The following is a 72089-nucleotide window of genomic DNA, read 5'->3' on the forward strand; positions in this document are numbered from 1 at the left end:
TTTTATGTTTTTTTAAAACAGGATACCTATGGTAATAATAATAATAATAATAATAATAATAGCTGTTCCTTGCTGAGGCAGTATAGTTAAAGTTAAAGGCATGGACCCTGGGGTTTTTTCTTCTTATGTTCTGACCCCAGCTCTGACTCTTTTTTTTTTTTTAAAGATTTTATTTATTTATTTGACAGAGAGAGTCACAGCGAGAGAGGAACACAAGTAGGGGGAGTGGGAGAGGGAGAAGCAGGCTTCCTGCGGAGCAGGGAGCCCGATGCGGGGCTCCATCCCAGGACCCTGGGACCATGATCTGAGCCGAAGGCAGATGATTAATGACTAAGTCACCCAGGCGCCTGCGTTAGTTTGGCAAAACTAACCTCTCCAAACCTTAACTGCCTCATTTGAAAACTTGAGATAATAATAACAGCTACCTGTTGGCACTGTGGACTAACTGAGAAAATGTATGTGAAGACCCCAGTACAGAGTAGGCACTAGATGGTTGGTAGCTGCTCTTCTATGGGTAGAATTTGTAAACTGGAAGTTAATACTTTAATGAACTCATTTCTGAATTAGAGATAATAACAGTAACTACCTTTAGGGCTTTTGTGAGGATTAAATGAGGTAAGGTATGTATAATACACTAAGCTTAGTGGCTGGTACACAGTAAGCAAGTCGATAAATGGGAGCCATTGTTTTATTATTATTATTCTCCAGTAAAAATATCATCCTCATTTTATTGAGTAGAAACTTGGGCCAAAATAGGCTAGAAGGTAATTGGGCCAGCATTCAAACCCTAGTCTGTCTCCAAAGACCCACCTCCTTTCATGACAATCTCTTTGGCTCTAACCAAAGGTAATTCTGACATTAAGACAGCTGACAGTGAGAGACCAAGAAACATGTTTTATTTCAGTTCACTTGCTCAGAGACGGGACATTCTTCCTACCACTTTGCTGATACTCTACTATATAATAACTGAAAAATACATTGTTTACTCTAAATTTTGAGGCCTTTTTTAAAAACATTATAATGATGTTTTATCATTCAATGAGAATATAGAGATTACATAACCAAATTAAAAAAATAAAGAAACCAATATCGTATTCTTTAAACTCTCCAAAATGTCTGATAAAATTATAGACTTAGTTGTACTTTTTGGTGCCTTTTAAATGAGTAAGAAAGCTAATATTTAAAACTAGTATTTTGAACAAAGATGTTACATGAAATTATTATTTTTATTTTTAATGTTTAGTTTTTACCTCAAGTGTTTACAAAATGCACCTGGCTAAATATAAATAAGTCAATCAGTTAGTGTTCCAGATGTCTTGGGAAATATCCAGATGTTTGTGATCTTAAAAAAGGATATTTTCAAAACAACCATTTTATTTTCCCACTTTTCAACTGCATGTGCTAGCCTAGCTATTACACTGACTTAGCTCTAATTTGCTTTTTAGTGTAAAATAACCTGAATCTTTTCATAGGGAAAATCCAATTCTGAAAGTATAAACTTTAAGTCACTTTGAAAATATTTTAGAAAATTAGAATGGAAAGAAAAAGAAGGACTATTTAACCCAGGGATTGGTAAAATTTTCTATCCAAAAACTAGATAGTAAATATTTTAGGCTTTGTACGTCACATGATCACCCTTGAAACTGCTCAGTTCTGCCTTTGTAGAATTGATAGGCATGGGTGAATTTCAATAAAATTTTATTTACAAAAGCAAGCAGCAGTGGGCTGTGTTTGGTTGGCCTGGGTCTAACCACACTAAAGATACCAGATATATTCTATTTTGGATAAGTAAACATAAGTTAGGGAGAAGAAAATTTCAAAATAGTGGAATCTATCACTATCCAGTTGGCCTTGAAGATGTAATGATTATACTTCATTTCCCCCCATCTCCTTACTCCCCTTCTCTGACCTCCTTTGTCCCCCAGAAGCTGACTTTAACAGACTGCATCACCCTTGGACTTTTGGGTGACACAAGCCAGACATTAGAAGCTAAAGAGAGAAATTCTTACAACTTTGGAGTGATTCACCCAGGCATAGTTACTTAACTGCTTTCCAAACCTGGACTACTGTGTCCTAAGGGAAATCCACACTGTGCACAAATCTTTCCCCTCTCCTCCAAACTAAAAAGTGTATTGCTTTTCTATTCTCTCAGGGTAAGCTTCCTGTTGATTCTCACTTAGAAAATACCTGATAAATCTGCTGAGTGTTAACTAACCCTCAGGGAGGGACTTCTCTTTATTAGAGGATTTCAAGAAATGTCTTAAAAAGTAAATAAGGAATTTATGAAGATGGTACTGAAAGCTACCCTGTGGAACATGGGGCAAAAGAGTCTTTCTGGCAACTCCTCCTATCTTAGAGAAAATTCATTATCCATAAAGTCAAACTTGATACTAGTAACAAACCAAGATTTGGGGACACAGGCATTTTTGTATCACCTCACCAAATGCCAATTAGGCCTTTTAAAACAAGTGGTGTAATGTTTATTCATCTTTGATACCACCTTAACTGATATTCTCTATATATTTTTAAATTAGTCTAAATTGTCAGGTGCTTTGGTATCCATGACGTAATTGAGAGTTGATGAAATAGAACTAAAGTGGTAATTTTTTTTCATTTAATCTTGATAATTAGAGATATTCCTGGTTTGACTAAGGATGTGTCTGCTAAGAATCTGCTGTTGAAAAAAAAAATCATTTTAAAGTCTGTTGATGAACAATTTGTATTTTTATATTTCCTGAAGTGCACTTCTTGGAACACTAATCTTATGAGTCTCTATAAAGGAGTGTGGACATATTATCTATAGCCTGCTCTTAAAGGATGGCAATGCACAGGAGCAGATTGAAGGCTCTGAGAAGTATTGTAGTAACTAACCTGTTTAAGTTTCTTCACAAAATATTTACCAAGTCTACTTAACCATGAAATCTTATTTTGAATGTGATTTAGTAACACTTCATAGAACTTACTTTGGGAAATGCTGGTTAATGGTATTAAAATATCTGGTTTTGGGGCACCTGGGTAGTTCAATTGGTTAAGCAACTGACTCTTGGTTTTGGCTCAGGTCATGACCTCATGGGTCCTGAGATTGAGCCCCCCACCCCCAGCTCCACACTCAATGGAGTCAGCCTGAAGATTCTCTCCCTCTACCCATTGACCCACATGTGCACGTGCAAGCTCACGCTCTCTCTCAAATAAATCTTAAAAAAAAAAATCTGGTTTTAGTCGCTAGGAAAATTGCCACTATTCCATTCAATTATTTTTGGCATCAGTTGATTTGAATATTTTTTACTTAAAATTCTTGTCTTTGAAAAGATTTAGAAAGAAAAAATTAAAGAAGCCATTTCCCTAAATGTCTGGTAAACACAGCTTTTGCCTGCCTCCAGGTAATAGGCCTGCTGAAGTCGTCACCAATAGTGCTTGAGAATAAGTACTTCCTACCAGTGTTCAACATTCAGCATCACCTCTTCTTGGAAGCATTTTTGACCCATGGATCCAGTTACTTGCCCCCTCCTTTACATTTCCCTTGCTATAACATTTAATGATTGTGTTTATAGTCCATGATTTACTTATCTAATCCCACACCCACTGGATCAGAAAATCCTTAAGGGTGGAAACTACAATTAATCATCTTTGTTCCTAATATCTAACATAGTATTTGATTTTAAGTAGATGCTTAACAAAGTGAATTCCTATTACAATTCTACATAGTTTGAGGCTCCTACAGAAATAGTTTACACTCTCACTAGATATTTTGGCAGTGGTATGCTGGAACTGGCATGTACCAACTCATCAAAGCAGATTGTCAGAGATTGTCAGAATTTTGCTAGCTGATTAATTTCACATTGGTACCTTGATATTAGCTAATGGTGAGAATATTTACACCACAGAAACTGGCAGAAACTATAAATCAAAGTGCTCTTTTTTTTGTCCCAGAGAGCCAGTTGTTAAATATTTTCCAGCATACCACTATATTTAATATATATTATTATTCTTCATTAAATTGCTATTTAATAGTAAAATAATTTTAACATTTTAAAATAATAAGTTCCAAATGAGTTGTTCTGTCTCCTCATTTGGACTGTAAATTCTCTGGGGAAAGGGCTATTGCTCTTTTCCTTTAATGCCCCAGTGCCTAGGAACTTGTAAGCCCTCAATAAATAATTGCATGTGGAGGCATTAATGTCCTAAATAGGCTTTGTGTTTTGAGCAGTGGGCAAAGGTAGGGTGGGTGTGGGAGTGTCTGAAAGGAATGAAAAATACAAGAAAATATTTTGAGTTGATCCTAGCACTGAATTTTATGTTCAGAAATTTTACTATACCATATATTATTTTTTCATTCTAATTTTATATTTATTCTCAAATTTTAAATATGGTGAAAAAGTTATATTAAAACCAGTGACATAATCATAGCCACAAATGATAATCTCAGGGATATAGGATTTTGTGGTGGTTGGACTACAGACAAAGACATACTTTTACTGCCACAAAACTGCAGCAAAATTAGCTGGAGTTGCAGTATTTCATTAATTCCCCATTTAAAAAAATTATCTTAAAAGGCCATTAATTTCCAGGGATATTATCCAACCTCATGAACTAAATTATTATATGGAGTGTGATTAGAATTTCAATACAAGTTTATGACCACACATGAAGAAAATACTGCCTGCACACGTACTATTTATGCTTATGTTGTTACAAATGAAATAATTCCTTGAAACCAAAGGCATCTAATTCTAGAATTTCACCTAAGAAAAATGCATATTTTAAAAATATTTTAAATTAAGATATATTTTGTGTATAGTAAAATATACAAATGTTAAAAGTAAAGCTTGATAAATTTTTACATACATATAAAACCTCTATAACCATCACCAGATCAAGATGTAGACATTTCCACCTTGCCAGAAAGTTCTCTTCTACTCCTTTGTTGGCCTGTTGCCCAACTCTAATACCCACCCTTCCCATGGCATTATTTTGATTTCTATACCATAGATTAATTTTGCCTGTAAAATACATATTTTTAACAATGTATTTTTTGTTGTTGTTACCAAATATATAAAAAGGAAAAATTACTGTTTGGGTACTAGTTCGGGACAAATGAATATAAAACAGATTAGTGGTTATATATTTAATAACAATAATGATTAGCTTGTACTTTCAGGCACCTAGGAATTCTTTATCAAAGTGATTTTTAAAATATCTGCCAAGACTTTAGGAGTTGTCAGTAGCTACTGATTTTATTTACTCTTTGCCTATAGTTCAGTTAAACTCATGACTGTTTCTGTATGAAGAAAATTTTTGTGTTCTTTTAGTCCATTGTTAGAGGACCAGGAGTACAGAATAGACATATATATATATATATTTTAAAAGATTTTATTTATTTATTTGACAGAGAGAGACACAGCGAGAGAGGGAATACAAGCAGGAGGAGTGGGAGAGGGAGAAGCAGGCTTCCCACGGAGCAGGGAGTCCGATGTGGGGCTCCACCCCAGGACCCTGGGATCCCGACCTGAGCAGAAGGCAGACGCTCAATGACTGAGCCACCCAGGTGCCCCTAGACATACATACTTTTGTCAAGAATTTTATAATCTAATATCTGTAGATTTTACATGCCTTTCATCATTCACCACTGTTTGCTTTATTAGGCTTTCTCTCCTAACTGCTATGTTTAAAGTCAGTCTAGGATTGGAATCTGGTTCTCCACAACTTTTACCCTATGGTTACATCAGCCTAGTAAAAAGAAAAATAGATCTTTCCTTTGACAGTGGGCCACAGAGATGTAGCCACAAAGCCAAATACTCTTGCTCAAGTGGAACTTTATAGGCCCTGAACAGATGGTTTCTGGGAAAAACCTAAAGGGCATGATTTTCCACAATGTGTCTGCACAAACAAGATGGACTTCAGAGGCTGGAATGATAATAATTATATTTTGTATGGTCTAGGGTTTTCCTTCTTCCCAAGTTGTCTTTGAGAAGGGGCAGAATGTGAATGAAATAAGCTCCTCAAGACAGCATTCTCTGGGTGTTGCTTTTCTGGCCTGTTGCCCAACTCTGAACACAATTCTGTCTATAATTATCAATGGGGGTTCAGGCTAGAGATTGACTAGACCCTCTGTAACTTTAATGTCTTCATCCAATATTCTATACTGGCGATTGCTCTTGGTGGTCAACATCCCACCCCCACCTTATTCCTCGATTCCCCTGGTGGAGTGTAACAAAAGCATTATGAAAGAAAGGATAATAATTTTGTATCCTCTATTTAATTTTGTTTTAATTATCATTCTCTCTAAAAATTCCTGTTTTTTTTCAGAGATATTTGATTCAATCTAGTTCCCTCAATATCTCAAACTTGAAATTCAAATTAAAAAATGTACACCTGGAATTTTGCCTAGATAATGATTTTTTTCTCTTAATTATTCTTTTTAAACTTAATTTAAATGAAGTCAATTAAGCAAATCTCTTTTGGCTTCTATTATGTGCCTGACACATATCCAAAGTCCTGGGGAAACAACAACAAATAAGAAGATCATAATCTATAAGGCAGAGATTCTCAGAGGAGCTGAGGTCAGGGAGAAGGGGTAGATCTGGGAACATTTTTCTTCAAAAAAAAAAAAAAAACCCACTACAAAAAATGTAGTGAATATTGTAGTGTGGCTATCTCCCCAGCATCTGTTTGTCTCTTCTTAGAAATCTTCCTGAACTTTCATTTTGGTAGCCACAACTACTTCATATAGCTCTGGCTTTAGGGTAGGGCAGGAAGCTCAGGTCTAAGGTAGACACCTTATTTTCATATTCTGATCTCAGTAATTGGTTAATGGTTGCACCACCATAAGAAAGCCAGCCTCAACATGAGGCTAATACATAAAAGACAGAGACCTGGAAAGGAATATGAGTCTTTAATCAAACCAGTCCCGAAGCCCACTGATGCCCTAGACTTCCCAGTTATATTAGTCCATAAACCTCTTTTGTATTTAAACTCGTTTTGCTTTACAGTAAATATTAAGTTGTAACAAAGAAACAAAACCAAAAATTAGTTGTTAAAATAAGATGTTAGTTTATTTCTTGTGTAATAGTTTGACTTCATTATCTAAGGGTAAAGAAGTGCTGTTAAATGAGGTCTTCCAGTGGCTGAGAGATCCTATCAGTAGGATGACCTCCTTTTGGGGATGGTTGGAAGCTGGGTCATTGCCGTGTCTATAACCCATCCTATAGGAAAAGCAGAAAGAAAGATTGGGGAATATATCCCTGATGTTTTAAGGCCAAAGGCTAGAAATGGCAAAGATTACTTCTATCCATATTATCATTGGTCTGTTTCATTACCTAGCCACACCAAACTACAAAGTAGACTGGGAAATGTAGTCTCTAGCTAATGCCTATCTAAAACTTGATTACTAAGTAAGAAGGGGAAAATAGATTTAGGAGACAGCTAAGAATCTGTCACACAAGTTTAAGATTTTTTCTGTTCCTTATAACATCGTAAGTTCTGAGACATAAGAGGAGACATTCATGTTAGCATTTGTATTTAATGAGGTAGGTACTATAGAAACACAAAAAAATGAAGCATTTTTTCTTCTAGGTCTTGCCTTAAGGATAAAAATTGCAATTCTAGGGAACTGTTTCTTCCAACATTATTAGTAGGGCAGATTTAAGCCATTAGAAGGTTCTTGGGGATGTTCAATAATTTTTCCTTGACTCATTGTCTCACAGATCTCTCTAACCTGATCTATTAGTTTTGGTTTTTTGGTTTTTTTAAAGATTTTATTTATTTGACAGAGAGAGACACAGCGAGAGAGGGAACACAAGCAGGGGGAGTGGGAGAGGGAGAAGCAGGCTTCCCGCTGAGCAGGGAGCCCGATGTGGGGCTCGATGTGGGGCTCGATGTGGGGCTCGATCCCAGGACCCTGGCATCATGACCTGAGCCGAAGGCAGACGCTTAACAACTGAGCCACCCAGGCGCCCCTATTAGTTGTTTTTCATTCAGTCTCCTGCTTTATTTCAAAGTACAGTTTCTAAATGGCCTTTTATTGGATATGTTGAGTCATTGTCTTTCTGAGCTCATGCAAAATGAAAACTGTTTTCCAATTAATCATTGCTTTTACTTGTTTAAATGAGAGTACAGAAATAGTCAGTGGCATTTATAGAAAAGTACTTCAACCAACCAAAATGTGGTCAATATTTAATATACTCATTGGGCTATCTATGTGTAAATGGTTCACTTTAGTTATCTAATTTCATTGTAAAATTATAATAATGGAATGTTTTAGTTAAAACCTAAGGAAGTTATAGTTTCATTTGAAAAAAAATTTGCTTCCTATTAAAAATAGTAGCATACCAGAGCTTATAGATTTTTTTATAGACTTTATTTTTTTAAGCAGTATTAGATTCATAGCAAAATTGAGAGGAAAGTACAGAGAGTTCTCATATACTTCATTGCTCCCACACATGCTAGCCTCCTTCATTATCAACATCTCCCATCAGAGTGATACATTTGTTATAATTGATGAACCTGCATTGACACATCATAATTACCCCAAATCCAGTTTATATTATGATTCACTCTTGGTGTTGTACATTCTATGGGTTTTGACAAATGTATAATGACATATATCCACCATTACAGTATCATACAGAATAGTTTCACTGCCCTAAAAATCATCCTACCCTTGGCAACCACTGATCTTTTCATTGTCTTGCCTTTTCCAGAATGTCATATAGTTGGAATCATATAATACATAACCTTTTCCAGTAAGCTTTTTTCCCTTAATTATATGTATTTAAGTTTCCTTGAGATCAAGAGAGCTCAAATGTAGCCATAACCTTCTTATAATAGTCCAGCTGATAATTTTCACTTGAAGTAATTTTTTTTCCATTTAAAATATTCTGATTCCACATCAGATCTAAAATGAGGCTTTTAAAAGCTTTGGTAATCATTACTGAGGTTTCCCAAGAAACCGTTTTCTCCCTTTTTACCACCAATATTTTATTTTTATCCTTAATCTCAAAGATTTGTTCTCCAATGAAGGGAATTCCCCTTGTAGCATTACTTCTTTCTCTTTTCAAACCCTATGGTTTGTAGATACAAAACACACAAATTCATTTATTTAAAAATATGTATCTGTTTTTAAATTTTAAGATTTTAGTATCTTAAAAATGACAAGATATTTCACTTTACCCAACACATCCTTAGCAACTAGGTCCATCTATAGTTGTTGCCTTTTTCATTCATCTTAAAAAAGATTTTTTAAAGAATTATTAGTATAACAATAAGATGAATTATAACAACACCTCCATTATTTGTTAAAGAGAAATTCAGTAAAGAATCATAACTTAATCAGTCAATACTTTATCAACTACATAATAGACACTATATAATGACTATCCTGTATATTTTATTAGTATGTGATTAAATTTAATTCATATTGATTAGTACAAAAGTAAAGAAATAGTACTATAAAATAAAATATATTCTCTGTCAGAATTCCAAGCTGAGATATTTATTTCATGATATGTATTACTTAAGTTACCAATCTGAAATCATAACGTAATTTGGTGTCTGGGAAATTGCATAAGTTTGAAGAAAAATATATATCTTCTTAAGTTGTTTTCCTACATTGACATGTAACTTTTTTTTTTTAAGATTTTTATTTATTTATTTGACAGAGAGAGACACAGCGAGAGGGAACACAAGTAGGGGGAGTGAGAGAGGGAGAAACAGGCTTCCCGCTAAGCAGGGAGCCCGATGCAGGGCTTGACCCCAGGACCTAGGATGATGACCTGAGCCAAAGGCAGAAGCTTACCGACTGAGCCACCCAGGCGCCCCTGATATGTAACTCTTAAATTCACATTACGTTTTGAAAGAGGTATATTCATCTGTAAGATGGTTCAATGAATACATTTGCCTTTATAAATTCACTGTTTAAATATCAAAGCAGAAGCATTAAACATTGGACAACAGGTTCGGTGGTCTTCAAAGTGAGGCATGTATACACCTTAGTTGCTATGCAAATCTATCCAGAGGAATGTGGCAAGGAAATATTAGAACACATATTTCTTGTTAACTTTTGGAATCTTATTTATTTAAAATGGCTATTTTTATGAATTTCCATAATATATAAGATATCAGTACAGGAACACATGTATGTAATTTATAAATAAATATATTTAATGGGTATATTTTCTTTTTTTTCTAATAGCATTGCTCAGTTTGAAGAGTTTGTAGACACTGACTCTAGATATAAACCTCATTGATGTCTGTTGTATGGCTCGTACCTAATACAGTCCTTGATACAAAGTAGAGATGCTTAGTAAATATTTGTGAATGCATAATCAGAATGGGTAGGGAAGGGCTCCATGCATTATCTCAATCTTGGAATGCCATGGAAATAGGCCCAATATATAAATAGGTCAAGTAAACGTTTTCTAGACCTGTTTTTTTCAGGACACTTAGACTTCTAGTGATTGCTGTGATACTCGATTATCCCAGGACAACACAGCCCTCTAAAATGCATTCCCCCAGTGTTGTCGTTGTTGTTTTAACTTTACCGCAGAACAAAAAAATAAAAACAAATAAGTAAACCACATAAGTAATTAATATGCTAGAATTGCATTTGGTCTTAACAATGAAGAGACAATTATGTAAGAACTTACTATTGAATCTAAATATGTTGAAAAGGAGCAAAATGAAGGGTTGAAAAGGATACTTACAAAGACACATTTTCTACTAATGTTCAAGCCTAAACCTTTAAGAACAAAGCCAATATCATTAATTTAATTTATTAATTTTAATGTTATTAAAATTTTTATAAGACTTTATACCTTTAAGTTTCTATAAAAATTAAGTGAAAAGGAGAAATAGAAATTTAGAGAACAGTTCTTTTTAAAAAGGAATGAGTGACAGCATAGCTTCTTATACAGAAATTATAACCCTGTTATTTTGGAGAAAATGGTAGTATTTTCTGAGGAACCTGTAGTGTGGGCCTCAGCAGGGTGTTAGAAATTAGATAAGATTGCTTATTGACAGTTAAACTTGAAGGTCAAAGCAGAGAGGATAATTGCATAGGTATGCAAAGTCACTGGAAAGACAGTCTTAGCTGTCCCCAGACTGAATAAATCATTATATCCAAAGAAAGACTGTTGCTAATAAGGTGGGAGCTACTCAGTCAAGGAGCACAACTTACCTAGCTGCTAGACTTCAGAGTTACTTGTCTTTAGATGAGTTCCTGTGTAGTTATAGATGAGGGGGTGTTGCCAATGGACTTTCAAGGGTGTTTGGGTTGGGTTTTTTTTTTTTTAATAAGACCTTCCCCATTCTGAGTTTCCAAAATAGTATTTCCACTTGATCTGATTTCATCCCACCAAGGCGCCTTCTGAACAAGGGGCCTTCTCCTGATTTGCTTGCTCAGCTACACTCACCTACAAAAAGAAAAATATACTGATTATATGAATTTGGGTCCCTTTTGATTCCTGTGATAGTGGTTTATTAAAGTGAACTAATTAAGTGGTTTCTGATGATGTTTGGGGTTCAAGCTGAGAAGGTGACCATGTGGAAGATGCAGACACTCCCCTCTATGAGACAGAGTTTTTGTTATGCATGAACTGGTGTCTTCCTTCAGTTTGGATTCATTTTAGGAACGATGAAATTTGCTCAGGTCTTATCATTCCTGAATGAGGACAAAGCAAAGTATTTGGCATTTTGAAATGTTAAAAGGTTGACCTGAAGCCAGGATTTGGCAGACCAATGAACTCCACCCAGCTTCTGCTTAAAGAACTTAGTTTGGCTACCTCTTCTTTGCACTTTCTTGCTTACCCCAAAAGGGATTTGTACACAAAGCACAAAATACTTTAATGTCTACATGAAAGAACAAAGAAACTTGGACTTTGTTATTTTTTTTAAAGGGGTGACCCAGTAATTTCACATTGTGCATTTTATAGCGAAGCTCCCCCCAAATCTATTAGCTCTCCTTCTCAATGTTTTCACCCTTGGAGCAGCTCTTTAAAAATCAGTTTCTCTCGGGCACCTGGGTGGCTCAGTTGGTTAAGCGACTACCTTCGGCTCAGGTCATGATCCTGGAGTCCCGGGATCGAGTCCCGCATCAGGCTCCCTGCTCAGCGGGGAGTCTGCTTCTGCCTCTGACCCTCCCCCGTCTCATGTGCGCTCTCTCTCTCTCTCTCATTCTCTCTCTCTTTAAAATAAATAAATAAATAAATCTTTAAAAAAAAATAAAAAATAAAAAATAAAAATCAGTTTCTCTCCCTACCCCCTTTTCTTTGCAGGCAGTCTTCTTTCTTGCATGCACACACCCTATATTTCACAGTTCTCAGTCTGGGTGGACCCTACCCCTTTCAAAGTCCCAACTAACCTGTTCTCCCCTGAGAACCATCTTGTCTCTGAGTGCTCTCCTTCTACTGAACAGCCCCCTTAAGATTCCAGAGAAAAAAATCCATTACCTAAGTACAGCAGTGAGAACAAAAACTTCCTTGGGAAGACAATTTGAAATGATATAACATTCTTGTTTTAAAAATAAGCAAGTATCAAATGGGTGATTTCTTACCTTAGCATAGGCACAAATTCTTTAAAATGTGAAAATTAAAGCAAGACAAAATAATTATTTAAACCTTTGAATTTGGTAACAAATGACCCTATCATGGGTAAAACAGGAAGGGCTTTGAAAAGAATTCCAAGGGAAAATTTGAAAATGTTGGGCAATGAAAGAATACATAAAGAATTATATTTATTTTTTATATTACAAAGCCAATTCCTAGACATTCCTCTTAATCTCAAGGCATTATCGAGGTTATTGCATTATTATTTTTTTAATTATTATTTTGGTGGTCTTTTGCTTTTCTATTATTACAAAATACTGTGAGGTTATTATACATATTTTCTCCCCCAGCTTTATTGAGATGTAATTGACATACAACATTGTGTAAATTAAGGTGTACAACATGTTTTGATTTTATACGCTTATATATTGCAAAATGATCACCCCAGAGCATTAGCTAACACTGCCATCACATCACATAATTACAGTTTCTTTTTTGTGGTGATAACATTTAAGATTTACTCTCTTAGCAACTTTGAAAGGTTACTATATTTTGTTTTTATTTTATTCTAAGGAAAACCACTTGGCTAATCTTCACCCAATGTCAAGCGATCTTATACTAGGCAAATCATTACATTTCTTTGAACTTCAGTTTCTTCATCTGTAATATAGGACTAATATTTGTACTGTTACAAAGATTAAATGATATAATTAGTATATGAATACTAATGAAAATTTTAACAACTGTCTTCACAATCCTTTCCAAGGAGGAACTTAAGGGACAATTGCCTATATGCTAGATTTTAAGGTGAAAGTTTGGGGTTTTTCCCCTTAAAATCATTTATCCCTTCATAAAAGATAGCAACCTTAAATTCAAGTCTCATATTGTACATCATTCTTTCAATAGTTTCATGTTGGACAACAAAGAACTATTTGGGGAAGATCTGTCTGAAACAGCTTCAATCAATGTTAATTTCAGTTGTTGATAAAGGTCACCTGAGAGACTTGATTATTTAAAAAAAAAAAAAAGAGGCAAAGAAATTTAACCCAGCTATAATCATTATTTCCCAGGGTGACCTCTGAATTGTAAGTGTTGAATGTCATTGTAAATAATGCTTAAAGGTCACTTTAAAAAGCAATAAATTAAATGGTTACATTATGGAGAACATAAATAACATGTTCATTCTTATGACTTGGGACAAAATTTCAGTATAAGCAGTCTGGCAGGATTAAACATGCTGTACTTCCAACTAGTTAGAAATAAATGAACTTGATGTGTTTTGAAGAACTGTGTTAAATGACTTAACAATGGCTCTATTGATGGCAAAGACATCCATGTCAAGTGTGAAGAATTTTCATGAACTGTGAGAATGAGGATAAAACCCTTGTATTATAAGAAGCAATATAGGTCCTATATCATGTATGTTTTTAAGTATCATTGTGTGGTTCAGTTGATAAACTCAATATTGTAAGAAGACATTTGACTGTTTCTCCTATATCAATCATTTACATACATATTTAAGTTGGTCAGAAACTTTTTAAAGGGCATCTTCTTTTTTGGAAAATGCATTTTCTTGGATCTCTTACTTTCAGGCACAGATAGTATCTTCATGAGCATCTTCTTGGAGAATTTGTGACTAGAAGACGAGAGGAGTTTGTTTGCCCCTGAGAGTAGGGAGCAAGAAGGGAGGGAGGCTATAATCACCCAAAAGTATGGGAAGATGGACCAGTGCACATTCCCAGGAATGGAGAGACTGAGCCATAGGAAAAGAATAGAGATGAATATGTTCATCTAATATTACCTGTGTACTGCAATATAAACCCCTCCCAAGTCTTCCATCACTCCCCAAATCTTCGGAAATCTATATACTTTCACATGCTTTGTGAGAATATTTTTGTGGAACTCAAGAAGGGGGATGTCTTGCATCTGAGTTAATAGTGGAACCTGGGGCACAAGGAGCCTGGAGGCCAAAATGACCTTAAGAATATAGAATATTCCCTGTTTTCTCACCTCGTACTTGTGGAAAATTTGAGGAAAGCTCAGAGCTTTCACCAAGCAGGAGTCAGGTCAGTCTCTCCCAGACACCACAGGAAGGGGCCATCAGTGACAAGTGGGACAGAAGCATGTGTGAGTTGGGAGTTCTAAAGCATTTAATAAAGTTATTATTATTATTTTCTGTCCAATAACTTGTATCAAAAAGTCAACTACTTCTGATACAAATACAGTGGAGTATTTTAAGTGTCTAATTCTGACTTTAAGAAAATGTATTATGTTCAAGACCTTTGTGTATTTTTAGAACTCAAGTTAATTTTCTCTTACCTCATTTGAGACCTATTTTTCTTTTTTTTTCTTTTTTTTTTAAAGATTTTATTTATTTATTCATGAGAGACAGAGGGAGAGAGAGAGAGAAGCAGAGGGAGAAGAAGGCTCCCAAGGAGCAGGGAGCCCGATGTGGGACTTGATCCCAGGACCCTGGGATCATGACCTGAGCCGAAGGCAGATGCTTAACCATCTGAGCCACCCAGGCACCCTTGAGACCTATTTTCAAAGAAAGAATATTTGAATAGTTAATTATTAATTTGAAAATAAGTACTTTATGAAATAAGAATAGAGCATCACATTTTTATTGAAATCAAACCTGTCACTAAGTGGGTTTAGATTTTCCTCAGTTTTTACATGAAATTTAAGTGCTTTTGCCAGTGCTGTACACATTCTCAATTGTTCTGTGTACCAATTTTACAATTTACTTTTATTTTACAAAGGGTCATATCCAAAGTTCAACTTTGTTATTTATGTTATCAGAGAATTTTTCTGAGGAACAGAAATATTAGGAGTAGAGAATGTCTAGCTCATAGAACCCAAGTGGAAGAAGGTCAAATAGAACATTTAGGAATGCTACTTTTCAAAATTAATGGTAAAAGCATTAGCTTCAAGATCATAACTTATTCTTAAAAATCAACAAGATGGAATTAAAACATGTTCTAATTTTTTTTCCTAAAATGATCTTTATATATCTCTAGTTTCCATAACAATAAAAAGAGCTTTTATCAATTTTGGCAAATGAAAGTAGCATTTCATAAGCTTTGGTAAGAAAAGCAGTTAGATGAAGTTGCTTCTGTTATTAAGCATTACTAATTAAGTCTTATTTGAGGCATTTTACTTCTTAAATAATTTTGAGCATGTATCTGTTTTGAAAGCATGAATCTAGCTTATGCAGGACTAAATAATTAAGGGGAAAAAAATCAAGTTAAAAGCTGGAAATGCTTTGCAGTTTACTGTCCTGTACAGTAAGGATTTCTTTTTGAGCATGTTTAAGATTGGAGGAGTGGGGAGGGGCAAGATGCCACTTTTTTAGTCTCAAAGGGCTTTTATTGTGATCTTTATGTTTCTTGTTATCTTGAATCTATTTCTGTAAAACTTGTAGTAGCTATTTTCTAAAAGAAGAATTTGAGGCACAACTGCTGATATATAATTACAGCTGTATTATTATGTCTCTTGGTATAATCCACTATAATCAAAGTTGTTTACTCCCTGATTATATATCCAATTGTTCTACCAACCATGAAACAGTTGCTAGGAATGTTCTTGAGAACCATTTTTTTCCTCCTTCTTAGTCCTTCATGAAATCTGCTTCTGCATTTACTGTAAAATCTGGAAGAACTTGTCTCTTAGACACTCATTATCTTCTATATAAAGTTTCATGTAAGGAATTTCTTTTAGAATTTAGTTTTGAGATCCCCAACTTTCTATACTGACAGAGAAGAATGAGAATTCAGAGAGAAGCAACCAGGGAGAAGCAACTCAAAAGAATAATTCTAAGAAAAAAAAATTATCCTTGGTCAACCTTGTTTATAATATTTTTGTTCTTTACACTGAAAAGCTTTTTTGTTCATCCATGAGGCCTCCATTTTGTCCTAGGGGTTGGATTAGCATCTGTAATCCCAGGTTCACATGCTGCACACTCCACGTCCTGTGCCTGTGACCAACATTGCTAGTTAATCTAGGTTTTCTTTCCTAACATGACCTCACAATCCTTGTCAATACACAGGATTGGCAGCCACTGCCAAGAAATCAGTTGGCTTACAAGATGAAACCCATCTGTCATCTTCAGGTTAGAAAGTATGAGTAACAACTACCCTTAAACACTTTTATTGATGTTTGTATAAAGACATTGCAACCTTCTTATCAGATTTGCAGATGACGTCATGGTGTGAAGATTGATTGTTATGAGAGCAGCTTAGTGTTGTGTAGAGAACAATGACCTGAGTTCAAGTTTTGATTTTGACCCCCTTCCCCTGATGTGACACTGCACAAATCACCTTCCTTCTTCTGTCCCATTTCCCCTTCTGTAAAATGCGTATTGTAATGTACCACTTAGGTCTGCAGTTAGAAACTTTTTAAATAGTGGATGTGACAACCTTTGTAGATTGTCTAATGATATACACATGGAAACCAGTGTTATTTTTATGTTTTCCTTGGAAAACAGACGGGCATGTGTTTTATTCTTTTGTCTTAGTCTGCTCAGGCCGCTGTAACAAAATACAACAAACTACATGGCTTAAATGACAGAAAATTATTTTCTCACATTTCTGGAAGCTGGAAAGTCCAACATTAGTGTCTGGTAAGGTTTGGTTTCTAGTAATGGCTTTCTTCCTGGCTTATAGACAGCCATCTTTACTGTGCCTTCACAAGGGAGAGAGTGAAAGCTCTGATGTCTTTCTTACAAGGACACCAATCCTATTGGATTAGGGCCCTACCCTAATCACCTCATTTGACCTTAATTATTTCTATTAAGGCACTATCCCCAAATATAGTCACATTAGGGGATAGGACTTCAACATACGAATTTTGCGGAGACACGAATATTCAGTTGATAATATCTGTATATCTTGAAACCTTGACCCAGGAAGGACTGACAGTCACATCAACAAGTCTGAACCTGGGCACAGGGAAGCCATATCTATTTTTACTATGCTGGAGAAACCCAGGAGGGTCAGCTTGATAAGTGTAGTTCTTATAATACTAGGAAGAGCCAGAGAAATTGGGAGCTCTGTTGAGGTTCAAAAGAAAGGAGTGGGATCCACCTTTGGAGGCTGGCTGAGGTACCTGGAGATCAGGTCCTGGTTCACCTTTTCACAAGGTCCTTTTCAGGAATCATATAGTGGAAGGCTACAGGCCTAGAGAGATCCATGCCAAGGATAATGAAGCCCCAGGCTATAGCAGTCATCATGAGATCCTATACAAGGGGTAGATATGCTGTTATCTGCTCATTATCTAGACAGAACTGAAGTCAAACAGAGCATCCCCTAATAGGCAACAGAAGCAGATTAATCCATTAGAACCAAAGAAATTTTCCCTTCCTTTCTCTTCTCCCATCCATCTTCTTCCCTGTCTCCTTCCTCATCTCCACCTCCTTCACATCTTTCTTCCAGAATATTTTAGGGGTATTTGGCTCAAGGTAGGGAAGACTCCCTTCTCTCTGCTAGGCCTCAAATAAATTAATAAATTCTTTTATACACCAGTGAATAAAAGTTTCAAAATGCTAAGAGATAGACATTAGTCAAGTTTTTGAATAAAGTTGCTTCATTGTCTACTCAAGACAGGGTGAAATAATAATTGTCAGATATTACCTGCACTAGTTTTTTATCCCTGATAGATGAGTCTTTGCTTCTTCAATTATTTCAGAGATCTGAACAAAAACATATCTTAGGAGGGAGAGACCCAAATCCAAGATTAGTGGCACAACCTAGTTACTCTTCCTCCCCCTTGAGATATTTCTCTTTTTAATACCCCAAATGGATAATTAACAGCGAAGACATCATCTACAACTTTCCTGTTCTTGTTTGGTGTGACAAGAGGTCAGCTTCCTTTATTCCCTTTACTCTCTGACAGATTTATAGGGTTCACAAGCATGTAAAATTACAGGACAAAGAGCAAGCTATAAAGAATATTATGCTTTTGTTCTTTTCCCCTTGCTTTCACTTATGTAAATTACTTCATGGGAATGGACTGGGTTAAGCCTGCCATGTGAGGCTTTCCCGGAGAGCGGGTACCCATTGTATGTGTTCACGGACTGCATGGGGCTGGATGCTCTCTCTGTGTGCTTTACAGGATTAGGCAGAGGACTGGACCATTTGGGTGGAACATAGGAGCCCATTCTGAAAATGAAATCTCACACAGTATCCCAATGTGAAGAGCAGGTGGAAGTGGGACAGCTTTGCTGGGGTGGGGGGCAGGAGTGGGGTGAGTTCAGTGAGAGGCCCACTTTGAGAACCACTGGCTTTGGGCAAGGGCTCACCAGCAGACTCACTTAGTGGATTCTATCTAGGATGATGGAGCTAAGAGGAGAGCCTGGATGTTATAAGACAGAATTTAGCTCAGTTTGAATGAATGAATGAATGAGGAAGGAAAGGAGAAAGAAAGAAAATAAAAAGAAAGAAAGAAGGAAGGAAGGAAGGAAAGAAAGAAAGAAAGAAAGAAAGAGAGAGAGAGAGAAAGAAAGAAAGAAAAGAGAAAGAGAAAGAAAGAAAGAAAGAAGAAAGAAGAAAGAAGAAAGAAAGAAAGAAGGAAAGAAAAGAAACAGAAACATCTTTGTTTATAGCCTATATAAAAATGGAATAGGTTTTCCATTAAGCAGTGAACTTCCCAACACTGTAAGTATTGAAGGGATGGTTGCCACATGGCAGTAGAGTTTTCCTCATCGGGTGGGACTTTAGCTCAGATGACATCTGTTTAATATAACTCTAATATTCATGGATTTCCTTATTCTGTAGGACATCTTAGCAGGGGACAGAGACCACAGGCAACTGAAATATAGAGAAGTAGTTTAGTAAAATAATACTGAGTATATAGAATATATGATTCTATGAATTATAACTGTGGGTACCAGTTCTAGCCACAGAAATTTATCAATACCAACCCACAAAGGCTGTCTGCTGTTGCTGAGGGCTACCTAAACTTCCCAGAATTTACATATTAGGTCATCTTCATTTGCATATGTCTAATAATAGCAAGAGTGTAAAGTCCAGTAGTCCTAGATGAAACAACCTTAGAAAGAAGCACCTCTCTACAGAGAGCAGAACCCAGGCTTCCATGGTTGGATGGCATTGCTCTGTTCTCCCTACACTTGAAGGTTGAGACTCTAGGGCCGGAGACTCTGGATCCTACTTGATTCCAAAAATACTGTTTGATCCATGAAGACAACCCAGGGAGTTTCTTGGGAAAGAGAAAACATCCATACCTAGAAGATGACCAATGGACCAATGCAGCTATCCACCTAGAGACCCTCCCCTAAGGAATGTATTATGGGGGGAGGGAAGTACATTAATAAAAATGTACCATTAATAAAAATGGTCTACATTTATAATATAATTCTATAATAACTATAAGAGAAGGCTACTCTGGTCGATTTCCACTTATTACATCAGGGTCATGGATATTACACTATTCACTGTCCATCTCAGACCCACCAGAAGCTTTGAGAAATTAGTTTCAATATCTCAGTACTTTGGAGTCATTTCCAGAGAGTCCCTCACTCCAGGGTTGGACTCTTCTGGCAATCAGAGGATGCTCAGTGATTTTATTAACCAAGGCAAGTGTTACTCACCCCCAGACCCACTCTGCTGAGACACTGCGGCCATCACTGATAGATCTGCCCAGTTCTGTTCCGGTTGACTCTGACCATAGCAGGACCAAAGAGGGGCATTAGGAGCTTTCATCTTGCCAGTGGGGGGACAGTGGGAGGTGGAGTGGGATGTAGTTTTAGGTTCAATATTTAGCAAGCCTTGGGGCTCTGTGTATTAAAAGCTCAGGTCATCCATGCTGGTAAGTCCCTGCATTAAGGGACTAGTGAAAGTCAGTTCTGTTCCTACATCAATTTTCTGTTCAGCATTCCAGTTCTCTAGGGAACTATATAGCCTTGTATAGCCTTTAAGTCTGGGTGGAAAGGGCTCTTGGCCCAAGCCCTGGGTTTTGGGCAGCTTGCATATCACAAATATCAAATTGTGAAGACTATGAGAATGTTTTCTTTGAAAGTTTGATAACTCATAGAAAAAAATGGAAATTATAAGAGAGGGATTTATGAGCTGAACTGGACATCCATCAAAGCCAGAGGATGCAGGGCTGAGAACCCTCACCTGTGATAGTGGTGGGAGGGTAGGGAAGAGTGAGTAGACAAAAATCACAGACTTTGCCCTGGGAAACCAAAGAGAAGGAGAGAGAGTAGTTGTTTTTATTTGAAGCTGACCCCTATTCATTTAAAGTGGCATCTAACAAACTGGATTTCATAGATAATTATGTTCCCTTTTTTTTTCCTCTGGGAGGCACTACAAATTCTGAGAAGGAAAAATTCATTGTTGGGAGGAGAACTGGTCCCTTCAGCATTCTGGAAAGCTTGTGTGGGTCGCCACGCATGGGCCCAGTTTCTGCTCTGCCCTGCCCTACTCCAACAGATCTGTGCTGTACCAGAAGAGGGGCCTAATCTCTTAGTCATCAAGGTTCCAGGGCAAAATATGGAAAGTTGGTGGGAGAGAGAGTGCCTTGGGGCCCCCCACTACACTTTTTCTAATTCTCTGTGCTCGGTTACATGAGGGGGACTGGATCCTGCATCTGAGACTCTGGTTGTGGCCTGGGGTCTGATTCAAGAAACTGATTACCTAAAAGAACAATACTATTGTCAGCTCTTCTGGGTTTGAGTTGTTACTGCCTAGAACCTTCTACCGCTATTCCCTTCCTCCCTAGAACTCCCAACATCACTACATCACCACCATGACCCCCACATTGGGCCGTCTTGGATAACTTGGTCAGCCTGAGCTAAGTCCTAGTTTGCCTTAGCATATGGAATATTAAGTAAAATTAATTCTCACTTAACCCCATTTCCTCCCAGACTTGATTTTCTGGTGAAAAATGATGATTTCAGGATAGTTGGAGACCAGATGAAAATTCTGGGTTGGTTACTATAATTAGTTTGCTAGGACTATCATAATAGGGTAACACAAATTGGGTGGTTTAAACAACAGAAATTAATTTTCTTGCAATTCTGGAGGCTAGAAGTCCAAGATTGAGGAGTTGGCAGAGATGGTTTCTCCTGAGGCCTCTGTCCTTGGCTTGTAGATGATTGCCTTCTCACAGTGTCCTCACATGGTCTTTCCACTGTGGATGCACATCCCTAATGTCTCTCTCTTATAAGAACGCCAATCATATTGAATTAGGGTCCATCCTAAAGACTACTGTGGGGTGGATGAATGTGTAATCAATAGCTTGGCTTACACAAATCACTCATACTCCAGTGTCTATGTGTATATGTGAATGTGGTAGAAAACACATGACTTCTAGGTAACTACTTATGCATATGTCTTTTTAGTGTCTGATACGAATATTGGTAATTTAGTTTGAGGAAATAGGTCTGCACAATTTCAGAAATGAAAGTTGCAATCAAATTCAGGTGTTAGAAAATGAAGGAAAGCTGTTTTCATTTTGCTGCAGTTGTTTTTTTTTTAAATCTTTTAACACTTTAACTTTGGCGTGAAGCAATTCAAATTATGTTCTCTAATAATCTTTGGTGTGTATTTTACAAATTCAGAAACAGAGCAAAACAGAAGACAGAATGTACCATTGGTATAATGGAGTTCATTTTTCTTCTTTCTTTTTCAATATATTGTTTTTGAAGTGGATTCCCACAGGAATAGAATTTCCTGCACGAAAGTTGAAATGAAACTGAAGAGCTCTGGGTGCTTGGGTGGCTCAGTTGGTTGAGCGACTGCCTTCGGCTCAGGTCATGATCCTGGAGTCCCGGGATTGAGTCCCATATCAGGCTCCCTGCTCAGCGGGGAGTCTGCTTTTCCCTCTGACCCTCTTTCCTCTTGTGCTCTCTGTCTCTCATTCTCTCTCTCTCAAATAAATAAATAAAATCTTTAAAAAAAAAAAAAGAAACTGAAGAGCTCTTCACATGCAGAACATTGTGTGATTCCAAATGTGCTTCCTATTCCTCACCATGTTGAGAATGGATTTTCTGTGACATTATTCTGAGGAATGTGTGCATCATGGCTGGGGTTATCGAATAGGGGAAGGTCCATCTCCGGGAACAACAACAAAGAGAAAGTGAGCTAAAGAGAATTTGCTTTTCGTTAGTGCCCCTTGCCACGCACAGCTGGTAATTTCCAGAGGCTTTGGTCAAGGGCTCATCTGGGGACAGCACTGAGCTGAGCCCACTCTAATTCAGGTCAGCAGAGCAATTCAGGAGTGCTCAGGCCCAAAGCCTCTCCTGCAGCTGGACTCAGGGTGCAAGATGTTTGGGCCTAAGGAAGGGTGTTCTACTCCATGGGCATGAGCACATCAAGGAGGTAAGGAAGGGAGGCCCTGCCTTGCTAGTTTGTCTTTTTCTAAACATTCTGGGGGACATTTTCAGGACATCTTGCACTCATTTTTGGTAGGCTTTTCCCATTCTATTTAATAAGATAGTCCTTTTGCCCTGGCAAATAGTCTAAGTGCAGATAGCTTTCCCTTATGCCTTCCATCTACTGCTCCCATCTCCCTGACAGTCCCAGGCCCAGGCCTCATCTCTGGGCAATGGCTATATCTTCTCACTGGTAGCCCCAGCCTTTTTCAAATCCATGCTCCACACTGGAACCAAAGTGTCCTACTGATAAAGCTCCAAATCACTGTTAGATCTCATAGCAATGCCAGATAAAATACAGGATACCCGGTAAGTATAATTTAGATAAACACATTTTTTTGGTGTAACTGTGTGCCATTCATACTTATTTTAATCAGTTATTTGTTGTTTATCTGAAATTAAAGTGTAACTGGGCATCCTGTATTTCTGTGTGCTAAATATGGCAAATCAGGGCCCTACATACTCTGGCCCAACCTTGCTTTTACCTTTTCGCATATCACAAGTTAACTCTCTGTTGCTTAGCTGTTTGCAATTACCACAAACAGGCTGCTCAGTTTGAATTCCCCAAAACAGATCCTATGACAAGAACTGGTGTGCAAAGCAGTTTATTTGGGAAGCATAGAAAATACTGGCGGGGGTGGGCACCTGGGTGGCTCAGTTGGTTAAGCGACTGCCTTCGGCTCAGGTCATGATCCTGGAGTCCCAGGATCGAGTCCCACATAGGGCTCCCTGCTCAGCAGGGAGTCTGCTTCTCCCTCTGACCCTCTTCCCTCTCGTGCTCTCTATCTCTCATTCTCTCTCTCAAATAAATAAATAAAATCTTAAAAAAAAAAAGAAAAAGAAAATACTGGCAGGGAGTGGGGCAGTGACACAGGAAAAGGAAGTGAGTGCCCACAGTGGGGACAGGAGCCAAATTCCAGGGGGAAGTTCTGGGAAACATTGTGAAACACACTTAGAATTATTCCATGTGAGGGGAGAATGACTAGGGGAATTTACATATCAACTGCACCGCTCTGTCATTGGTTGAGGACAACCCTTGGGGATGTCATTCCTCCCAGGTTTTTTACCAGCATTTCCTAGAAGAAGGAAGAATGCCCTTCTGCCTCCTGGGAGATAACTCAGATGGAGATGCAGATACACGCAGGTGAAAGTGCACTGTAGAACAAGGATATTGTTAGGTCCAATGGACATCAGCAGGGTAGCCACGTGCTACAGAGGTAATACTTTTCCTCTTCTAGGTCCTTTTCTTTGCTACTCTCTCAGGTTGCTCCCATCTCCCCACTGCCCTTTGTTCTACTCATTCATGGTATTCAACTTAGATGTCACTTCTGAATGAATGCCTTCCTCCTCCACCCCACCCACTTATAAATCCAAAATTCAAGTGTTCCCTACATCCTTGTGATAACTTCTATTACAACTCTGAGTAATTTTCTATTGCAATGTTAAATAAGGCTTTTCAGGAAATTTATTTATGAGCATGTGTCAAAGGTTTATTAGAACTCTGTTGCAAGGAAAAGACCTATAAGAGAGTACATTGGCCTATTTAAAGATTTTTTTCTTGGTAAGAAATTTTAGAGTTTGAAGAATGATTAGATAACTATTGTCAATCAGATACCAAAAAAAAAAAAAAAGAGAATAGTTAAAAATCACCACATTCTTGATTGACAGTTGTCAGGGTGACTGGTCACTTGATTCCCCAGAGCAAATTTTTATCTATTAAAATTTGTAGGGAAATTGTTTAAAAATTAATCAGGAGTAATACTTTATCCCAAAATGACATCATAAATTACATCACTCAAAACATGTTCTTTCTCAGATCAGGATTTGAAGAATTTTTTCTTTTTTAAAAATGTGATTACATGTTTCCTTCTATCTTGCCTCCCCCCCAACTCCTTGAGGTTGGTAATTATAACTGACTTCTATTATATATGCCCTGTAACTAGTACAGTTGCAGAGCCCTCAAGACACAACTTGGGACTAAATAAATGCATGTTGAACAAATATTTAGTATTCTAGTAGTCTGCTACTAGCCTGGTAATATAACTTTGAATCTTGCTTCTCAGCTCTTATGAAAAATGTTTCTGAAAAATAATTTCAGCAGGGACTTCTAGTATCCAGACCAGCATGTAAAGAGCCTAGAAGTTACCAATCTGTCCTAATAACAAAAAGCTGAACAAACAGGAAAATCCACATTTCTTCTTAGATCCACCAGAGTAGTGAGATTACAGGGTGATTCAGGTTCCTAAAAATCATAGTCATTTTGGGCTACTCTAACAAAAATACCATAAACTGGGTAGCTTAAACAACAAACATGTACTTCTCACAATTCTGGAGGATGGGAAGACCAAGATCATGGCAGCAACAAATTTGGTGTCTGGTGAGAGCCCACTATCTGGTTTATAGACAGCTGTCTTCTTGTTGTGTCCATACATAGGGAGGAAGGGCAAGAGAGCTTTTATAAAGACAACAGTCCCATTCATGAGGGCTCTATCCTTATGACCTAATCACATCCCCAAAACTCCAGGTCCAAATACCATCACATTGGAGGCTAGGATTTCAACATATGAATTTTGAAGGGACACAAATATTTGGTCTATAACTTTCCAACCCTGGTCTCCCAAAATTCATGTCCTTCTTGCATGTAAAATACATTCATTCTATGCCAACAACCCCCAAAGTCTGAATTTATTCCAGCATCAACTCTAAAATCCAAGTCTAAAGTCTCATCTAAATATCATCTAAATTAGATATGGGTGAGGCTCAAGATTTATCCAGAGGCAAATTCCTCTCCTGCCAAGAAGGTTATGTGCTTCCAAAATACAGTGGTGGGGCAGGCATGGAATAGACATTTCCATTCCAAAGGGAAAACTAGGAAAGAAGAAAGGACTTATGGGTTTCAAGTAAGTCCAAAACTTAACAGGGCAAATAATATTAAGCCTTGAGCCTTGAGAATAATCCTATTTGGCTCAAAGTTCTGCCCTCTGGACTCACTAGGCTAACAATAGCACCCTCAAGACTCAGTGGCGGTACAATCCATGTCTTGCTCTTTGTGGTAACACTGCCCTTGCTGCAGCTTTTTGCCAGGGCCCCACCACTGAGGCACCAGAGAGGCAGCTTCACTCTGAAACTATTCTGTTCCCTGGGCCCTTTCAGTCTGGAACATGGTAGAAATGGCAGCTCCAATGATCTTTAAATCACCTTGTGGGGAGGGGATGTCATTCTTCCCTTGTCTTGAAGAAAAGCACCTGGCTTTTGTCGAGATGGCTATTTATGTCCATGGTTTATATCCACATTAATCTTTTCATCAAATGATCTCTTGGCTGTACCCTTTGTGTTCTCTTCTGAACATGCTTTCTCATTATTTTTGTGCAATAAGGATAGGGTGAGAATTTTTCAAATTTTTAAGTTTTGGTTCCTTTTGCTTAAAAATTCCATTTCCAAAAATTCCTCTTTTGTCACATTTTACTATAAAAAGTCAGGAGGAACCAGGCCACTCCTTCAACACTTTGCTTAGATGTCTCCTCAGCCAAATATCCAATTTCTACTTTCTATAAAACACTAAGACACAAATACAAATCAGCCAATTTTTTTTTTGCCATGTTATAATAAGGACTACCTTTTCTCTAGTTTCCAATACCATGTTTCTCATTTCCATCTGAGATCGTATCAGAATGGCCTGTACTGTTCGTGTTTCTACCAACACTTTGCTCAGGATTACTTCAGTATTTTCTAAGAAGATTAAAGGTTTCTTTACAGCTCTATTTTTTTTTTCTGAGCTCTTACCAAATCATCTTTAATAGTCCATTCATGGCAATGTAGCCTTTAACTAGCATGTACCTCAAAACTCTTTCAGCTTCTACCCATTACCCAGTTCCAAGGATGTTCCAAGGTGCCTCCACATCCTTGGGTAGTTGCAACAGCAGCATTCCCATTTCTTGGTACCAATTCCTGCATTAGGGTTCTCCAGAGAAACAAAATCAATAGGAGACTGTGTATATATAAATGAGGAATTGACTAACAGGATTATGGAGGATGGATAGTCCCATAATCTGCTCTCTGCAAGCTGGAGACCTAAGAAAGCTGGCAGTATAAATCAGTCTGAATCTAAAGGCCTAAGAAGCAAGGGACCCAATGGTACAAATCTTAATCTGAGGGCAGGAGAAGATGAGATAAGATGTCCCAGCTGAAACAATGAGGCAAAAAAAAAAAAAAAAGAGCAAATTGCTCCTTCCTCTGTCTTTTGTTCTCTTCAGGCCTTTGATTGGATGATGCTCATCCACACTAGATCAATCTATTTTAAAGATTCCACCGATTCAAATGTTAATCTCTTCCAGAATCATTCTCAGAAACACTCCAATAAATGATATTTAATCCAGGCACCCCATGGCCAGACAAGTTGACATAAAATTAAGCATCACAGTCAGAGATAATCAGATGGATACAAAAAAAATTATAATTTACTGGATTAGAAAACTATGAGCACTAGTGCCAGAGTAGAAAAATTTAAACTGTAATTGATGAATTGCTAGAGACTCAGTAATAGGGAAGCCCCCACAGTATTATAAGATTTACCTCCAGGAGCTCTATCAGATCCTCATAGTGAATATCAGAGACAAATCCCCTCATGCTTCCAGTAGAAGTAGATGAAAAGGAACATTTTCAAATACACCAGGTCATTCTGTTCTTATTAGCAAAACCTGCCCTCAGAAGGAAGTATTTTACAAGAGCCTAATCTGCTGGGATTTTGTTAGAGCCTAATCTATTTGGGGAAAGGGAAATAATCAAATCTAGCTGACTCTGACCTTCCATGTGGGGGATGGTTTAGCCTTCCATGTCACAGAAGGAAAATAACCAGTTCTTGTCCCTTCTGCTATCCTATCCCACCTATGGTAGGGGAGACTAACTGAAAAGCACTGGTGAAGTTCACAGTCCAGAGTCACAGGCTTATCAAAAGACTGAAACCTAATCATTACACTGTAGAATGTTTCACACCCTCACACACCTTACTGCTCTATTACTAAAGGTCTATTTATCACAGTTTCTTTTACCCAATGCACCATACCAACCTTTCAAAATTACAAGGCATGCTGAAAGGCAAAAAAAAAAAAAAAAAAAAAAAAATTAAGAGACTGAGCAAGCATCAGAACCAGTGTCAGTTATGGCAGAAATGTTGGAATTGTAAGATCAGGAAATTTATTTAAAGCTGTGGTTAATATGCTAAGGGTTTTGAAGGAAAAGTAGATAACATGTAAGAACAGATTGATAATGTAGACAGATGGAAATTCTCAGAAAGAATAAAAAAATGCTAGAGATAAGAAGCACTACAACAGAAATGAAGACTGCCTTTGATGGGCTTGTTATTAGTCTTGACATGGCTGAGGAAATAATCTCTGAGTTTGAGGATATACCAATAGAAGTTTCCAAAACAAAGAGAAAAAAGGACTGGAAAGAAAAGCCAAAACAGAATATTTAAGAACTATGGGACAACTACAAAAAGTGTAACATATGCTTAATGATAATACCAGAAAGAATAGAAAGATTGGAACAGAAGATATATTTAAAGCAATAATGACTGAGAATTTCCCCCCAAATTATGTCAGACATCAAACTGCAGATTCATGAAGCTCAGAGAACACTAAGGAGGATAGATGTCCAAAAAAACCTACACTTGTACATATCCTATTCAAACTTCAGAAAATTAAAGAATAAGAAAAAAATCTTGAAAGAAACCAGAGGAAAAACATACCTTACCTAATATAAAAGCAAAAATAAGAATTCCATCCAACTTGGGCACGTGGGTGGCTCAGTCGGTTAAGCATCTGCTTTTGGCTCAGGTCATGATCCCAGGGTCCTGGGATCGAGTCCCACATCAGGCTCCTTGCTCAGCTGGAAGCCTGCTTCTCTCTCTCCCTCTGTATTTTTCCCTGCTTATGCTCTCTTTGTAAAATAAATAAGTAAAATCTTAAAAAAAATTACATCCAACTTATCCTCAGAAAGCATGCAAACAAGAAGAGAATGAAATGGAATATTTTAAGTCTTGAGATAACGAAAAAACAACAGACAAAAACCACCACCAACCTAGAATCTGGTACTTGCAAAATTATCTTTCAAAAATGAAAGAATAAATACTTTCTCAGACAAACAAAAGTTGAGGGAATTTGTTGTCAGTAGACCAGCCTTGCATGAAATATTAAAAAGGAGCTCTATAGAGAGAAGGAAAATGATATAAGACAGAAACTTGGAGCTACATAAAGAAAGAAAGAACATTGGAGAATAAATTGGTGAAGTTAAAATAAAATTGTTTTTCTTATTATGAAATCAATCTAACAGTTCAAAGTGATAATAGCAACAATATATTCAATTAGGAATGCTTATGTATAAATGAAAAGGAGGAATTAGGAATATTTTATTATAAGATCGTGCACTACTTATGAAGTACTATAGTTTTATTTGAAAGTGGGTTGGATTAGTTGTAAATATACATTGTAGGGTAACCATTAAAAATTTTTAAAAAAGTATTAAAAGTAATATGCTGAGAAAGGAATCATATAAAATCCTTAATTAAAGGGCGCTTGGGTGACTCAGTTGTTAAGCATCTGCCTTCAGCTCAGATCATGATCTCCAGGTCCTGTCCTGGGATTGAGCCCCACATTGGGCTTCCTGCTCAGCAGGGAGTCTGCTTCTCTCTCTCTCTCTCTCTCTCTCTCTCTCTCTCTCTCTCTCTCCCTCTGTCCCTCTCACCACTCATTCTCTCTCTCTCAAATAAATAAATAAAATCTTTTTAAAAAATCCTTAATAAAACCCACAAAAGGCAGAAAGATAACAAGAAACAAAAATAGGTAAAAATAGAGCTACCTTATGACCCAGCAATTGCACTACTAAGTAATTACCCCAAAGATACAAATGTAGTGATCCAAAGGGGCACCAGCACCCCAATGTTTATAGCAGCAATGTCCACAATAGCCAAACTATGGAAAGAACCCAGATGTCCATCAACAGATGAATGGATAAAGAAGATGTGATACACACACACACACACACACACACACACACAAAATGGACTATTACTCAGCCATCAAAAAAGAATGAAATCTTACCATTTACATCAATATGGATGGAACTGGAGGGTATTATGCTGAGCAAAATAAGTCAATCAGAGAAAGACAATTATATGGTTTCACTCATGTGGAATTTAAGAAATAGTGTAGAGGAACATAGGGGAAGGGAAGGAAAACTGAATGGGAAGAAATCAGAGAGGGAGAAAAACCATGAGAGACTCTTAACTATAGGAAAAAAACAGGGCTACTGGAGCAGAGGTGGGTGGGGGGTTGGGGGTAACTGGGTGATGGGCATTAAGGAAGTCACATGATGTGATGAGCACTGTGTATTACGTGCAACTGATGAATTACTGAACCCTAGATCTGAAACTAATGGTGTACTATATGTTGGCTAATTGAATTTAAATAAATAAATAAATAATAAAAAATTTTAAAAATCCACAAAAACAGGAACAAAGAACAAGGGCAGTGAATCAAAAGCACTAAGTAATATTGTAGATATTAATCAAACTATATCAAGAATCATTTTAATAATTTGTAGTCTATAAATACAAATAAAAGAGAGATTGCTAGGGGAGATAAAAAATCAAGACCCAACTATGTTTTCTAGAAGAAACCCACTTTAAATATGAAGATACATATAGATCAAAAGTAAAGGGGTGAAAAGATATATCATACTAATCAATATACATTGATATATTGTAAATATACAATACTAATTAAAAAAAGTGAGAGTTATATTAATTTCAGACTGAGCACACTAAAGAGTAAGGAATGATATCAGGGATAAAGAGGGGCATTACATAAAGATAAAGGGGTTAATACTCCACAAAGACATAATAATCATTTTGTTTCTGCACCTAATGACAGCATATCAAAATACATGAGGCAAAAACTGATAAAACTTCAAGGAGAAATAAAATAATCCAACGACTTTAACACTTCTCTATCAGAAATGTACAGATCCAGGTGGCAGAAGATCAGCAAGGACATTGTTGAACTCAACAGCAGCATTAATCAATTAAATATGGTTGACATCAATAGGCTACTCTATCTAACAACAGCAGATTACACATTATTCTCAAGAACATTCACTAAGATAAACTGCATTCTGGGCCTTAAAACACACTTAACAAATTAAAAAGAATGGAAATAATACAATGCTTCTCTTAGACCACAATCAAATTAAATAGAATAAGAATCAATAACAGAAAGATAATCATAAAATTCCCCAAACACTTAGAGATTAAACCACTTTTAAATAACATATGGACCAAAGAAGAAATCTCAAGACAAATTAAGAAATATTTTGAATTAAATGAAAATGAAAACACAACTTATAAAAATTTGTGAGATACAGCAATAGCAGTGCTTAGAGGGAAATTTGTAGCGTTGACTTCTATGTTAGCAAATAAAAACAAATGTAAAATAAAGCTTCCAGTTTAGGAAAGAAAAAGAGGATTAAATGATAGCCAAAGTAAGCAGAAGAAAAGAAATAAAAATTAGAGCAGAAATCAATGAAATTGAAAACAGAAAATCAATAGAGAAAACCAACAAAATCAAAAGGTGGTTCTTTGGGGCACCTGGGTGGCTCAGTTGGTTAAACGGCTGCCTTCGGCTCAGGTCATGATACCAGGGTCCTGAGATCGAGCCCTGCATCAGGCTCCCTGCTCAGCGGGGAGCCTGCTTCTCCCTCTCCTGCTCCCCCTGCTCGCTTGCTCTCTCTCTGTCAAAAAAAAAAAAAAAAAGGTGGTTCTTTGAAAAGATGAATAAAATCAATAAACCTTTTTGGGTGGCGCATGGGTGGCTCAGTCATTAAGCATCTGCCTTCAGCTCAGATCATGGTCCCAGGGTCCTGGGATCAAGCCCCACATTTGGCTCCCTGCTCTGCGGGAAGCCTGCTTCTCCCTCTCCCACTCCTCCTGCTTGTGTTCCCTCTCTCGCTGTGTCTCTCTCTGTCAGATAAATAAACAAAATCTTAAAAAAAAATCAATAAACCTTTAGCTACACTAAGAAAAGAGAGAGGACACAAATTACTAAAATCAAAAATTAAGGAGGGGACATGACTACAGATCCCAAGGATATTAAAAGGATAATAAATGAATATCATGAAAAACTCTAGACCCACAAATTTGATAACCTAGGTGAAGTGGACCAATTCTTTGAACAACACAATCTGCCAAAACTCACATAAGAATAAATTGATAATCTGAATAGTCCTATAGCTTTTAAATAAATTGAGCCAATAATTAATAACCTTCAGGAACTGTACCAGGCTCAGATGGGTTTACTGGTGAATTCTACCAAAAATTAAACAAAAATTATACTGATTCTCTACAATGTCTTCCAGAAGCAGAGGGATTATTTCTTAACTTAATCTGTGAGACTACCATTATCCTACTTCCAAAACCAGACAAAAATATTACAAGAAAATAAAACTACAGACCAACATCTCCTATGAACATAGATGAAAAAAAATCCTCAACAAAATATGAATAAAAGAAATCCAACAACGTATAAAAAGAATTATATACCATGACCAAGTAGGATTTATCTCAGGTATGCAAAGCTGTTTCAACATTTGAAAATAAAATAATGTAATCTATCATGTCAGCAAGCTAAAAAAGAAAAGAATCACATGATCATATCAATAAATGCAGAAAATGCATTTGACAAAATGCATTGCCAATTCACGATAAAAACTCAGCATATGAGGAATAGAAGGGAACTTCCTCAACTTAAGCAAAAACATCTACTAAATACCTGCAGCTAACATCATACTTAATGGTTAAAAACTCAAAGCTTTCCTGGTAAGATCAGTAACAAGGAAAGGATATCCCTTCTCACCACTCCTTTTTGATATCATACTGGAAGTATTAGCTAATGCAATAAGACAAGAAAAGGAAATAAAAGATATATAGATTAGGAAAGAAAAAATAAAACTTTTTGTTTGCAGAGGATATGATCATCTATATAGAAAATTCAAAAGAACAAAAATCTCCTAGAATTAATAAGTGATATAGCAAGGTTGTAGAATACAAAGTTAATATATAAAAGTCAATCAATTTCTTATATACCAGCATTAAATGAATTTGAAATTAAAAACACATTACCATTTACATTAACACCCCCCAAATTTAAATACATAGGTATAAACCTAACAAAATATGGACAGGACCTATGTGAAGAAAACTAATCTGATGAAAGATATTAAGTAAATAAATAAATAAATGGACACACCTTCCATATTCACGGATAGGAAGGCTCAATATTGTTAATATATTAGTTCTTCCCACTTGATCTATAGAGAATCAATGCAATCCCAATCAAAATCTCAGCAACTTACTTTGTGTATATCAACAAATTGATTTTAAAGTTTACATGAGAGGCAAAAGATCCAGAATGGTCAACAGAATATTGAGGGACAGAAAATTTCAGAGAACTATACTACCAAACTTTAAAACTTACTAGAAAGCTACAATATTCAAGAAAATGTGGTTACTGGTGAAAGAAGTAGATCAATGGAAAGAATAGAGAGTCCAGCAATAGACCCCTTTAAATATAGTTAACTTATCTTTAACAAAGGAATAAAGAATAAAATGGAGCAAAGATAGTGTCTTGAACAAATGCTGCTGGAAAAAATGGACACCACCTGCAAAAATACAAATCTAGACACAGACCATTCCTCACAAAAGTTAATTCAAAATGGATCAGAGATCCAAATATAAAACAAAAGGCTATAAAACTCATAGGAAATAACAGGAGAAAATCTAGGTACCTTGGTTATGGTGACCACTTAGATACAACACCAAAAGTACTATTCATGAAAGAGGCAACCGATAAGCTGGACTTCATTAAAATTAAGACTTCTGAAGGGGAGTGATGTCACAAGATGGTGACATAGATCATTCCTGACTTTTGCTCCCCATCAAAAGAAGGACAACTAGCAACTATTCAAGATAAGAACATCACTGAGAGAATCCTAGAACATGAGGGTGAGTCTGAAGCAACCCACTGCACCACAGAAACAAGACAGACTGCATTAGAATGGTAAGAGAAGTGGCTACATATTGATCTCATAGCACCTCCCCCAAGCCAGTATAGCACCACACGGAGAGGTCTTCCCCAAGCCACCAAGCCCTCCAGTGAGAAAAGCGAACTCGGGGGAGACAACCAGTCCACCCCCCAACCACTGAGGTTGCTTTGTAGGAGCCTGTACTCTGATCTTACTCCATGGGGATTGCAGGGGAACCCGGGGCTTGACCACTGGGAATCTGACTGTGATGGAGAAGCAAGGAGGATCTCATAAAAACCAGCAAATGGATCTTGATCGACTGAGTTTATACCTGCAGTGTTCAAGTAACAATCCCAACCAGTGGTTTTGCTCATCTGAAGAACCACATTGGTGATGCACTTTGACTGGGGAACTCAGCTGCGTGCAGATCTGCTTGATTTGGATTTTCAAATGAGGAGTATTGCTAGCCTTAGAGCCTGGTTTGTCTATGCCCAGGCAAGGAGCTGAATCACAGCCCTGCCCATGGTGGAGAGTGTCTCCTGGCTACATCTCATCAGAGGAACACCTAAAAGCTGGGTAGCACAGCGATGCTCAAGCTGAGAGGTGGGTAGATAGAGCTGATCACCTCCAGAGAAAAGCCAGTACCAGGTATGGAGGGTTTCTGTGCTACACATAGGCAGGAGGAGTAACCCATAGCCAAAGCTGAGGGCAGTCCCAGTCCCTCCCAACTGGACAGTCTGTTTGGGAAATCAAGAGTTGCCTGGAGTGACCCCTCCCCTTCCTGTCCAGACAAGGGAGCAAAAACATAGCCCACCTGCTGTGGCTCCCTGTCCTATCTGACCAGAAGGGCTGGCAAGAATGCTTGGAAGCTGTGTGGCCCAGTAGTGCTTAAGCTAAGACACAGGTAGGCTGAACCAATAGTTTGCAGAGCAAAACTAGTGGCCCTTTTCAGCCAGGGAATTTGGGGCACAGGTTGGCTTGAGTTAAGACAACAAAGAACTTTATCAGCTGCTTCTCCCACTATGCCCAGATAAGGAAACTAAATTATAGCCCCACTTATCTCTGAATATAACCTCCAGCCTGCCTAACCAGAGCACATGGGAAGCTTCATAGTCCATCCAACAGCCCGGCTTACAGTGACACTTGAACAGAGAGCCAGCCATCTGTGGCTTTCCCTCTCTGCAGAGAAGAACTTGTGGCCTCACCTGACAAGTGAATTTAGTGCACACTTTTGCCTGAATCAGGTCTCCAAACAATGAGCTGTACAGGCCCTAGATACCATCCTGCTGACCAGCCAGGGCAGAAAAGATAATTCATAGCCCCATCAATAATGAATATAGTACCCAGTCCTGACCATCTAGTAAACCTGACCAGAGAATCCAGGCAACCTGGGAGCCCATCCTACAGCCTCACTTGCGTAGTGAAACAAACCAGCTGTGCTATCCAACTATTCTTAGCCAGTGGCACACCCCCACCCCATCCCTGGCCTCAGAACTTGGAAGTTGCCTCACTCCAAGACAAATCATAATAGCAGTTCCCACCTTCCCAAGACATTATCAGCAGACATGCCCAGAAACTTAAACTGTTGACTGTTTGAATCTGACTGTTGAAGATCTATCTCTGCCAAAGCAAACCTGTAAAGTCTGGAAGAGGAACCTGATTACTCAAATGCACAGACACAAACATAAGGAATCAAGGATCACAAAATGCAGGTAAATATGACATCATCAAAGGAAACTAATAAAGCTCTAATAGATGATCTTGAAGAAGTGATCTACAGACTGTCAGGCAAAGAATTTGGAATTATCCTTTTAAGAAGTTTAGTGGAATATAAGAACACACAGAAAACTAAACAAAATCAGGAAAACAATGCATGAAAAAAATGAAAAGTTTGACTAAACAATAGTAACCATTGAAGGAAGGAAGGGAGGGAAGAAAGAAAGAAGGGAAGGAAAGAAGGAAGGAAGAAGAGAAGGAAAAAGAAAGAGAGAGAGGGAAAGGGAAAGAAAAGAAAGAGAAGAAAAGAAAAAAGGAAAGGGGAGGGGAGGGGAGGGAATCTAGAGTTTAAAAATATAATACTGATGCACAGGAAGATGGCTGAGCAGGTACCCAAGTCTGTGATGTTTGTGTGTCTGGGTAACATCTGTCAGTAACCCACTGCAGAAGCAGTTTTCAGAAAAGTTGTAACTGGTCAAAAGCTTTCAGATAATTGGAGGATAGACAATGCAGCAACAACCATATGAAATAGGAAACTCTCCTGATCATTGAGGGGAGAATTACATAAAGACGCATGGTATTGCTGTGAATCACATTGCCGGGCAGGTTACCAAAGATTTTTGTCACATTAGATTATATACTATGTATGAATGAAATCAATCTGAGAGACTTCAATAGAAAAAGTTATACCTAAACTGAAGAATTCAATAGTTTCAAAAGCAGACTCAACCATGCAAAAGAGTTAACAACCTGGAGGATTGGACATTAGAAATTATGAAATCAGAGAAGCAAAAAGGAGAAAAGAGAATGTAAAAGAAGAAGAGTCTATAAGACTTATAGGACACAATGAAAAGGAACAATATTTGCATAATAGGAATTCCAGAAGAAGAGAAAGAGACAGAAAATATTCTTAAAGTATTAATGGCCGACAAATGTTCAAAGCTGGGGAGAGAAATGGACATGCAAATCCATGAGGTCCAAAGGATCCCAAATAGATTGAACCCAAATAGGGCTACACTAAGACAAAATATAATTAAATTGTCAAAAGTTGAAGACAAAAAAAAAAAAGAATTTTGAAAGGAGCAAGAGAAAAGAGAAGTATATACAAGGGAACTCCCATAAAACTATTGGTGGATTTCTCAACAGAAATATTTCAGGCCAGGAGAGAATGGGTTGATATATTCAAAGTATTAAAAGAAAAAACCCATCAACCAAGAATACTATACCCCATGAAGCTATTCTACAGAAATGAAGGAGGGATAAAGACTTTCCCAAAGCCTGAGGGAGTTCTTTACCACTAGACCTGCCATACAAGAAATGTTAAAGGGATTAAGAATTCCTCATATCAGTGAGGTCATATGATACATGTCTTTTTCTGATTGACTTATTTCACTCAGCATAACTCCCTCCAGTTCCATCCACGTTGTTGCAAATGGCAAGATCTCATTCCTTTTGATGGCTGCATAATATTCCATTATATATCTATACCACATCTTCTTTATCCATTTATCTGTCGATGGACATCTTGGCTCTTTCCACAGTTTGGCTCTTGTGGACATTGCTGCTATAAACATCAGGGTGCATGTACCCCTTTGGATCCCTACATTTGTATCTTTGGGGTAAATACCCAGTAGTGCAATTGCTGGATCATATGGTAGCTCTGTTTTCAACTTTTTGAGGAACCTCCATACTGTTTTCCAGAGTGGTTGCCCCAGTTTGCATTCCCACCAACAGTGTAGGAGGGTTCCCCTTTCTCTGCGTCCCTGCCAACATCTGTCGTTTCCTGACTTGTTAATATGAGGAATTCTTAATCTCAGGAAACAAACAGGGTTGCTGGAGTGGGGGTGGTGGGAGGGATGGGGTGACTGGGTGATAGACATTGGGGAGGGTATGTTCTATGGGGAGCACTGTGAATTGTGCAAGACTGTTGAATCACAGATCTGTACCTCTGAAACAAATAATGCAATATATGTTAAGGGAAAAAAAAAAAGAAAAAGATAGCAGGAGGGGAAGAATGAAGGGGGGAAATCGGAGGGAGGCGAACCATGAGAGACGATGGACTCTGAAAAACAAACTGAGGGTTCTAGAGGGGAGGGGGGGTGGGGGGATGAGTTAGCCTGGTGATGGGTATTAAAGAGGGCACGTTCTGCATGGAGCACTGGGTGTTATGCACAAACAATGAATCATGGAACACTACATCAAAAACTAATGATGAGTGGTGATTAACATAACAATAAAAAATTAAAAAAAAAGAAATGCTAAAGGGAGTTCTTTGAATGGAAATACAAGGGTGCTAACATCATAAAAACATAAAAAGTTAGTGTAAAACTCACTGGTTACATTATATAAAATCAAAATTAGATTCTGTAATTTGTAATTGTGGTGTATAACTTACCACTATGGTTTAAAGTTAAGAAAATGAATATAATAAAAATGACCATAACTGCAATAATCTGTTATTAGTTATACATTATAAAATATGTAAATTGCAACAGCAATAGCCTAAAATATGAGGGGGGTAGAGAAGTAAAAGTGTAAAATTTAGGAATTCTGAAGTTAAGTTATCAGAACAAACTAGGGAATTATAACTTTAAGATATTTATGTAAGCCTCATGGTCACCACAAGGGAATAACGTGTAGAAATTACACACACACAAAAAAAAAGGATAAAGAAATCAAAGCATACTAATACCAAAAGATATCAAAACATAATAAAGACAGCAGGATAAGAAACATGGAACAATGTATATACAAAAGAACCAGAAAACAATTAACAAAATGGCAATAGTAAGTCTTGGTATTGCTTCACTTTTGCCTTAAAGACAGACACAAACTCAGAGTGAAGGAATGGAAAAAGGAGTTTCAAGCAAGTTGTAGCCAAAAAGAGAGAGAGAGAGAGAGAGAGAGGCAGGGGTATTTATACTTATGTCAGATAAAATAGATTTTAAACTAAAAGTGCTACCACTTTTATGTGGTAAATGTGTAATGTGTAAATGTAATATGGTATGTATGTATGTATATATGTAAATGTAATGTGGTAATGTGTAATGACAAGGTCATTACATAATAATAAAGTGGTCAACCCATCAACAGGACATAACAATTGTAAATATATATGTGCCCAACATCTGAGCACCTAAATATATGAAGCAAAAACTATTAGAAAAGAGAAACAAACAATAGTATTTGAGGATTTTAATACCCCACTCTCAACAACGGATAGACCATTGAGACAGAGAATCAATGAAGAAACAGCAGATTTGAACAAATTATGGACCAAATGGACCTAACAGACATATAGAACATTCTGTCTAAAAATAGCAGAATATGAATTCTTCTCAAGTGTACATGGAAAACTTTCTAGGATAGCCATATATTAGACCACAAGTCTTAAAAAATTCAAGAAAATTAAAATCATACCAAGTATCTTCTCTGACCATGATAACATGAAACTAGAACAAGAGGAAAACTGGACAATTAATAAAAACATGAAAATTAAACATTCTCTATAACAATCAATGGGTCAAATTATATGATTCCATTTAACTACAGGGTCCAAAATAGGCAAATCTACAGAGACAAGAAAATAAATTAATTATAGCCAGGGAGTGGGAGGAAGGGCCACAGATAGTGAGTGACAGCTGAGGAGTAAGGGTTTTTCTTTGGAGTCTTGAAGTTGATTGTGATGATGGTTGTACTAGTCTGTGAATATACTAGAAACTATAGAAGTATGTGCTTTGAACTTTCTGATATGCAAATATATCTCAATAAAGTTGTTTAAAAAAAAGAGGGTGAGGCAAACTAAGATCTAAAATGACCAAGGGGGAAAGGTGGAAGGGAGGGGAGGAGATGGAAAGAGAAGATTGAAAGGGGAGGAGTTTCCTGGCCATCCTCCAAATTCCAACCTCAGAGGAATCTCCACTTGGGGATACCTTCATAGTTTAAAAATTAAGCTTCAAGTTTCTAAGGAACTATAAACAAATAAAAGCCAAGAAGCCAATCCTGAATCTCAGTCTCTCTGTGAACTATATAGGGATTGGAATAATCAAATTTAATCAAAGGAAGAGACAATTTTGCACATGCTTCTGGACTCCCTCTGCATGTCTGTCTATCTAACAAACAGTGGGGCTGTTTGGGACCTGCTTCCATTCACTCTAAAGGGAAATTCACAATAGCGTGTTACCTATTTTCTAATTCCTCTTGATGTTTTAAATTTTAACACTGGATCAAACATGAACCTTGGCGAGCTGTGTACCCAGACTATATTCTTCAGTCCTCATAAAATTGCTTTTATTTAATTGTGCTTTGTCATTTTGCCACTGCCTCTCTTGAAGAGTTGAGAAAAACAGCACTTGAAACTCAACATTAGGAGCACCTGGGTGGCTCAGTCGGTTAAATGTCTGCCTTTGGCTCAGGTCATGATCCCAGGGTCCTGGGATCGAACCCCGCATTGGGCTCCCGGCTTGGCAGGAAGCCTGCTTCTCCCTCTGCCCCTCCCCCTGCTTGTGCTCTCTGTCCCCCCCCCTCAAATAAATAAATAATTTTTTTTTTTAAAGAAACTCAACATTATCCTTATTGGGTGGACCTTTAAAGCCTGTGTGTAGACCTGTCTACATCAAAAGCACCTGAAGCTCTTGTCAAATGCACAGATGCAAAGCTACTCAATCATAAACCTGAGACTGGGGCCTGGGATTATGATTCTATATGTTAACATATAATTGTATATATTAACAAAGGTCCCCTTTTGTTGCATATCCCAGCTGAAAAGCACTATAGTACATCACATGTTCCTCCTTTATAAGAAACCATGAAAAACATCTCTCTTACTTCAGTTCTAGGAACAACTATTCTGAGCACGTCACCCCATTCCCTCCCCAAATTCCAACCACCACCAGCATAGGACTTAAGAGACAGTGAATTTTATAACTGATCATATTTTTCTCTTTGATTCACCTATCAGAATAGTCAAAACCAAATTTTCTACCTGTTTATATTTGACGTGCTTATGTTAGGCTAAACTTGTTTTCCTTTTACTCCAATTACCTCATCAATTTATTTTCTTCTGCTTGTTACACATCTCTGTAGGTCACCCCAAATACTTTTTGTAACAAGGGGGTATAAATTTGTTAATATGCAAGATCTTAGCCTAAAGCACCAGAGGCCTATTTCATCTAGTCCTGTACCTTTCCTCCCTTGAGTGTGTTATGGCATCATTGTCCCCAGGGAACAACTGTAGATCATTCCTGTCTGAATAGCTGAAATGCATATAGGTTATTCCTCAGTTTATTAGCCATAATATTAATTATGGAGATACCATAACACCCCTAAATTTTTAGAAGAAACTGAGGCCCAGAAATAATAACTGATGGGCCAAAACTACTCAGGGAGTGAGAAGGCTGGGATAAAAAGGCAAAACTCTTATTCTTTTCTTACGGTACTTATATCCACATCACTTACCAATTTGCTAATTTCTAGGGATCAACCAAGGAAGACTCTTACTTCCCATTACAAGTAGATGTATTCTAAACATCTCTAAACCTGAGAGGGGTGCTCTGGATGACACAAGACTTAAAAACTATCAAATAATACCCCCTTCTTTGGGGTTAGGACATGAAAAGAGTTGATAGCCAAGGGACTCTCGAGAGATCAGATATTAAACAGTCCAGAAGTGCACAAGCTTTTGCCTCATCCGCCCACTAGGCTTGTCTGGTCCTCCTCTGTGCTATCCCTTTAATGCCGGTGTCTCTTCTTCTTTCAGTGGGAGGATCTCTTAGAAATAAGAAAATCCTCATATTTCTGTTGAGCAGCTCAGTATAATATGAACATTTTTCAAAGATAAGACACTTCTTTAAAGAACATGTTATTGAAGGGATTTTTCCCCTTAAGAAACAAGAAAGGTTTGGTCTGCAAAGTCTAGATATTAGATGGAATCATCCATACTTTGGGGTTTCCAGGGGCCAAAGTGTGTGCAAAATTACAACACTCAGAAGGGCAGTTTGTTTATATTGTATGTCAGTTGGTAAGATGTAGATGTCCTAAAGTTGGTTATGGTTATATATTACAATAATTTCTAATCTATTACTCATAAGGTGACCAGTGAAATTACAAAATACAGCAACAGACTTGATTCCTCTTAAGTCAGTCCACTCCCATTCTGGCTCACACGTTTACTTTTTCTCTACACAGAGAGAGATGAAGAGAGAGAGAGAGAGAGAGCGCAACTCAGTCAAAGATGGAGCAATTTGGAAATCAAAGTTTCTACATTTCCAAGTTTGAAGTTCTCTTAAATAATTAAACACATTCTGCTACTACTTAAGTTTTCATAAATCTCATTTGTGTTTTTCAAGCTCCAATCCACCTGGTTCATTGTTAATGTCCAGATGGTTTAAGAAATAAAACAAGCTTATTCTTTGCCAATTTGAATGCCTTTTATTTCTTTTTGTTGTCTGATTGCTGAGGCTAGGACTTCTTGTTTTTTTTTTTTTTTAAAGATTTTATTTATTTATTTGAGAGAGAGAATGAGAGACAGAGAGCATGAGAGGGAGGAGGGTGAGAAGGAGAAGCAGACTCTCTGCTGAGCAGGGAGCCCGATGTGGGACTCGATCCCGGGACTCGATCCCGGGACTCCAGGATCATGACCTGAGCCGAAGGCAGTCGCTTAACCAACTGAGCCACCCAGGCGCCCGTTGAGGCTAGGACTTCTAGTACTATGTTGAACAATAGTGGTGAGAGTGGGCAACCCTGTTGTGTTCCTGACCTTAAGGGAAAAGCTGTCAGTTTTCCCCGTTGAGAATGATATTCACTGTGGGCTTTTCATAGATGGCTTTTATGATATTGAGGTATGTTCCCTCTCTCCCTATACTTTGCAGAGTTTTAATCAGGAAAAAATGCTGTATTTTGTCAAATACTTTTTCTGCATCAAATGAGAGGATCATATGGTTCCTGTCTTTTCTTTTATTAATGTGCTCTATCACATTGATTGATTTCCAACTGTTGAACCACCCTAGTATCCTGAGAATAAATCCCACCTGGTTGTGGTGAATAATCCTTTTAATGTACTGTTGGATTCTATTGGTTAGGATCTTGTTGAGTATTTTGGCATCCATGTTCATCAGGGATATTGGTCTGTAATTCTCCCTTTTGATGGGGTCTTTGTCTGGTTTTGGGATCAGGGTAATGCTGACCTTATAGAACAAGTTTGGAAGTTTTCCTTCCATTTCTATTTTTTAAAACAGCTTCAATAGAATAGGTATTATTTCTTCTTTAAATGTTTGGTAGAATTCCCTTTGGGAAGCCATCTGGCCTTGGACTTTTGTTTTTTGGGAGGTTTTTGATTACTGCTTCAATTTCCCTGCGGGTTATTTGTCTATTCAGATTGTCTATTTCTTCCTGTTTCAGTCTTGGTAGAAGTCAAACTCTCTCTTTTTGCAGATGACATGACACTTTATGTGGAAAACCCAAAAGACTCCACCACCAAGTTAGTAGAACTCATATAGCAATTCAGCAACATGGTAGGATACAAAATCAATGCACAGAAATCAGTTGCATTTCTATACAATAACAATGTAACTGAAGAAAGAGAAATTAAGAAATTGATTCCATTTACAATAGCACCCAAAACCATAAGATACCTAGGAATAAACCTAACCAAAGAGGTAAAGGATCTGTACTCTAGAAACTACAGAACACTTATCAAAGAAAGGGAGGAAGACACAAAGAGATGGAAAAACATTCCATGCTCATGGATTAGAAGAATAAACATTGTTAAAATGTCTATGCTGCCCAGAGCAATCTACACTTTCAATGCAATACCTGTTAAATACCATTGGCATTTTTCACAGAGTTGGAACAAACAATCCTAAAATTTGTATGAAACCAGAATAGACCCTGAATCACCCGGGGAATGTTGAAGAAGAAAACCAAAGCTGCGGGCAACACAATGCCTGACTTCAAGCTATATTACAAAGCTGTGATCATCAAGATAGCATGGTATGCACAAAAACAGACACATAGATCAATGGAACAGAATAGATAACCAGAAGTGGACCCTCAACTCTATGGTCAACTAATTTTTGACAAAGCAGGAAAGAACATCCAATGGAAAAAAGACAGTCTCTTCAATAAATGGTGCTGGGAAAATTGGACAGCCACATGCAGCAGAATGAAACTAGACCATTCTCTGACACCATACACAAAGATAAACTCAAAATAGATAAAAGATCTCAATGTGAGACAGGAATCCATCAAAATCCTAGAGAATAACACAGGCGGTAACCTCTTCGACATCAGCCACAGCAACTTCTTTTAAGACATGTTGCTAAAGGCAAGGGAAACAAAAGCAAAAATGAGCTAGTGGGATTTCACCAAGATAAAAAGCTTCTGCACAACAAAGGAAACAGTCAACCAACCTAAGAGGCAACCCTTAGAATGGGAGAAGATATTTGCAAATGATATTTCAGATAAAGGGCTTGTATCCAAGATCTATAAAGAACTTATCAAACTCAATACCCAAAAAACAAATAATCCAGTCAATAAATGGTCAGAAGACATGAACACACACTTCCCCAAAGAAGACATACAAATAGCCAACAGACACATGAAAAAAATACTCCATATCACTCGGCATCAGGGAACTACAAACCAAAACCACAGTGAGATATCACCTTACACCAGTTAGAATGGCAAACATTAACAAAATAGGAAACAAGTGTTGGTGAGGGTGTGGAGAAAGGGGAACTCTCTTACACTGTTGATGGGAACGCAAGCTGGTATAGCCACTCTGGAAAACATATGGAGGTTCCTCAAAATGTTAAAAATAGAGCTACCTTATGGCCCAGCATTTGCACTACTAGGTATTTATCCCAAAGATACAGATGTAGTGAAAAGAAGGGGCACCTGCACCCCAATGTTCTTAGCAGCAATGTCCACAATAGCCAAACTGTGGAAGGAAACAAGATGTCCTTCAATAGATGAATGGATAAAGAAGATGTGGTTCATATATACAATGGAATATTACTCAGCCATCAGAAAGAATGAATACCTACCATTTGCACTGACATGGATGGAACTGGAGGGGATTAGGCTAAATGAAATAAGTCAAGCAGAGTAATACAATTACCATATAGTTTCACTCATATGTAGAACATAAGGAATAGTGTGGAGGACCACAGAGGAAGGGAGAGAAAACTGAATGGGAAGAAATCAGAGAGGGAGACAAACCATGAGAGATTCTGGACCTCTGGGAAACAAACTGAGGGTTACAGAAGGGAGGGGGTGGGGTAATCGGGCAATGGGTATTAAGGAGGGCACATGTTGTGATGAGCACTGAGTGTTATATGCAACTAATGAATCATTGAACCCTACAACAAAAACTAATGATGTACTATATGTTGGCTAACTGAACATTAAAAAAAAAAAAAGAAATAAACCAAGCCACATTAAAGGTAATGTACATTTGTAGCAATTATCCAACTAATTTGATTCAGTTGTTGTGATTCCAGAATTTATGCAACTGAATGTTAGAGCCACCCTTAGGGTTCCTTGTATGCTCCTTGGACTGAATATGTTTTGGGCTGTGGTGTTAGTTTAAATTCTTGAGCCTTAATGGAAATATTGGAAATGTGACCTTACTTCCCAGAACCTTTCCCCCCATGTATTAGTTTCTCTTTCAATTTTGTAGTGAGAAGTAGAGATAATAGATATGAATCACTTAGAATAGTGCCTGGCGCATAATAGGAAGTTATTGTTATTATTATTACTGATAATAGCACCGAAGATCCTGTTCTACCATAATAAGCAAAATCAGCTACGTTTATAGCACAATTAGAACAATTATACAGCTCTTCTTCAACTTACGGGATTACAGAGTTGTGTCCCAATAAAACCAAAAGTTGAAAATATTTTAAGTAAAAAATGCATTTAGTTCACCTCACCTACCAAACACTATAATTTAGTGTAAACTACCTTAAATGTGCTTAGAACACTTACATTAACCTACAGTTGGGCAAAATCATCACAAAGCCAATTTTATAATAAAGTGTTGACTTTCTCATGTAATTTGTTGAATATTGTACTGAAAGTGAAAACAGAATAGTTGTGTAGGTAGAGAATGGTTGTAAGTGTATCGCTTGTTTACCTTTGTGATTACGTGGCCAACGGGAGCCGGGGCTTGCTGCTGCCACCCAGCATCACCAACAGTATGGTACTGCATATCACTAGCCCAGAAAAAGATCAAAACTCAAAATTTGAAGCACAGTTTCTGCTGAATGCCTACCACTTTTACACCATTGTAAAGTTGAAAAATCATAAATTGTTCCATCATAATTGGGGACTGTTTAGCTAGAAACTACTTTCCATGATCATTCCACAAGCATCACTTTCATTTTCCTTAAAATTCCCTAGGATTTCTTAAACAATTTTAGAGTATTTACACTTCAAAATTTTCTGTAAAATTATGCAGTGATAATATAGCATATTGACACTTTTTTTCAACATGATGGTGTCTTACATCTACTCAGATAAATTAATGCTATCTTTTTTTAAAGATTTTATTTATTGGACACAGAGGGAGAGAGCATGCACATGCACAAGCAGAGGGGGCAGCAATCAGAGGGAGAAACAGGCAGAGAGAGAAGCAGGCAGAGGGAGAAGCAGGATCCCTGCTGAGCATGGGGCCCGATGTAGGGCTCCATCCCAGGACCCTGGGATCATGACCTGAGCTGAAGGCAGACACTTAACCAACTGAGCCACCCAGGTGCCCCAAATTAATGTTATCTTGATTAACACCTTTGGTAGAAGTGAATGTAGGAGCCAAAGAACAAGCCAATCCATAATGTCTTCATTAGCAAAATTCTGTTTTGATGTCCCTTACTTTAACACACTTTGAGATGTGCCACGGTTTTCCTCTTCCTTTTTGGTTGTGCATGGTCAGTTTTGACTTTATTCTGGCATTTTGTATACTAGAACTGTGTCACTAGACAGGTATTTTTTTTAATAGACTTTATTTTTTAAAAGAAGTTTTAGGTCTTCAGATACCAGTCCTGGGCGAGATTTGATGCTCCCTTCCTCCATGTGAGTTGGCACAAACATGACCAGTAGAAATGGTTGCAAACTGCCAAGATTCACATCCTAGGGAGATGACACAACTGCAACAAAATAAAAGTTTTGCCCAGCTTTTGATGAGTTATAGTATTTATAAAGATGAAGACAATTACACATTTCTTTTATATTAAGAATAAGAAAGCTATAGCAACAAAAAGGATTACAAAAATATCGATGAATGTCATCTTTTTCTCTTAGTTCTTCTAGTATTCAATGATGAAATATTGACAATGAACACTGCAATATTCTATAATTCCCTATTTGGATACATTTCCAGAAATTAAATTTTGAAAATCAAAATCACTTAACAAGATGTAGAAATGTTAATATTAAGGTATTGTATTAGCTCAAGCTTCTGTAACAATTACCATAGACTGGGTGACTTAAAGCATATAAATTTATTTTACCACAATTCTGGAGACTGGGAAGTCCAAGATCAAGGTGCAGACAGATTCAGTTCCTGGTGAGGACTCTCTTCCTGGATTGTAGATGGTTGTCTTCTTGCTGTGGTCTCATATGGTTGAAAGAGAGAAGGATCTCTATCTCTCTCCTTTTTTCCCCACCAGGACTACCAGTCCTCTCAGATTTGGACCCTACCCTTATAACCTCATTTAAACTTAGTTACCTCTCAAAAGCCCTGTCTCCAAATACAGTCACACTGAGAGTTAGAGTTCAATATATGAATTTTGGAGGGACACAATTAAGTCTACATCAGGTATGTTTTTAATATAAAAAATAGAGTAGGAGAGGAGGGCAAACAGGCAGGGAAGGGAGAATTTTTCAGGGTACAAAGAGGTAAATATTGTTTCAGTTTTTTAGTTATCGAAGTATGGGCTGCTTTTAAATTTATGGACTCAAGATTTACTGTACAAACAACTATTAACTAAGAAACATTTTCTGGCAGGCTGTCCTACAGAAAGGTGTGAACTAGCATCCTTCTCACAAGTTTCCACAGAATTCTCAGCTAACTGGCATTGTTATAGCAACTGGAGTGCCAGTGGAAGCAGTCCTGGTCTTTATCATCGTCATGTGTCACTATGGCAACGAGAGCCTCTGGAAAGTAAAAGAAAAAATCTTAAACTGTCAACTGGAATCAAAGAGGTTTGTGAGGGAAAAAAGGTGGAGGCTGAAATGAACACGAAGCTAGAGCAAAGGCCAGAGCAAAGAGAAATGATTGTACAGAAGCTGAACAAAAAAGAGAGAAAGGAAACAATAAGCAAAACAAAGGGCAGAGACGTGGCTTGCATAGGAAAGAGGACGGCAGGGAGAAACTTGTAAACGAAAATAGTGACAAAACATTTCCAATAAGAAAGATTTATAATATTTATTGATTTGAATAGCTCAAAGATCCAGAGATAAATAAAATAAACATAGGATGTTAAGGTCTATGTTGTTGGAACAATCCAGTATGCTATTGTTAATATTAAAGAAACATTTAGAATGAGGCCACAAGGTAGTAGGAAAGGGCAAACCAATCTGTGGAGTACTCTTGGCATAGCGTACTGTTGACTAGGAATTCTTATAATTGGTGTTCAGAGGTACCACATTTAAATGTGGATCTTCCTTTACTGGACAGTATGATTGCTTTAGACAAGGGCATGTGCCATTTGGTCCATTACAAATATATATTTCCTTCATTAAAGGATCTTAATGGATTTTTTTGCAAGAGAATTAAGATAATTACTCTAATACTATTAAAAAGTAAGTGGCATGTCATTTAGAAGAAAACATTTTCACTTAATATTTTCTGTTTTATTAGTGGTCAGACAGATCAAAGTTTTTATGGCCCAATATTAATTTTTGTGAAGGGAAATGTATACTTTATTAAAAGGTGGCACTAAAATGTTGATACTCTTTTTAGAATTAAATGATTTTGAAAATTAAAGATTGAAGAGGGAATGGAAACAGAGGCAGGGAAAGAAGTGATAGTTGCAGTCAAAAGAAATAAAACAAAAGAAAATTAACAAAGCTTGAGATTAAATCACAGAAATAAAACCAGCAATCTGGGTGCTTTGCAGAAATTTGGTCCCAAGGATTTTAATAGGATTTAATTGTTTTTTCTATTTCTTTTTTAATTTTAATGGCAAGCATTTCTCTCAAGCACTATATTTTAGGTATCATTTCCTAACTTGGCAAGGGCTTGTTTGTGGCCATTTCTCTTCTGCTCAGGGTAAGTCAACTGGTTGACAGTAGGGATGAACGAACCTCTTTAAGATGGCCTAAATTTTCAGTGGCCAGAATCTCCTGCTGACCTGCTCCCACCAGAAGTACAGACCAAGCCCCAGCATACATCACAGGACAAATATCCACCTGATCTTTGGACCCATCCCCAAGACGTGGATACCAAAAACAATGATGCCTCTTTCTCCAAGTTCATAGTTTTCAAGCCATGGAAAGCTTTGTACTGGATAATCCTCACTCTCAAGTTCATTTTTCTTTTCAATAGTATGGCTATGTTTTAATTTTTTCCTATTTTTCTGCCAAAACACACAAAAAGCGTCATTATTTATAAAATATGTCCAGGGCACCTGGGTGGCTCAGTTGGTTAAGTGACTGCCTTTGGCTCAGGTCATGATCCTGGAGTCCCGGGATCGAGTCCCACATCGGGCTCCCTGCTTAGCAGGGAGTCTGCTTCTCCCTCAGACCCTCTTCCCTCTCATGCTCTCTATCTCTCATTCTCTCTCTCTCAAATAAATAAAATCTTTAAAAAAATGTCTAAAATTCAATAAAATGTGTAAATACAATAGCTAATTCTGAATGTTCTAGTTACTTGAAACATGAAACAAAAAAGTAAGGAAACATGCAAACAAGTCAATTTAGGGATTATACCTTTTAAAAAGTTAACCTTTTTTGACGTATAATATATAAACAAAAAAGTGCCTAAAATTATAAATGTGTTGCTTGCTGCATTATCTTGTAATGAACACACCACTTTAATCATCATCAAAATCATGATATGAAGCATTATATCTTTTCCTTGGTTTTCTGATAGTGTAAGAAAAGAGCTTTAACATATTTTGCAACCACATCCATTTACATTGTAAGATGGATAAGCAAAACAAAAATATTCCATTGCAAAGCTAAGAATTTTTGTACCATGTGCAAAGAGAGACCCCTGCTGGAAAAATTTCTTTCTTTTTTTTTTTTTTTTTTAAGAGAATGTCTAAACTAACCCACAGAAACTATAGAGAAAAACAAATAGTTATGACTCTACTGGCTTTAAGATAACACTTCTGAATGCATTTTATTCTAAGAAATGGAAAATGTTTAACCTTTACCACAGAAAAATATCTACAGTAAGGGACACTTTGGGGTTTTCCTTGATATTTACCTCTTTGATTTTCTTTTGATCTCCAAGCTTGGGAAAAAATAGGGCCTTGAGATCCCTATTTCTTTGCTCTGAGCTGATCTCTCCATATACCAAGGGTGCTCCTGGAGTCCTGTACTCTATGGGGTGCATGGCCACTCCACAAGTTCTCTTTCGCACTATGACCTAGTTTTAAGATGTACTATCTGTGGAGGTGGCAACTGATTCTAAAGCATACACCATAGTTTCATAGTCAGAGGGATGCATATCACTTTTACTTTACCAACTAATTTAATTTATTCCAAGTTAGGTACTATGTACTTGCTCTTTATTGGGGTTCTGCTGGTGTTATATCTGGAGTCTGTAATTGCAAATCATGAAGACTGAATTTCCAGTCAGTCTCCTGATGAGGAGTACCAGCTAAGATGGGAAACCAAGAGAATCCAGACTTGACATGATAAATGCATGAGGATGTTCCTCACCTTGAAGTAGGAAGGTGAAGGCTGGAGCAATTCCCTGCCCCAACTCCCACAGAGTTGGGAAGGTTTTATCAAAAGTTCCTTAGGCAGAGAATGGGGCATACCCAGAGGGATTTAGGCACACAAAATGTGGGAATGATGATAATTTTAGAACCTGCACTGCTTTAATTTCATTTAAAGTTCCCTTCCCCTTGAACTCCATACTTACACTCTTTCTGTGTTTTCTGCCTCAGCAAAATATTACAAAACAGCTCTTCCCTCATCCCAAAATTCAGGATACCAGCACACTCATCTCTCGCCTTTACATGGACAACTCTCAAAAAGTTACCAAGTTCTTGGTGGGGGGGTGGGAGGGATGGGTGGCTGGGTGATAGACACTGGGGAGGGTATGTGCTATGGTGAGCACTGTGAACTGTGTAAGACTGATGAATCCCAAACCTGTACCTCTGAAACAAATAATACATTATATGTTAAAACAAAAAAAAAGAAGATAGTAAGAAGGGAAAAATGAAGGGGGGGAAATCGGAGGGGGAGATGAACCATGAGAGACTGTGGACTCTGAGAAACAAACTGAGGGTTCTAGAGGGGAGGGGGGTGGGGGGATGGGTTAGCCTGGTGATGGGTATTAAAGAGGGCACGTTCTGCATGGAGCACTGGGTGTTATACACAAACAATGAATCATGGAACACTACATCAAGAACTAATGATGTAATGTATGGTGATTAACATAACATAATAAAATTAAATTAAAAAAAAAAGTTACCAAGTTCTACTGAACTCCTATTCCTAACATGTTCTGTATCCATTCATTTCAGCTTCTGGAATGCTCTGGGGTTCCCAGTGGAGGTCATCATGATCTTTCACCTGGACCACCATGACAATCTAAGAATTAGTGTCTCCAGCTAATCAATTCTCCACATGACAGGACTAAAATAATAGCTCTCTTATAATAAAACATTCATAATGTATAAAAATACTGAGTTACAATAATGTACACCTGAAATAGGATATTATATGTCAATTATACTTCATTAAAAAAAAAGACAGAAAACCTATCTCAGTCTTAAGTGTTTTTGTGGTCAGAATTTCTTGGTACAACATAAAGGGCCCTCCATTATCTAGGATGTTTTTGGATTTTTATTTCCATCTCTTGGTAGACAATTCCTCACATCCCTAAACTCTGACATTCTCAGCTGCTTGGGGTTTTCTGAAAACATGTTTGCATAAGCTATTCTAATAGGAACATCCTTTTCTTCTCTTATTTACCATGCCAACAGCTTGTGAGGATCCTTTTTGAAGCTTCTGTAATCCTTCCCTTCCCACTTCAATTGAAAAGAGCCATTTCCTCTTTCATACTATTGTTTGAACCTGTACATTCTTTTATGGTCACTCCTTTGCCTATTTCTCAAATGTATTTATTTACCTGCCAATTTCTCTAAGCTGGAATATAAGAGTGAACCACACCTAATTGATATTCTTAGTGCTTAGCCCAGGGTCTGGCTCCTAAAAAGAGCTCCTTAAATATTTGTTAAATGTGTAGTAAGATGCTTCAAGGCTGAACCTTAGTGATTCTGAAGGAGTGATTGCAGGAAATGTAGATAATTTGTTATTTTAGCTAAGGGGCAGATGAAATTTATTTTAAGAAAACCTATTAATGGGCCTTTGTTATGCAAAGGTAAAGACAAATTCAATTCCAATATGTCTAAGTCAGGACATAGAGAAGCTGAACTGAGCCACATTAGTATATGCAGTAGATTGTCTTCATTTTGGTGAGAGTGGTATTTTGTTTTTTGTTTTTTTACAGAGATTATCATGGTATTCAGTGGACAACAGGCTGGAAATAGGTTGGAGTAAGGAACTAATAGATCTCCACCTTTGTGACATGGTCAAAGGCACTTATAGGTCTGGGTAGTAGGCTGGCCCTAAAACATGGAATCTATCTGAGGTCTAAAGAGATAGTTGGGTAGCAGACAGGCCCAAGGTAAGGTAAGAACATTGATAGAGTCTTACTTTTCATTGTTTCTATTTTAATTTCCTCCATAAGTTCCCAGCCTCCAGTTGTATTAAATACTCCAGTTTGGATTTGGTTGAGCTTTGGTGATTGAATGGTAGTGAATGGTGATGTTCACTCAGGACCAAGCAGCTTAGTTAGAACAGTGGCGGTACCTCACCATGTGCCCAGAGAAGCTCTGGGTTCAGAACAAAATGACCTAGATAGAGCTGCTGCAAGCTCTTATGGCACCCTTATAAAAATTAGAAGAAGGTGCCCATTCTTTAGTACCCCTTACTTACCTCTGCCAGGAAATTCATCTAATATACTTGTGATTTTGTTAAATTAACATTTTTTTAAGTGGAGCATAAGGTGCCAGATGGTGATCTGCAGTTTAACAACAGACCACAAGAGAAATTCAGATAGAGAAGTTTATTATTCACAACCCTGGAGGAGGTATCTGGTACTTCCAACAGTGACATAACAACGGTCCCCATGGCTAGCAAAAAATGGAAATGGACAGTCATTTTTTAGCTTTCTGTGGATTCTGTATGCTACTGGATTTCTTTCTAACAAACCAGCTTTCAGCATAAATAGAGTGGAATTTTCTTGCTTGCATCTGAAACCCCTGATCTCCATCATAACCAATTATCCTTTGGTTTATAAAGTGCAATACTCTTTACTTGCTCTGGATGAAGGGTGTGTATGAGCATATACATACATGTGGGGGCTTGGGATAGGCAAATATAACTTTTATGGCTTTAGAACAAACTACCAATGAAACATTCTGAAAATTTTTCAAATATTTAAGACACTATATTACAGGGTATGAAGAAAGGAACTAGCATTTGTGGGGGACATTGCATATACCACGTGTGTTATGTTTGTTATTTTACTTCAACTCCAGAACAACTTTTGTCATAGGCACCAGTGACACTACAGAAAGTTTCAAGATAGCTAAAGCTGCTTAGGCATACTTTAATTGCCATTTCTTAGAAATTTAAACCTCTATTTTATGTAATGCTCTCTCCCTTCAATATCTTTATTACTGTTTTTATTGTTATCTTTGAATTCTTCACTGTGTTTAATACAATACTTCTTTCATAGTAGGCCCTCAGAAATGTTTAACAAATGGCATTGGAGTCATATGACATATGCTACCCCAAACTGCCTTTTTCAGAGTAAGTAAAAAACTACTTTGTATTCACTCCCACTATCGTAGCAATGGATTTTCATTTTCTTATGGACCACATACAGCATAGCAATCTTGATGTCTCATCAAACTTGTTAAAAGAATTTACCTGGGCACCTGGGTGGCTCAGTTGGTTAAGTGACTGCCTTCGGCTCAGGTCATGATCCTGGAGTCCCCGGATCGAGTCCCACATCGGGCTCCCTGCTCAGCAGGGAGTCTGCTTCTCCCTCTGACCCTCCCTCCTCTCATGTGCTCTCTCTCTCTCTCATTCTCTCCTCAAATAAATAAATAAAATCTTTAATAAAAAAAAAAGAATTTACCTGTCTGTATATGTCTGTGCATGTATAGGTCTTTTGTTTTGGAAAATGACAGTGACTGTGATTACTGTCTGTAGATCACTTAAATGACTGCTGTATAATTAGCCATCATTTCTACATTGTACACACAAAGATTCCCATTTGACTTTAACCCATTGTTGCTCTTTGTGTGCTGTTAACTTTTCTCATTTAGATTGCAACACACCACTTAGATTCATTTTCAGGCAGATTATTTTATGAGACAATTGGGAATCTCTTGTCCCAATTGCTCCTAATGATGCTGCATTCATTCATTTAATAACTATTTATGAAGCACCTGCTGTGTGCCAGGCTCTGTAGGGACTTTGGCGCTATTTGGACTTTAATGAATTGTAAGCATTGCTGTAATCTTTTACATGGGCTCTTGGTTTTTATTTTAGTAACATGAAATCTAAGTTGCTGTAACAAAGAACCCAACAAACCAGTGGACTAAGGAATATAATTTCTCTCATGGTCCAGGATAAGTAGCTGGACTCTGTACCACATGACCATTCAGGGACCCAGCTTCCTTCTCTCTTGCTTCTGGTATAGGTCAGCCCCCTTATTTGAAGGGTCAAAGGTGAGTCACAAGCACTTCCCTGTTCCATTTCACAGAAAGGAAAAGTAGGAAGGAAGCTGCATGTACATTTTTTTAAAGCCCAGGTCTGGAGTGACACACACACTTCTGTTCATACTCCACTGGCCACACCTACAAAGGGGACTAGAACATGGTAATCCCTAGCTAAGTGTCCACATGCACAGGTCCAGCTACACTTGCACGTAGGAAGGGAAGATGGAAATTGTTCTGTCACAGACTCAGGACACCTAGGACTCTTCATGCTTCGCACCTTGTCTTTTGAACAGTGTAAATCACTGCCGTTTTTTAATCACCACTTTAAAGCCATTCTGAAGCCTCACTTTTTTTTCTATATTTTTATTGAATTATAATTGACATACAATATCCTGTTAGTTTCAGGTATACATCGTAGTGATTCAATATTTTCTATAACATGAAATGACCCCCACAATAAGTCTAGTTACCACCTATCACAAAGTTACTACAGTATTATTGACTGTATTCCCTATGCTGTACATTACATCCCCCCGACATTTATTTTAAACTGGAAGTTTGTACCTCTTAATCCCTTTTACCTATTTTGCCTGTCCCCAACTCCTCCCGACTCTGGTAACCAATAGTTTTCTATATCTATGAGTCTGTTTCTATTTTTTTGTTTGTTCATTTGTTTTATTTTTTAGATTTCACATATAAGTGAAATCATACAGTATTTGTCTTTTTCTGTCTGACTTACTTCACTTTGCATAATGCCCTCTAGGTTCACCCATCTTGCCGCGAATGGCAAGATTTCTTTCTTTTTTTATGGCAGAATAATATTCCCCTATGTGTGTGTGTGTGTGTGTGTGTGTGTGTGTGTGTGTGTGTGTACCATATTTTCTTTATCCATTCATCCATAGGTTGTTTCCATATCTTGGCTATTATAAATAATGTTGGAAATGAACACGGGGTACATATATCTCTTGAATTGGTGTTTTTGTTTTGCTTTGTTTTTGGATAAATACCCAGAAGCAGAATTGCTGGTAGTTCTATTTTTAATTTTTTGAGGAACTTCAGACTATTTTTTGTAGTGCCTCTACCAATTTACATTCCCACCAACAGTGCAGAAGAGTTCCCTTTCTCTACATCCTTACAACACTTGTTATTTCTTGTCTTTTTTATTATAGCCAGTCTAACAGATGTAAGGTGATATCTCATTGTGGTTTTGATTTTCTTTCCCTGATGATAAGTGTTGGTGAACATCTTTTCTTGTGCTTGTTGGTTATCTGTATGTCTTCTTTGGAGAAATGTCTGTTTAGATCCTTTGCTATGTGAGATGCTTATGTTTTATATTTAGTGTTTATTTTCTGATTATATAGCCAGGCCTTTTCCTTGCCCTGCATTGAGTTATGATGGGTGAGCTATACTGAAACCTGGAAACAGAAGTTACCTGATGCTCTTGTTTTCAAAAATGAGTTAATTGAATGGACTCTGTTAGGTCAGTCTTTCTCAAAATTAGCCTCACATCAGAGTCCTATGGAGGGTTTGTTAAAATACTTCCTGCTGGACCTCGACCTCAGCGATTCCAGTTCAGTAGGTCTGGGGAAGGCCTGATAATCTGCATTTCTAGCAAGCTCCCTTGGTGCTGCTGATGCTGTTGCTCTCAGGATCACACTTAGAGAAGCCCTGTAAGAGAGGTAAGATGGAGAGGGGAGTATTCCAATAGTACTTCAGAAGCAGCACAAGAAAGGAAAACAGTTTCCTTAGGCTGAGAAGGGGTCAAAGGTCTCAGGGACCTGAGGCTTTCTAGGTGTCCTGGGGAGATGTCAGATGCCAGGTAACGGCACCATCAGAGTCTACCATCTTAGCGCAAAAAGGAGCAGTGCCCCTGGCCTCAAGGGAACATGTGTGTTTTGCTAACTCACATAATAAAGAAGGACTGAACTCCTGGCTGCTTCCCGCCCTTCTAAATGTTTTCTTCTGTGTAAGGTCCCCTGGACCTTCCCATAACTCTCCTGAGGAGGCCTAATAATCCCAAAGTTCAATTTCCCAACAGGTCTGGCGGATTGAGACATAGACTGAGATAGAATTTGATTTGAGTGAAGAAACATGACATTCTTGCACAGCTGGATCTGTAGGGTAAAATTCTCACTTGCTTCATTGACTAGGTTACTAGCCAGGAATTGGCTTAAGGCACCAATCCTTCTCTTTATCCCTTTAAATTTTTTTAAGGCCATAGGGAGAGTACCTCAAAAGATCACCTACCAGCCCTGTGATTTAGATCTGAAAGAGGTTTGGGGCAAGAGGACTACTTCCCGAACCTGTACCCATGACCCTGGCCCTCTGCCCATCCAGCCAGCATATAGTGTTCTGAGATTATGAGGGAGGTAACCTGGTACCCTGGTTCAGCAGCCCTTCATTTGCTTTAAACCTCAGGGCTACCCTCTGCTGCCATACATCTATAAACCTTTTTACATTTAAGCAACAGGTGGAAAACTTTTGCAAAAGTTATTGTTCCCCAATTTTCCGAAACAAAAGGCCATTTTGTATATACCAAGATGTTTAAAACAAGTGTTCTAAATCAGAAATGTTTACTATCGAAACACTGTAAACAAAGACACTTTTCCATTTGCCAGGTATTTACCTAAATAAAATGTTTTCTGGAACAAAATTTCTTCTGGGAAACATGTGTCAGGGAAATCTCCAAAATATCTGGAGTATGTCATATAATGTTTTTTTCTGTCCTTTCAAAATTACCCTTCATTTTGGCTTTGGTCTGTTCTTCATTGACTGAAGTTCTAAGCTTAGCCAAAAATAATACCTGGTTTCTGAATTATTTTCTGACCGTTTCACAGAAGCATGGAAGGAGGGGGGTCACTATATTTAAAGGAGTTGACAATGGAAAGAGAGAGTGATGTAAATACAGTTTAAATACTCAACAGGTATTGACAGTGAGACAAACCACTGTGAAAGAAAATGGAAATGTCCCTATTATAAAAGCATGGTGTTCATAATGAATCACTCATTAATGCATATTTTGTTGTGTACAGACCACATAACTATTTGACATAGAACTTGCCAAGTTCAATCTGAGGCTAAACCTTACATTATTTGTGTAGAAGCCACAACTCCTCACTTTCTGTACCTACATGAACTTTCAGGTCACATACTATATGGTTCTATTGGATGTGGCATAAATGGAATATAACATGCAGCACTCCTTCCAAAAGGCAATACTGAATTGTTATTTATCTACTTATATATTAGACCCAATACATTTTTGGTAACTATAAAAATAATCAAACTGCACGCTGAGTATTGGTACTATTTCACAGTTCTAATTTCAAAATAAATTAGTAAAAGTAGCAGCTTCTGCAGTAAAAGCATCACAGGATCCAAAACTTTTAGCAACAAGAAAGAAATATAGTGTATAGAGGGCACTTATAAATCAGCTGAACAGTCAGCCTCTGTCCATTGTGGTTTTGGATTCTTTTTTGGTTAAAATGTAGGGAGTTCTTATATGTGTCATTTGGTTAAGATATAAGGAATTCCTAGACATTGTGCTAGGAAATGCACATATATTTCTCACTTAATTCCTCCAATAATGCTATGAGGTTAGTACTTGTTTTAGTTCAGGCTGCCGTAAGAAAATACCATATATTGGGTGGCTTAAATAACAAAAACTTACTTCTCACAATTCTGGAGGGTGGAAGTCCGAGGTCAAGGTGTCTTAAGGGTTGGTATCTGATGACAGCTCTCTCCTTGGGTCTTATATTACTACTTTCTCACTGTGTCCTCACATGACCTTTCCTTGGTGTGTCTGGATGGAGAGAGAGAAAGTGAGCTCTTCTGGATGGAATGAAAGCAAGTTTTCTGGTGTCTCTTCTTATAAGGGCACTAATCCCAACACCCTTATGACCTCATCTAAACCTATCTCCTCAAGGCCTCATCTCCAAATAACATCACATGGGGCATTAGGACATCAACATATGAATTTTGGAGGATACAGTTCAGTTTGCAGCAGTACTACTATATATCCATTTTATAAATGGAGAAATTGAAGCTCTGAAAAGTTTAGCTAATCAGTGAAAGAACCAGGAATTGTACACTTTCTGATCCCTTAGAGGCCATACTGCCCTTATGGAGCCATCCTTGGAACAATTTCACTAGCTGGTGTCAGTATCTTAATTCCTCAGGCCTTAGAGGCTTTTGTCTACAGTTCCAAGTCAACATCTCTTCCTGATCATTCAGGGCCTCATCCCTTATAAGGTTTAGCCCTCAGTGCACCTGGGTGGCTCAGATAGTTAAGTGTCTGCCTTCGGCTCAGGTCATGATCCCAGAGTCCTGGGATCAAGCCCCGCATCGAGCCCCGCATGGTGGAGGCGGAGGGGGGGGGTCCCAGCTCACCAGGGAGTCTGCTTCTCCCTCTGCCATTCCCCCTGCTTGTGCTCTCTCTGTCTCTCTCTCTCAAATGAATAAATAAAAAATCCTTAAAAAAAATAAAACTAAAGTGTAGCCCTCCAGTCCTTCTGGGAGATAGTAGGCAGATTTTTCCTATGGGCAGCAATAATTCACCTTTAGTAGGACTGTCTCTCCTCAGGTACCTGTGCTCTCCATCCCCAGTTCCAATGCCTCACCCTGGGCTATCCTGGAGCCCTCGAGCTTTATGACTTCCTACTGGAAATATTTATTGAATATTTTCCGTGTCTACAATACTACATACCCAAGTGAAAAATCAAATATATATTGACTCCAAATTATGATACATGTTTACATGTGTGTTGCAGAGGGCAAAAGGCATCTTTCTTCCCCTTTTAATGAGTGTATTAAGAAAAAACGCCCCTACTCAGCCATCAAAAAGAATGAAATCTTGCCATTTGCAATAACCTGTGGAGCTAGAGAGTATTATGCTAAGTGAAGTAAGTCAGAGAAAGACAAATACCATATGATTTTACTCGTATGCAGAATTTAAGAAACAAAACAGATGAATATAGGGAAAGGGTAAAAAAAAGAGAGGAAGGCAAGAAAAAAAGAAAGGGAGGCAAACCATAAGAGGCTCTTAACTAGAGTTAAGTGGGCTGCTGGAGGGGATGTGGGGGTGGGCTAAGTGGGGGACAGGTATGAAGGAGGGCACTTGTGATGAGCACTGGCTGTGGTCTGTAAGTGATGAATCGCTGAATTCGACTCCCCAAACCAATATTACACTGTATGTTAACTTTAAAAGGAAGGAAAGAAGGAAAGAAGGAGGGAGGGAGGGAGGGAGGAGAGAAAAAAACATCCAAAACTTAGGAAAAAGAGGATAGTGTGCTCTTTTGAAATCATACTGACTAGTGGTTCTTAATCAGGGGTAGTTTTGTCTCCCAGGGGTCATCTGCTAATATCTGGAAACAGTTTTAATCATTATGATTGGGAGGTGAGGTGGTACTGATGTTCAGTGGGTAGAGGCAGGGGTGCTGCACAACATCATACAACCCACAGGACAACCTCCAACAACAGTCATCCAAGTCAAGTCATCCAGCCCGAAGTATCAATAGTACCGAGGTCAAGAAACCTATCCTAGAGCATTGTCTACCGAACCTGGTTAAGCATCATCTGATGCTCTAGGGGACTGCAAGTTTGACTTTCTGTTTACTATTGATTATGTCTCCACTATGTGAAGTTGGATGTTAACTTCTAGAAGATTGAGGAGATGCCAATGATTTCCGTCTAGCACAAAAGTTTTATTGTACTATTAATTGTAGTCATTGGCCAGTTTTTTTTAAAATCTAGCTTTGCAATTTTATTCCAGCATTCTTTTTTTTCTCTGAATCTACATATAGTTGATGCTCAGTATTTGTGGCAGTTACGTTCTATAAAGTTACTGTGAACACCAAATTAGTGAATAATGAACCATTGGGTCTCTACTCTGTAAAGTTGGAGCTGCCAAAGATTTCTGTCTAGTACAAAACTTTTATTGAGGAAACACATGGTTGGATCCTTTCAAGTCTCTCATCACATTTTCATCAATTAGTCAACACATAACCCTGATTTATGTGTGTTTCTCTTGAAAGACACCTTATTTACTATATATTGTTGATTCATTAACATTGAACTCACAGCCAACATCACTATATATAACTCACGTTTGAAGGAAGCTTATCTAATACACATATTTTCTCTGTAAGGCATATAACAGCTTTCTTGAGCTTAAAAACAATAGATGGCATCCCAACACTATGTGTGGGAGTCATTTGGAACAGTATAATCACCAAAAAAATAAAAATAAAAATTTTAAAAATGTGGCAATAAGTAGACTTCAAAAAGGACACTAATTTATAGTATGAGAGCTGAAGCAAGAGGACATAGTGTCTTCCTCTTTGATGGCAGCTGGGAACTTAGGTGTTGGGAAACTCAAATTTTTTGCTTCTTTGCACCACACTTCTGCATGTCCATGAAAGCTACATAAATAACCACAAAAGTGCCACAAGTATTGATTTTGGGGTTACAATTAAACTTTAGTGGGGAGGCAAGTTAACAAATATGAAATCTGTGAATAATGAAGATCTACTATATTAGTTTCTTAAATTCTTTTTTGAACCAGACTTTCATCCTGTTAGTTCCTTCATTACTGAATTAAATAAATATTTGATATATGCTCACTACATTTGTAAGAGAGTTATGTTTTTAGCTTTTTGAATATTTAAATAGAAAGTTTAACACTTTTGGGGTGTCAAGATTTATTATGTAGGTAGACAAATGCTTGATGTCTCATAGTGTTTTAGTGCAATAGTTATCCCAGATTTATCTTAGGGCCGTGAGTCCCAGGTGGGGACTAGACCCAGAGACAAATGTACATGGCAGACAATTCACTATGTTTACAGCCTTCTCTCCCTCCCCGTGTTTCTGAGCTAAGTTCCCTGTGGCTGACACCTATTTCCCTCAGGATGAATTTTCCCTTAGGGGGTTCTTAGTCTTTGGGAAAACAAGCTTCTACTGAGCCCACTGAACAGTTTCCGGAAATGTCACACATGTCTGAATTGCAGGCTAAACTCAAGCTGGGACTTCTAGAGATAGGTGGGAAGCTGCTCTTTGGGGTCACAACAAGAGTAAAGTCAAGGAGGCTGAGGTCAGAAAAGGTTCAACAAGATTAAGCCAAAAAGAATTGTGAGGGGAAAGACTCTCCCCAGAGTGAATCTTCTAGGAACTAAGGAAATTCTCTTTCATCATAGAACTTTCTGGAAACTAAAGAAATAAGGTCCATGGCCTGTAGCAAAATAAATGTATAACATCCTCAGCATACAATTGAGAATTTATCAGAAAATTAACGTGTAAGGAGTCTGTGCAAGTAGGAGGTTCTACATTATATTATGCTGCTAAGAGGAAGGCTGATGTCTTGAGAACCCAAAGTAACCTTATGGTCCCTACATACTTAGGATCCATGTGAGTTGTAATTTTTGATACTATCATACAGTTTTTGCTTGGGGACTCTTTATATTACAAATGGTATTTGCGATATTTTCTTTTTTCTTTCCTTTCCCTTACCCTTTCTTACCTTTTAGTAACCTGGATTGCCCTTAGAGCCTTGTGAAGATTGCAAAGGTGCTGTTTTCATCATCTGCAGCCCCAGTTCTCAATCTGGAGATACTTTTGTTATGGGTGGATAGGGAGTGGTCCAAAATATTAATAGCGCCAAGGTTTTGAAACTAGCTTACCTAGGGGTCAGCAAACTCTTTCTGCAAAGGAATGGATAGTAAGCATTTTAGGTTATATTCTTTTGCAACAACTCTACTCAGGTTGTAATGTGAAACTAGCTATAGACAATGTGTAAACAAACGAGCATGTCTGTGTTTCAATAAAAGTTCATTTATTTATAAATAAACAAGGAGGCCATTAGGTTGAGTTAGCTCTATTGCCATGGTGGCCTACGTAAGTAAACTAAAATCTAAGCCTATAAATGATTCAAATTTATGAAATTGAAACTTCAGGATAACCAATCACAAATAGCCAACTAGGCTTTAAGAGATGCTTAACCCACGGAGCCACCCGCTGAGCCACTGCCCCCTTTTCTCTATAAAAGTCTCTCCCCAAGTTTCTTGTCAGTGGAGCTCTGCTAATAATTTCTGATTTGGGAATGCCCGATTACAATAGATTTTTGCTCAAATAAATTTTTAAAAAGTTAATATGCCTGTTTATCTTTTAGCAACATTGAAATTTGAACTTCAAGTAATTTTCATATATCACAAAATATATTCACTTGATGTTTTTTCAAAAATTTAAAAATATAAAAGAAAAATGATTACTTAGCCGGCAGCCCATAAAATAAGAGGTCGTTGGCATGATTTGGCTCATGGTCCCAGTGAACAGAAAGTTTTTTGCTTCCATCGATTTTAGAGGAAGCACACTATTTTCATTCAGCAAAAGCATTTATTCTTTTTTTTTTTTTAACTTACAACATTTTAAAAGTATGATTTGTTTTGGGTATTATATACCAGTGATTCAGCTAAGAAGAACTGTGGATGAAGAATAGTCCTTTTTATGTAAGCAATCATGTTATGTTCAGGTCATTAAGAACTGAATATTTAATAGGCTCACGGACTGAGGAAAATTATTCTTTTTCTTAAGTGTTTATGATTTGCTTATTTAATCTTTGTCCCCCTTTTCAGCCTTCTTGGCTTTTTTTGGCTCAGTACTGGATTTTCAGAGTGAGGCAGACCCAGTTTTCTATGGGCCTGATATTTCACCAGTGGTGAGTTCGTTCAGATTCTGGGTCATTTACATTTCAAGTCTGCAATTTGATCTGATTACCACTGGTTGAAAAGAAACACTAAAAGCTTTATTATGTGGAATGAACTGGATAACCCATCCCAAGGGCTGGGGTAAGAGTGGGAAAAATTGGGAGTCTGGAGGGTAGTTGCTTTCTTTTTATTTCTTAGCAGTGGAATATAATGGAAGAGTTTCACAAACATCATTTTTCAAAGAACAGCCAAAAAAAGCTTGAAATTTTTGCTAAAGAACGAAGGAGGGAGAACTGCCTTGTGCCAGGGCGAAAGGAAGAAAGAATGGGAGAACAACAAGGAAAGGCTGAGACATGCCTAAGAAGAGGAAAGGGCTACAATATTGTGCTTCCAATAATTTCTCCTTTCCTAAATGGTACAAAGTGTACCTGAAAAAAAAACTTCTAGAACTGATAAAGGAGTTTGCTACAGTGTCCAGATACAGTATGAAATATACAGAAATCAGCAATTTCTCTAAGTTTACCTATTAGAAGACATGGCAAGGAAAACACAGTATCCCGTCCTCCGTGTCAACAAAAGACATAAAACAGCTAAGAATTAAGCCTATTAAGGGCACCTGGGTGGCTCAGTCGTTAAGTGTCTGCCTTCAGCTCAGGTCATGATCCCAGGGTCCTGGGAGCCAGCCCCACATCCGGCTCCCTGCTCAGCGGGAAGCCTGCTTCTCCCTCTCCCACTCCCCCTGTTTGTGTTCCCTCTCTCGCTGTGTCTCTCTCTGTCAAATAAATAAACAGAATCTTTAAAAAAGAAAAAGAATTAAGCCTATTAAGAAATGTACAAAACATACATGATGAAAACTACAACATTTTACTGATGGGTACAAAGAAAGAATTGAATAAGTGGAGAGAAATTGTTTTAGTCAGGGTTGTATCAGTGAAGCAAACCCATTATGAGTGATGGAGAGTAAGGGATTTATTAAAGAGTTAGACCTTACCACTATGGGAAATCAATGTAAGGCAATTTTTTTTTTGCATCTGGCACTGGCCTTGTGCCCACAGAGTTGGCAAATGGTAAAGAAAGATGATCTTAAGTGGGGGGAAGAGCAGGGAAAGACTGGGAGTTGTGTTTTCCACTCATCATCTCCAACCTCAGTGATGCAGGTGACCTGCAGGACAAGCTGGCCTTTCCCATGGTGAGCCTTGGCACATGAACTTGACCCAGATTCAGAGAGCTGAAGGAGGAAGTGTGGCAGTAACTGGAAGAGCTGTAGGCCCAGCTGGTGCTTCATTTCTTCCCTTCAAATCTTGTCTATGTTCCTTCTGTGGCCAACCCTAACCAGAACCATATAGGGGAGGAAAATGTGAGAAGCATAGGTCCAGCTTAGCTAAGTTGACCCTGTATAAAGCAACCATACACACCATGTCTCTGGATAATAATAATAATGTAATAGTCAACACATAGCATGTGCTTCATGTTAGACACTTTTCTAAGAGTTTTTAATTTGTTAACTCATTTTAAACCTCACAACTATCTGAAGTAAGTATGATTATTAGCCTCATTTTATAAATGAGGAAACTGAGCTTTAAGAGGTTATCAGCTTGTCCGTGGTCACAGAGCTTACAAGTGGCAAAGCCATCATTCAAACCCGAGTGGTCTGGATAGATTGCACTTTTTTAAAATGTCGAAGCTTCCCAGATTAATGTACTTTAATATAATCTCAATTAAAATCCTAATGTGTGAATAGTGAGAATTTGTGAGTTTTTCTGCAGGGTATCGTGAAGAGTGAACATGTGACTACACATTATAAAACTTCAGTAACTGAAATACAGAAATTATATTTCATAATATGAAATTATGGAAACACCATATTTTTTAAGAATCAACAAAGAATCAAAGATAGCCCTGAACAGAGTTTAACATATACACCTAGAGAAAAAGAGATAGAACTTGGCAAATGCACTCTCAGATAACTGGCTTCTGGGTAAGAATCCAGCGAGACCTCATCTCCCTGCATTACACTGTGACCGACATTGAAAGAGGGGAGGCGCCATCAGTCAGTTTCATACTTTCTCACTGCCATCCTTGTGAACCTGCCATGTCAGCACTTTTTTCCCCATGTACCTGGGTACTGTCTTGGGCATGTAAGTCCCATCACTTATCCAACCATTTTTAGATAATAAGTCTCTCAAGTCACATTCAGTCATAAAAGTAGGAGTGGTGAGGAACAGAAAATTCTGACAGGCATCGGACAGGAACTCTGAGCCTGCTCCCCCTTGCTGTCACAGATGTTTAAAACTGACTCTTTGTCGTACAAGGGTTTTCGGGATGCTAATCTGAGGCCCCTGTGGGGCCCCTTCCACTGCAGAGCTTCTTATGGGCTAATTTTTACCTCCCACCTTAGCCTTTCTCCCTTCTCTTGTGACTTCCTGGTTAAGATGTAAGGTGAACAACCACCCTGATTTACCTGGGACGGAGGGGTTTCTCAGGATGTGAGACTTTCAGCACTAAAGTTGGGAGAGTTCTGGACAAATCAGCAGGGTTGGTCACTGTAGAAGGTCCCAATTAAATAACACCTCTGCACCACCATGCCTGTCCAAATCTGCCCCCTGAGAAATAAGCACTTTTGCCCCACTATTATTCCCCAAATGCAGCCTTTGCTGCCATGGGTCACTTTGGTTAATCTGTCCCCAGAGACCACTGGCAAGTGGCTTGAGTCATTCTAGTTCCCTGAGTCCCCAGATGCCAGGGAGCCACATACCATGCCCCCAGGATGGCTCCCTAGAAGTCCCCAGCTGGGCTTCAGATGAAGAGGAAGGGTTCCCAATTTGTCCCCTCAGGGTAGGTGTGGGACCTGCACCAACTACTCTCTCTAAAAAGCTACCTTCCTGTGGCTTTTTCATTGTCAGTTATTTTAGACCTTTTTCTATGGGTTGGCTAAGGGCCACACTCTGCTGAGGCACTTGGGAATGTGGGAGCACTTGCCACCCATTTGTTTTTGTCACAACCTCTTTAGACCTTAGACAAAAATTAGAGTTTTAATATCATGTTTCATAAACCCATTAACCACAAAAAAGAAAACATCAGGGCAAGAGAGGAGGAAAATAGCTGATTTGATACATAGAAATGTTAAATCAAAAATTATATGTCAAAAATCATATACAAATTTAAAAGTTAAATGACAACCAGCAATATATTTCCAATAAAATAACAAGAGGCTGATAAACATAAATATATTTTTAAAAGTTTACAGACAATAATCTGGAGTCCACATCTCACCACTTGCAGCCCACTTCTCCTGTCCTGACCTCTCTTGACCAATTTCCTGGCCTAGAAGCACAGGAATTTAGGATAATGGATGTCTCCCTTACTTCCTTATGTTCTTTTCATCACCAATAGTCAGAATGATCCTTTAAACATGTAAGCAAGATCATGTCAGTGCTCTGTCTGAACTTTCTTTATGGCTTTCCATTACCTATAAAATGAAATTCAAATTCCTTACGTAGTGTGGTACAGAGGGTCAGGCCAGCTGGTGCTGGCTACATTTCTGACCTTATTTACAACCTACCCCTCTGTGAGAGCAGGGACTTCGTTTACGACTATCACTCAGCACTTAGAACTGTGCTTAGCACGGGGCAGGCATTCACTAAATTTTGTTGGATGAATAAATTAATGGGTGGATGACTGGAAGAAAACACTAGTGAAACACAAGGAGTTTATTTAAAGAAAGGACTCATCACTGACTAGTTGATAAGGGCACTCTCATGTATTGCTTAAAGAAATATAAATTTAGAAACATTTTTGGGAAATAATTTGGAAGTAAGAATGTCAAATATATGAAGTTCATATCACTTTAAGATTTAGTAGTTTCAACTTTAGAAATCCAAAATACTACCTCTCAGTTGATTTAGGTAAAAAGAGTTCATTATAGCATTATTAATCATAATGAAAAATTGGAAACAACCTAAATGTCCAGCAGTACGGGAAAAGTTTAACACATTTTTATTTACTCACATGATGGAATATTATATAGATATTAAAATGGATTCCAAATAAATTTTTACTTCTAGGTAATTCTTAAGAAAATGTATATGCTATAATGCTCATTTTAAAAATGCAAAATTTTAGATATCATGATTGTAATTTTAAAAAATTGTGCATAAATGAAAGATTGGAGGAAATCCTTACAATGTTAACTATAGTTAATTTTGGTTGGTGGGATAAATTTTCTTCTTCATACTTTTTAAATTTCAAATTTTGTTATGTGTAGAATCAGGAAAATATATAAAAGTTAATTTAAAAAAAATTATTGCGATTGCCAGAGAAACTACTGATCAGTGAATGCTTGTGGTCCTTAACACTTCCATAGACAGGTGTAGGGCAGTAGATTGATGAACATGAATCAAAGGTGCATAAAATTAAATTCATTTCCTTAAAAAACAGGCCAGAGAATGATATGACAGGATTTAATGAACTCCTATGGTCAACTGTGCATAAAAAGGAACTTCCTTTATTTTTTATATCTGGTCCCATATTATTCTACCTTCTTGCAAGCCTCTTGATGGTAGAAAATATTTGATTTGTTAGGTGAATTGTCTCCATTTCACCCAATTTAAAATGGTATATTTTGGATAATTATTCTGTGTTATTCCATCTTTTCCTTATCTGGTTTATTTAAATCTGGGAGCATGTTTCATGAGTTATCTCTAGAAATGTTTCATTTCATCCTTGTTGGCCCTAGTTACAGGATCTCACTTTATCTGGCCATTTGCCATATCTGCCACAATGTCTTTGCCTCTTAATGACTGGGGTCCTGCTCTGTGAAGGGAGGGAAGCTGGTCTCACCTAGTGTTAGGGGCAGTGTTTGCAGCTGATGTTTATAACAACTAGCTTTTATTGAGCACATACCATGTGAAAGGCATTGTCCCAAGAACTTGAGGTGTACTAGCTTGTGTAATTCTGATACCAGCACTGTGACAGATACAGATAAGGAAACTGAGGCTCATAGAGACTAAGTGCCTTGCCCAGAGACTATAAAGTCAAAGTTAGAATGTTCATGAACCTTGCCACCGCCCCTCATTGTCAGCTCTCCTCACAATGCAGCCTACTCAGTTGACCCCAGGTCTCCTTGGGATCCCTTCCTCAAGGTTCCAGAACACTTGGCTGCTTTTCCACAGGCTAGTGGAGTGGTCAGGCTCTATGAAGTTCTAGATGCCTGTACCTTAATTCTCCAACCATTGCTGCATTACCTTGCCCAGGCTGGATTGGAGGCAGGAATGACAGGCTGGCAGTTTTCCCAGAGTCCTCACAGAGAAAAGATAATTTGTCCCTTTGACTTCAGTTTTCCAGAGCCTGCTCTCCTGCAGCCTTCCAGGAGACTTGCTTTCTAACCAATTCTGTTCCTATAGCCTCTGTATGAGTTTTTTCCTTCTGAGCTTTGTCCTTTCTCCTCCTTGTCTGATCTTCAAACTTTAGATCTCGATGTGTGAAAATTCAGCTATGGGATATTTGAGAAAACCATTGAAAAGTTAGGTTATTAGGAGAAAAAAAGACTCACTAGGAAAAAAGTTCAAACAAGTTTTCTTCAGATATTACTTCAGTTTGTTGCTTTTTTCTATTGGTCTTTACAGTGAATTGCTGAAGACGGGGAAAAAACACCTGCATTGTACAGAAAAGACATTGGGTGGTATTTGACAAAATTACCCTTCTCCTTATCCTCATTAACCCTAACAGATCCATGCTAGCTTGGCCATCCCCACCATCCTGTCTTAGTCAGTTGTTCTGCTTTCCTCCCGCCAATACACTCAGGAGCTATTAGTATTTAAGTTCAGACATTCACATCCACATTTGGAAAGCTCTTGGACTTCAAAGGACCCTTACTTAAACTTCACGATGGTGAAAGTAAAACCTTAAACATCAAAACTGACATCTTATCTATAATTAGTTTGTGTGTGACAAGTAAGAGTGGGAGAAAGGACTCAGAGAGAAAGCCTATAGAGAGCCCGTGAGAGCATCAGCATTTTGTCCAAAATACCCTCTTCTTTCTATTATGAATGTTATTGCACAAAGGGAATGTTGTGTTACCTGCGCAGAGAATTACTTGCACTTTAATTTATCTATAGGAATCACAAGGCTAATGATAACAAGCCTTAGTTTATATCTTTCATTTTGTCCACACATCTACATTCTAGGTTATGTTTTCCTCATACAGGGGAAATAATCAACATTCCCTTTTTATATCAAAGCATTCAGACTCACATTATAACTCTATTCATCTTCTAAAACTCAAGGCTGCTATTTCTACTTCGAGATTAAGATCTATACAGTATGTTTGGATCACACCTCCCACCAACTAGAGCAATTGGAGTGGCAAGATTATAAGACACAATGAATGTAGACTACCAGTTTGAGGTTTACTGCCTTGTAAGACTCCCCAAGAGTATGGCAGAGCAAGGAAGAAGGAAGTCCAATTTGTCATTTGGGTTACTTATAAGGTCTCTTGGAAAGGCTTGAGGTAATGGGAAAGTGCTCTTTCTTCTGTTTTGTATTTGCTATGATGTCTACTTCCATTCTGTCCTACTAACTTCAGAATCATGGAAAATCCAAAGTTGGTCATGTCCAGAGTAGTTGCATCATAGCCTGGTAGAGACTGCCTTTTAGCCCTTCAGTTTTGGTAGACAGTCACCGTTCCCTTCTCCTGCTGTGTTCACTGCCACAAAGCACGCCCAAACTGCAGCTGAACAGGATCCTCACCCTCAGTTAGACTTATAGCTGATGACAAGTAGCCCATAGAATCCTATTCTATAATTAAATATATATTTTCCAGTTTGGAAACATAATAAGGTGAATAAAAGGGAACAAAGAAGCAAACAAAACCCACAGAATGTGCTTATAATAGAAGAAAAATAAACAGAAGAATCACTTTTCACTCAGGTATTGTTACCTTAATAATTTTTTAAGATTTAATTAATTAATTAGCTAGTTAATTAATTAAATAATTTTAGGGAGAGATCAAGCAGGGGGAGGGGCAGAGGAAGAGGGGAAGAGAGAATCTCAAGCAGACTCTGAGCTGAGCTTGGAGCCCCACGTGGGGCTTAATCTCACAACACTGAGATCATGACCTAAACTGAAACCAAGAGTCAGGTGCTTAACCAATTGAGCCACCCAGGTGCCCCTACCATAATAATTTTAATCAAAACAATCTTGCCTTAAAACTGAGTCAACAGACAGTCCCTATCCCTGTGAAATTCATTTCTTTCCCATTTTAAAAGTTAGGGGTGCCTGGGTGGCTGAGTTGGTTAAGCGTCTAACTCTTGGTTTCCTCTCAGGACATGATCTCAGGGTCCTGAGATTGAGCCCCTCGTTGGGCTCTGTGCTTGACATGGGGTCTGTTTGTACCTCTCCCTCTGCTTCTACCCCCACTCTTTATCTCTCTCTTCCCTCTCTCGAATGAATATATAAATAATCTTTAAAAAATAGAAAAATAAAAGGCTCAACTAAGGGGAGGAACAATCCTTCAAGAAATCTTGTCCTGTCCTAGACACAAAGTTCTAGAAATTGGAAGTTCACCTAAGTTAGTCTTCAGTGGTCTTCTCCCTTCTTCCTCCTTTGAATATTGTCATGTACTTGATTCCTTAAGTTACTGAAAATAAAGAAAATTCCCCTCTTATCATTGGTTTGCTGAGGGATATTTTAATATGTGAATCATGAAGCTAAGAAAAGAAAACCCCTCTTTAAAAGATATTTCTTCTCTGATGTACATCATTTTAAGATCCTGCCCATCTTAGGGCCTGTCTCTGACCCTGCTTTAGACTTCTGCATTGGCAAAGGCATTTAGGGCAGGTTGTGGATATCTGCCAGTGGATCAGAGCTGGTTCATTGCAAAGAAGCAAGCTAACAGTGGTGGTGCTGGTGGTGGTGGTGATGAAGTTTTTGCTTGTTAAAATAGTCCTTGAGAGCAAAGGATACGAGTAGATAGTTCAAAGAAAAGCAAATATAAATATCTCTTAAGTCACACATACACTAATTCTCAGCACCATTCATAATGAGAGAAACACATATTACTCAAATATGCTATTTTTCACCCAGTAGATTACAAAGATCAGCTATTCTGATAGTATTCTGTGTTAGGGAACATGTTGGAAACAGGTACTCAGAGTTGGTGCTGGGATTTGGCAAAAACTAACAAAATTGTCAGTGCCTATAAGTGTTAACCTGTAAGTTCCACTTCCAGTAAATTTATCCTATAAATATACTCATGTACATGCAAAGTGAGAGATACAAAAGATTGTTTATTGCAGAGTTGTTTGTAATAGCTTTATTGGAAACAATCTTAAATGTTTATTAATAGGTTACTGGTTACATAAATCATAGTACATCCTTATATTGGCATACTAAGTACCCTTAAGAACACTGAGAAAATATATATAGATACAATAATAATCTCTAAATATAAGTGAAAAGAATAAAGTACTGAAATGGGGCTACCATTTGCATAGAATAGTTGGAGAGGTCTATGTATATGTATCACATTTTCTTATAGCAGCAAAAAATAACTCTTGAAAGACTGACAGGAAACTGATAATATGTCTTGCCCCTACAGAGGGGAACTGGAGGGCTGGGGGGTAGGAAGGGAGTGACACTTTTCACTATATTTGTATCTATATGCATACACGCACAAGTTATTTTTTGTGTGTCCTACAAA

This window comes from Callorhinus ursinus, unplaced genomic scaffold (genome assembly GCF_003265705.2).
Source record: "Callorhinus ursinus isolate GAN/ISIS: 27379988/994484 unplaced genomic scaffold, GSC_fseal_2.0 scaffold1, whole genome shotgun sequence".
NCBI lineage: Eukaryota > Metazoa > Chordata > Mammalia > Carnivora > Otariidae > Callorhinus > Callorhinus ursinus.